Here is a 71,577-nt window from a genome sequence, read left to right on the forward strand (position 1 = left end):
CCAACTGTCGGATGTTCACCAAGGAGATGAGGCGAGTCTTCAACCATCCAGTTAGCGGCGAGAGGCGGCCAATAGACTGCTCCATCTCCATCAGGGGAATCATTGTTTATCGGACTACGCCATAGAATTCCGTACTCTCGCCACTGAAAGTCTTTGGAATATGGAGGCACTCATCGCCACTTTTTTTCACGGACTTTCGGAGGAGGTCAAAGATGAACTGGCCTCTCACAGATCTATCAACAATTTCGAGGCTCTTATCGATGTGGCCATTCGGATCGACAATCGACTCCGCGGGCAGCGAAGAGAACGCCGCCGTCCATTTCTCTCACCCCCAGACCCCAATGCAGCACCCCCGAGACCAACGCCACCTACCGCCGTGGAGGAGCCCATGCAGCTGGGCAGAACTCGACTCTCCCAATCTGAACGGGAGCGACGAATGCGCGAGAGTCGCTGCCTTTACTGTGGGGAATTCGGGCACTTCCGCGATTCCTGTCCCAAGTTGGCGGGAAAAGCCAGGACTTGTCCAGCAGTGGGAGAACTGTGATGAGTCAAAACACCACTCCCGAATCTGCTTCTTCCGGTCTCCGTCTCTACTCTTTCCTCTCCTGGGGTAATCAGCAACACACCCTCCGTGCTTTCTTGGATTCCAGAGCGGTAGGGAATTTCATGGAACTCAACTTCGCTAGACAGCTCAAGATCCCGACGGTCGACCTCGACCATCCTCTTACAATTACTGCCCTTGATGGTAGACCCCTTGGCTCTGGTAACGTCCACCGAATTACTGACCCCCTGTGGCTATTTGTGGAGAAGCACCACCAAGAGACAATCCAGCTCCACCTCATTCATTCTCCCGAGTTTCCTCTGGTCCTGGGCTTTCCCAGGTTGTCTCTCCATAATCCACATATCAACTGGTTTACCGGGGTGCTCATGGAATGGGGTCCTACCTGCCATGCCACCTGCCTGTTCTCAATGCCACTTCTTGATTCTCCCGAGCTTTCAGTTTCCCCGATCCTTCTCGAGTCCCAGCTGCCTTTACCGACCTTATAGAGGTCTTCAGTACGAGACAGGCCATCTCCCTTCCTCCTCACCGCCCGTATGACTGTGCCATCGACTTGCTACCCGGCACTTGTCCTCCTCCGGGTCGCCTCTTTTCTCTCTCCGCTCCTGAGACCGCTGCCATGGAGGAGTATATCCGTGACGCCCTCGCCACTGGTGCTATCCATCCTTCCACCTCTCCTGCCGGGGCAGGCTTCTTCTTTGCAGTAAAAAAGGATGGGGGTCTCCACTCATACGTTGATTACCGCGGCCTCAACCGGGTCACTGTGAAGAACCGGTATCCCCTTCCTCTTATGTCCATGGTGTTCGAGCTCATGCAGTGGGCCAAACCTTTACCAAGCTGGATCTTCGCAATGCCTACAATCTGGTCCGCATAAGGGAGGGAGACGAGTGGAAACAGCTTTCAACACCCCTACTGGCCATTATGAGTACTTAGTAATGCCATTCGGTCTGGCCAATGCACCCGCGGTCTTTCAAGCCCTGATTAACGACGTTCTCCGTGATCTGCTTAACCGGTTCGTCTTTGCCTACCTCGACGACATTCTCATCTTTTCGAGCTCCCCCCAAGAACATGTTCAGCATGTCTGAGAGGTACTGCACCGGCTTCTTAAAAACCACCTTTATGTCAAGCTCGAAAAATGTGAGTTCCATGTCCCCACTGTCTCCTTCCTGGGCTTCGCCATCACCAATGGCAGCATCCAGATGGACCCAGACAAGACCCAGGCCGTCCGTGAGTGGCCAACACCCACTTCAGTCAAACAGGTCCAACGCTTCCTCGGCTTCGCCAACTTCTACAGAAGGTTCATCAGAAACTTCAGCTCCATAGCGGCACCCCTCTCGGCTTTAACCAAGACAACATCCACCCTTTTTCACTGGTCACCCGTGGAGGAGAAAGCATTCAAAGAACTCCACCGGCGCTTCACGACGGCTCCCGTTCTGGCCCTCCCCGATGCATCTCTTCCCTTCAGGGTCGAGGTGGATGCCTCTGTAATTGGAGTGGGGGCCGTCCTGTCCCTACGTTCTGTCACAGACCAGAAACTCCACCCGTGTGCCTTCTTCTCCAGGCGGCTCTTGCCTGCAGAGCACAACTATGACATCGGGACCAGAGAACTGCTTGCTGTCAAGTTGGCGTTGGAGGAATGGAGGCACTGGCTAGAGCGGGCCAAACACCCATTCGTGGTCTGGACCGACCACAAGAACCTCGCCTACTTCCAGGACGCCAAACGCCTCAATTCTCGCCAGGCCCGGTGGGTGCTCTTCTTCACTCGGATCAACTTCATCCTCTCTTACCACCCCGGGTCCAAAAACCTGAAAGCTGGCACGCTATCCCGGCAATTCGACCCCCCGGATATAAGTGAAACACTGACACCCATCCTTCCGAGCTCCAGGATTTTGGCTCCGGTTCGCTGGGGCATCGACACAACCATTCGAGAGGCACAACGGCGGGAGGCCGATCCAGGCGGCGGACCCCTGAATCGACTGTTTGTTCCCACAACAGTCCAATCCCAAGTCCTGCAGTGGGGACATTCGTCCCGGCTGACTGGGCATCCAGGGGTCGCCCGGACGCTCCAGTTTATCCACAGTAGATTCTGGTGGCCGTCGATCAAGAGGGATGTCCGGTCATTTGTCTTAGCTTGCAGCACCTGTGCCCAGCAGAAGAACCCCAGGACACGACCACATGGCCTCCTTCACCCACTCCCCATTCCAAACCATCCTTGGTCCCACCTTTCCCTGGACTTTGTCACCAATCTGCCACCGTCCCAGGGTAACATTGCCATCCTAGTTGTTGTCGACCGGTTCTCCAAAGCCTGCCAGTTCATCCCCCTGCCCAGGCTCCCTTCCGCCCGAGAAACTGCAGAACTCATGGTGCAGCATGTCTTCCGCCTACACGGCCACCCCCTAGACATAGTGTCAGACCATTGTCCCCAGTTCACCTCCCGGTTCTGGAAGGCTTCCTGTCGTCTCCTGGGTGCGGCGGTCAGCCTCTCCTTGGGTTATCATCCCCAGTCCAATGGGCAGACCGAGAGGATGAATCAGGACCTGGAGATGACTCTGCGCTGCCTTGCCTCCTCCAACCCCTCTAATTGGAGCAAACACTTCATTTGGGTGGAATATGCTCACAACACATGACAGAACTCCTCCATTGGGATGTCACCGTTCGAGTGTCAGTTCAGTTACCGAACTCTGTTGTTCCCCAAGCAGGAACCTGAGGTGGGGGTACCGTCGGCAGAGTCGTTCGTCCGGTGCTGCCAGTGGACCTGGAGAAAGGCCCGTCCTGCGCTGCAACTGGCATCAAGTCGACAGAGGATCCAGGCCAACCGATGATGCAATCCTGCCCCTTTGCTCCGGCCTGGGCCAATGGTTTGGCTCTCCACCCGGGACCTTACCCTGCGGGTCGAGTCCCGCAAACTGGCTCCTCGCTTCGTCAGTCCATTCAAGATACTCCGGAAGATAAACCCAGTTACCTACCGTCTCCTGTTGCCTCGATCCATGAGGATCCATCCATCCTTCCATGTCTCCTGTCTCAAACCTGTGCAGACCAGTCCCCTATCCCCAGCCACCAGACCACCTCCAGCCCCTCGACTAGTAAGGGGCCAGCCCGCCTACACTGTCAGCCGTCCCCTTCGCTCCCGCCTGGTCTGCGGAGTCTCCAGTATTTGGTGGACTAGGAGGGTTACAGTCCAGAGGAGCGCTCCTGGGTTCCGGCTCGTGACATCCTGGATCCTGGGCTTATCTGGGAGTTCCACCGGCGCCAGCCAGAGGCTACTGCGGTACATCAGGTGCCGTCCCTAGGGGGGGGGGTTCTGTCAGGGTCCCAGCTACACGTTCCTCTGCTGGACGCCAGAGGGCTGTTAGGATGCCTCAGTACACTGCTGCCATGTCTCTGTACCTCTCTCCTCACCTGTGTCTCATTAGAGTAATTTACTCATCAGAGTAATCAGGCCTGTTATTTAAGCTGACTATTTCCAGCCCCAGTCACACAGTCTTGAGTTCTCATGCCTGCAAGTCACAGGTTAGTTCATAGTCCTTGCTCTGCGTTTGGTATACTCGCTTTTGTTTCTTTGAATTTTTACTTTGATCTTTTGTTTGAAGAATTCTTTGTATGTCCTGCATTTGAAGAGCCGTCTAGTAAAGCATCTTTTGAGTTTTACTCCATCTCAAATCTCTGGCTGTCTGTCTGCATTTGGGTCCACTACCGCACCCAAAACACTAGTTAAGCACGATTTGCCTTTGACAGATCCATGCATGCTTTCCTTAATTAATCTAAACTTAACCAAGTGACTGCTAATTTTATCCTTGATCATCGTTTCTAAAAGCAACCCCGCCACCAAAGTTGCTGGATTTATCCTTGCGCCCGTTTTTGAACTAGGGTGTAACATTTGCAGTTCTCCAGTTCTCTAGCACCACACCGTATCTAAGGAGAGCTGGAAGATTATGGCCAGTACCTCTGCAATTTATACCCTTACCTCCCTCAGCATCCTAGGATGCATCCCATCCGCTCCTAGTGACTGATCTACTTTCAGTACAGCAGGACTTTATGTTCCTCGCGTTTATCAATTTTTAGCCCATCCAATATCTAAACTACCTCCTCTTTCACTATGGCTTTGGCAGCAGCTTCTTCCTTGTTGAAGACAGATGCAAAGTATTAATGTAATATCTCAGCCAGGCCCTCTGCTTCCACTCCTAGTTCTCCTGTTTGGTCCCTTTTCGGCCCCACCCCTCCTTTTCCTACCCATTTACTATTTATATGCATATAGAAGACTTTTAGATTCCATTTTCTGTTAGCTGCCAATCCATCCTCAAACTCTCTCTTTGCCACTCTTATTTCCTTTTTGACTTCATCTCTGAACTTTCTATGTTCAGCCTGTTTCTCACTTGTATTCTCAACCAGACATCTGTCATACTCCCCCTTTGTCTGTGTCATCTTACTCACTATCTTTTTCGTCATCCGGGGTGCTCCGGCTTTGTTTGCCCTACCTTTCCCCCTCGTGGGAATGTACCTCGATTGCACCCGAATCATCACTTCTATAAAGGCAGCCCATTGTTCAATTACAGTTTTTCCTGTTAATCTTTGTTTCCAATTTACCAGCTCCGTTCTCAACCCACTGAAACTGGCACTCCTCCATTTAAGTATTTTTTACTATAGATTGTTCCCTGTCCTTTTGAAAAAGTAGGACCTCAAAGGTAGTAATCTCTGGATTGCTACCAGTGCCACGAGCTAATAAGTTTAGAGAGAGTAAGATAGATAAGCTAAATACGTGGCTTGAGCAGTGGTGCAAGGGAGAGGGATTTAAATTCTTGAGGCATTGGAACCAGTTCTTGGGGAGGAGTGACCTGTACCAAGGGGACGGTCTACACCTGAACTGTGAGGGAGCCGATGTCCTCGGGGTAATATTTTCTAGGGCGGTTCGGGAGGATTTAAACTAATTTGGCAGGGGGATGGGAACCTAGGTAGTGGAAAAGAGGGAAGTCATATGAAGTCAGAAATAGATGGTAGAAAGGTGAGAAGCAATAAGCAAAGGAGAGAAACACAAAGGGCCAAACTAATTCATAATGAGAGTGTGAAAAAAGCAAGCCTGAAGGCTTTGTATCTTAATGCTAGAAGCATTAGGAACAAGGTGGATGAATTAGTTGTGGAAATAGAGGTAAACAAGTATGATTTGATTGGGATTACAGAAACGTGGCTGCAGGGTGGGCAAGGCTGGGAACTTAACATCCAGGGATATACAATATTTAGGAAGGATCGGCAAAAAGGTAGGGGAGGTGGGGTAGCATTGCTGGTAAAGGAGGGGATTAATGCAATGGAAAGGAAGGATATTAACTCGGATGAAACGGAATCTGTATGGGTAGAAATGAGAAATAGCAAGGGGAGGAAAACGTTAGTGGGTGTGATATATAGGCCTCCAAATAGTAATATGGAGGTGAGGGAAGGCATAAAAAGGGAAATTAGAGAAGCGTGCGATAAGAGCACAGCTGTCATCATGGGTGACTTTAATTTACATATTGATTGGACTACCCAAATTAGTAAAAATTCTGAGGAGGAGGAATTCCTGGAATGTTTTCGGGACGGTTATCTGGACCAATATGTCGAGGAGCCGACTCGAGATCAGGCCATTTTAGACTGGGTATTGTGCAATGAGAAGGGACTTATCAGCAATCTTCTTGTACGAGGCCCCTTGGGTCAGAGCGATCATAATATGATCGAGCTCTCAGTCGAGATGGAGAGTGAGGAAATTGAATCAGAGACTAAGGTCCAGAACTTAAATAAAGGGAATTACGAGGGTATGAGACGGGAATTGGGTAAGATTGATTGGGTGGTGTTTCTGGGGGGATTGACAGTGGAGAGACAATGGCAAGCATTCAAAGATAGAATGGAAGAATTCCAGAACATGTTTATACCGGTTTGGCATAAAAATAAACCTAAAAAGGTGACTCAACCGTGGATAACGAGGGAAATTAGGGACAGCATAAAATCAAAAAAAAGGGCATATCAACTGGCAAAAAAAAGCACCAGACCGGAAGATTGGGGGCAGTACAGGATACAGCAAAAGAGGACAAAGGGATTAATCAGGAAGGGGAAAATAGAATACGAAAGTAAACTTGCAGCAAACATAAAGACAGACTGCAAAAGCTTTTATCGGTATATCAGGAGGAAAAGACTGGTAAAATCCCAAGTCGGTCCCTTGCAGTCCGATTCGGGAGAATATATAATGGAGAATAAGGAAATGGCAGACCAATTAAACTCATACTTTGGTTCTGTATTCACAAAGGAGGACACAAATAACCTCCCAGGAATATCGGCAAACATAGGGACTAATGAGAGGGAGGAGCTGACAGAAATTAGTATCTCTAGGGATATGGTGTTGGGTAAGTTGAGGGGACTGAAGGCCGACAAATCCCCGGGGCCTGATAAACTACATCCTAGGGTACTTAAGGAGGTGGCCCTGGAGATAGCAGATGCTCTAAGGATCATCTTCCGGAACTCCATTGACTCGGGAACAGTACCCGTGGATTGGAGGGTAGCTAATGTTACCCCAATATTTAAAAAGGGGGGTAGAGAGAAAGCAGGGAATTATAGACCAGTAAGCCTTACATCGGTTGTGGGCAAAATGCTAGAGTCCATTATTAAGGATAAAATAGCGGAGCACTTGACAAATGGGGAAAGGATCGGACAGAGTCAACATGGATTTACAAAGGGTAAATCGTGTTTGACTAATCTGCTGGAATTTTTTGAGGAAGTAACTGGTAAAATAGATGGGGGAGAGCCAGTGGATGTGGTGTACCTTGACTTCCAGAAAGCCTTCGATAAGGTTCCACACAAAAGATTATCATGCAAAATTAAGGCTCATGGGATTGGGGGCAAAGTATTAACGTGGATAGAGAACTGGCTGGCGGATAGAAAACAGAGAGTTGGAATAAACGGCTCGTTTTCGGAGTGGCAGGCAGTGACCAGCGGGGTGCCGCAAGGATCTGTCCTGGGACCCCAGCTGTTCACAATATATATAAATGATCTGGATCAGGGAATTGGATGCAATATTTCCAAATTCGCTGACGACACTAAACTAGGAGGAGGGGTGGGCTCTGATGAGGATGTCAGGAGGCTACAGTGCGATTTGGACAGGTTGGGGGAATGGGCAGATACGTGGCAGATGCACTATAATGTGGATAAATGCGAGGTTATCCACTTTGGGGGTAAAAACAGGAGGGTAGATTATTATCTAAATGGCAATAGATTGGGAGATGGGGAAGTGCAGAGGGACCTGGGTGTTCTTGTGCACCAGTCACTGAAGGAGAGCATGCAGGTGCAACAGGCGATCAAGAAGGCAAATGGTATGTTGGCCTTCATATCAAGGGGGTTCGAGTATAGGAATAGGGATACCTTACTACAGCTGTACAAGGTGCTGGTGAGACCGCATCTGGAGTATTGTGTACAGTTTTGGTCGCCCCATCTGCGGAAGGATGTTCTTGCCATGGAAAGAGTGCAACGGCGATTCACCAGGCTGATACCTGGAATGGCGGGAATGACCTACGAAGAGAGATTAAATAGTTTGGGCTTGTACTCACTGGAGTTTAGAAGATTGAGAGGGGATCTCATCGAAACATATAAAATTATGGCAGGCCTGGACAGGCTGAATTCAGAGAGAATGTTTCCAATGGCCGGGGAGCACAGAACCAGGGGCCACAGTCTAAAAATAGCGGGCAAATCATTTAAAACAGAGATGAGGAAGAATTTCTTCACTCAAAGAGTGGTGAGCCTGTGGAATTCCCTGCCACAGAGGGCTGTGAAGGCTAATTCAATAAATATTTTCAAGAGAGAATTGGATATATTTCTGAAGGCTAAGGGGATTAAGGGTTACGGAGAAAAGGCGGGGACGGGGTACTGAACTGGTAAGATCAGCTATGATCTCAGACGAAGATCAGCCATGATCTCATTGAATGGCGGAGCAGGCTCGAAGGGCCGAATGGCCTACTCCTGTTCCTATCTCTATGTTTCTATGTTTCTTTTCCATAGCTAATCTAAAGCTAATGATGCTCTGATCGCTGTTCCCTAAATGTTCCCTTACTGAAACTTGCTCCACCTGACACACCTCATTCCCCAGAACCAGATCCAGCAATGCGTCCTTCCTCTTTGGACCAGAAATGCACCAATCTCGAAAATCCTCTTGAACTCACTTCAAAAAGTCTTCGCCTTGTCTGCCCTTTATACTTTTACTAACCCAGTCTATATTAGGTTAATTGAAGTCCCGCATTATTACTACTATACATTTCTTCCACCTCCCTGTAATTTCCCTGCACATTTTCTCCTTTGTATTCTTCCCACTAGTTGGTGGCCTACAGAATAAACTAGTCGTGTAATGGCACCTCTATTGTTTCTTAACTCTAACCAAATAGATTCTGTCCTTGACCCTCCTAGACATCCTCACTCTCTAGCTCTGTAATTTGCTCCTTAATCAGTACTGCTACCCAATCTTCTTTCTTTCCTGCACTATCTTTCTCGAACATCGTATATCCAGGAATATTTAGTACCCAATTCTGCCCTTTTTAGAGCCAGGTCTCTGTTATCGCCATGACATCATTTTCCTAGGGGAACGAGTGACCAACAGGCAGAGTAATAGGTGCAGGCAGTTAGTGCAGTGGACCCTGTGGCCATCCCCCTCTCCAACAGGTACACCACTTTGAGTACTGTAGGGGGGGATTGCTTATCAGAGGAAGGCAAGAGCAGCCAACTTCCTAGCACCAGGGGTGGCTCTGCTGCACAGCACGGGAGGAAAAAGGGGTAGAGCTATAGTAATAGGGGATTCTATTGCAAGGGGAATAGATAGGCATTTCTGCGGCTGCAAACGAGATTCCAGGATGGTGTGTTGCCTCCCTGGTGCAAGGGTCAAGGATGTCTCCGAACGGCTGCAGAACATCTTGGAAGGGGAGGGTGAACAGCCAGTTGTCGTGGTGCATATAGGCACCAACGATATAGGTAAAAAGCAGGATGAGGCCCTAAAAGTGGAATATAGGGAGTTAGGAGATAAATTATAAAACAGGACCTCAAAGGTAGTAATCTCGGGATTGCTACCAGTGCCACGTGCTAGTCAGTGTAGAAATAGAAGGATACTTCAGATGAATACGTGGCTCGAGGAATGGTGCCAGGGGAAGTGATTCAAGTTCCTGGGACATTGGAACCGGTTCTGTGGGAGGTGGGACCAGTTCAAACCGGATGGTTTGCACCTGGGCAGGGCTGGATGATGTCCTAGGCGGAGTGTTTGCTAGTGCTGTGGGGGAGGGTTTAAACTAAAATGGCAGGGGGTTGGGAACCTGAGCAGGGAGGCAGAGGAAAGGGAAACAAGGATAAAAGCAAAAGATAGGAAGGAAAAAACAAAAGTGGCAGTCAGAGAAATCAACGGTTTAAATCAAACGTGGCCACAGTAAATAATAATTCTAATAGGTCTAAGAGCGTAAAAAAAACAAGCCTGAAGTGTTTGTGTCTTAATGCGAGGAGCACTTGTAATAAGGTGGATGAATTGGCTGCGCAAAAAGAGGTCAACGAATATGATTTGGTTGTGATTACAGAAACGTGCCTCAAGGATGGCCAAGACTGGGAACTCAACTTCCAGGGGTATTCGATATTCAGGAAAGATAGGCAAAAAGGTAAGGGAGGTGGTGTAGCATTACTGGTTAAAGAAGGGATTAACACAATTGTAATGAAGGATATTAGCTCTGATGATGTGGAATCTGTATGGGTAGAATTGAGAAATACTAAGGGGAAAAAACGTTAGTGGGGGTGGTATATAGACCTCCAAACAGTAAGGCGGAGGTTGGGGATGGCATTAAAAGGGAAATTAAAGAAGCGTGCAATAAGGGCTCAGGAGTCATCATGGGTGACTTTAATCTGCATATAGATTGGTCCAACCAAATTAGTTAAAATAATGTGGAGGAGGAATTCCTGGAGTGTTTACGGGATGGTTTCCTAGACCAATATGTCGAGGAACCAACCAGAAATCAGGCCACCTTAGATTGGGTATTATGTAATGAGAAAGGATTAATTAGCAATCTTGTTGTACGAGGCCCCTTGGGTCGGAGCGATCATAATATGACCGAATTCTTCATTAAGATGGAGAATGAAGTAGTTGACTCAGAGACTAGGGTCCTGACGTTAAATAAAGGAAACTACGATGGTCTGAGGACAGAGTTGGGTAGGATTGATTGTGGAATGGCACTCAAAGGGTTGACGGAGGATAGGCAATGGCAAACATTCAAAGATCGAATGGATGAGCTACAGAATTTGTTCATCCCAGTTTGGCATTAAAATAAAACAAAAAAGGTGACTCAACCGTGGCTAACAAGGGAAATTAGGGCTAGCACAAGATCCAAGGAGAGGACATATAAATTGGCCAGAAAAAGCAATAATCCTGAGGATTGGGAGCAGTTTAGAATTCAACAAAGGAGGACAAAGGTATTAATTAAGAAAGGGAAAATAGAATATGAGAGTAAGCTTGCAGTGAACTTAAAAACTGACTGTAAAAGCTTTTACAGATATGTGAAGAGAAAAAGATTGGTGATGTCAAGCGTAGGTCACTTGCAGTCAGAATCAGGGGAATTTATAATGTGGAACAAAGAAATGGCAGACCAACTAAATATATATTTTGGTTCTGTCTTCACAAAGGAGGACACAAATAACCTCCCAGAGATGCCGGGGAACATCGGGTCTGATGAAAGAGTGGAACTGAAAGAAATCAGTATTTGTAGGGAAATGGTGTTAGGAAAATTGATGGGACTGAATGCCGATAAATCCCCAGGGCCTGATAATCTATATCCCAGGGTACTTAAGGAAGTGATCCTAGAAATAGTAGATGCACTGCTGGTCATCTTCCAGAACTCGATAGACTCTGGAACAGTACCCATGGAGTGACGGGTAGCTAATGTTACCCTACTATTCAAAAAAGGTGGTAGAGAAAAAGTGGCGAATTATAGACCAGTAAGCCTGACATCAATAGTGGGGAAAATGCTGGAGTCCATTATAAAAGATGTAATAGCAGAGCACTTGCAAAGCAGTGACAGGATCGGACAAAGTTAACATGGATTTACAAAAGGTAAATCATGCTTGACTAATCTACTGGAATTTTTTGAGGATGTAACTGGTAAAATAGATCAGGGAGAACCAGTGGATGTCGTGTATTTGGACTTTCAGAAGGCTTTCGATAAGGTCCCGCATAAGAGATTAGCGTGCAAAATTAAGGCACATGGGATTGGGGGCAAGGTATTGACTTGGATAAAGAACTGGTTGGCGGACAGAAAGCAAAGAGTTGGAATAAACGGGTCATTTTCTGAGTGGCAGGCAGTGACTAGTTGGGTACCTCAAGGATCGGTCCTAGGACCCCAGCTGTTCACAATATATATTAATGATCTGGACGAGGGAATTGGATGTAATATCTCCAAATTTGCAGACGACACAAAGCTGGGTGGGAGGGTATGCTGTAAGGAGGATGTCGTGAAACTGCAGGACGATTTGGACAGGTTGGGTGATTGGGCAGAAACATGGCAAATGCACTATAATGTCGATAAATGTGAGGTTATCCACTGTGGTGGCAAAAACAGGATGGCAGATTATTTTTTGAATGGCAATAGATTGGGAGAAGGGGAAGTGCTAAGAGACCTGGGTGTCCTTGTGCAGCAATCGCTGAAGATAAGCATGCAGGTACAGCAGGTGGTTAAGAAGGCAAATGGTATGTTGGCCTTCGTAGCAAGAGGGTTCGAGTACAGGAACAAGGATGTCTTGCTACAGTTGTACAGGGCCTTGGTGAGACCACACCTTGAGTATTGTGTGCAGTTTTGGTCGCCTTACCTGAGGAAGCACGTTCTTGCCATGGAAGGAGTGCAGCGAATATTTACCAGGCTGATACCTGGGATGGCAGGAATGACGTATGGTGAGAGATTGGGTCGATTGGGCTTATACTCACTGGAGTTTATAAGGTTGAGAGGGGATCTCATCGAAACCTATAAAATTCTGTCAGGCCTGGAGAGACTAGATGCAGGAAGGATGAGTCTGCTGGCCGGGGAGTCCAGAACCAGGGGTCATATTCTAAGGATAAGGGGTAAGCCATTTAGGGCTGAAATGAGGAGGAATTTCTTCACCCAGAGAGTGGTGAACCTGTGGAATTCTCTGCCACAGAGGGCGGTGGAGGTCAGTTCATTAAATATATTCAAGAAGGAGTTGGATATATTTCTTAAGGCTAAAGGGATCAAGGGATATGTGGAGAAGGCAGGGACAGGGTACTGAATTTGGATGACCAGCCATGACCTCATTGAATGGCGGAGCAGGCTCGAAGGGCCGAATGGTCTACTCCTGCTCCTATCTTCTATGTTTCTATGTGTCTGTTTCATTAAGTGTATATTGCCTCTCCCTGTTGGTTCTGACAAAATCCATCACCTCACACTTCTCTGTATTAAACTCCATCTGTCACTTGTCTTTCCACACTACTAGCCTTTCTATGTCCTGTTGCAGCCGATTGATATCATCCTCACTGTTTGCCACACCCCCAAGTTTGGTGTCACTGGCAAATTTAGAAATTCAACACTATATTCCAATATCCAGGTCATTTATGTATATCAAAAAAAGCAGTGCAGTGCCCCCAGCACTGGCCCTTGCGGAACACCACTGGCTACCATCCTCCAATCTTAAAAACAGCCATTTACCACAACACGCTGTTTTCTGTCATTAAGCCAATTCCTTATCCAAGCTGCCACTGACCATTCTATTACAAGAGCCTCAATTTTGTTAACCAGCCTTCTATGTGGTACGTTGTTAAACGCCTTCCTAAAATCCATGTAGACAACATCCATTGCATTCCTTTCATTAATCCTCCCTGTTACTTCGTCAAAAAATTAATTTAGATTAGTCAAACATGATCTGGCTTTTACAAATCTGGGTTGGCTTTCCTTAATTAGCTTAAACCTCTCCAAATGCCCGTTAATTTTTTTCTTGATTATTGTTTCTAAACCTTTACCCAACACTGCTGTTAAACTGACCGACCTGTAGTTACTAGGACTGTCCTTACACCCTTTCTTGAACAGTGGTGTCATTTTTGCCACTTTCCAATCCTCAGGCACCTCCCCCGCATCTAGGGAAGATTGGAAAATTATGGCAAGCCCTTCCGTTATCTCATCCCCCAATTCCCTTAGCAACCTGGGATGCAAGCCATCTGGACCAGTCGACTTATCTACACTAAACAAACCCAGCCTTTCTAATACATCCTGTGTATCTATTTTTACCCCGTCCGTTGCTGCTACCTTTTCCACAACTACCGATTTTTTGACGGCATCCACCTCCTTTGTAAACACCGATACAAAGTATTCAATGGGGCAGTAAATCCTCCCCAAACGGGTGAGTACGGAAGGGGTACTCACGCGTCTGGCCGGAGGAAATGCCGGTTTTCAGCATGCACAGCGCATGCGCTGAAAACTGGCATTTCCTCTCCTCTAACCCAAGAGGTGAAGAGGCTAGTGTGTGCGCTGTAGGGGGCAGCGCATGCGTCTTGGATTTCCTCTGTTTTGGGGAAATTGCGCATGTGTAAATGCCTCCGGTCTTTATGCTTGTAAAAAGCACACGTAAGTATTTATTTTTACAGGTAAGTTGTGTTTTAGTGCAATTTAGAATTTTTTTTCCACAGGTTTATTATTTTAAAGAATCTACAATAACGTAAGTTTAGTTTTAGACCCTTATTATTAAACATTTATTTTTTTCAAAAAAAAAACTATTGTTTAAATTATTTTTAAAAACTTATTTATACTTAATTTAATGATTGGGGTGTTTAAAAAAAATGTATTTAAAGTTTAAGTAGTGTTTTGGGGTGCAGTACTTCTCATGAGTTTGACAGTTCTTACTCTCAAACTTATGAATGAAGTTTCCCCTCCCCTGACTGGCTGAACAGTGCTCACCTGATCCCAGCCGGCACATCGCACTAACTACGCCGCTGGGTCAGGTTAGCACAGCGCGCCAACATCAGAACCGGGCCACTGACAGGAAATCCACTGCAGGCCAGGTTTCAGATGTCGGCGCACCGGGTAAGTGCACATCGGGGGCTTGCACGCGCGGCAAGCCCCCGACACCAAGTTCTGGGCCATTGAGTATTCTAGACTTGCCCTGCGTGTCTAAGCATATATCAGCTTCTTTGTCCTTAATTGGCCCCACCCCGCCTCTTGCTATTTTCATTCCAGCAGAAGATTTTTGGGTTCCCTTTTATGTTTACTGCCATTCTACTCTCATATTCCCTCTGCCAATTTTATTTTCATCTTCACTTCCCCTCTCAACTTAACGTATTTGGTGTGGTTCTCCCTTGAAGATTTAAACTGACATGAATCACACACCCTCCTTTTTTGTTTCATCATCTTCTCTATCTCTCTCGCCATCCAAAGAGTCCTTGCATTGGTTCCCTTACCCTTACCTCTTATTGGAATGTACCTAGCCTGTACTTGGAACATCTCCTCCTTAAAGATCACCCATTGTTCTGTTACAGTTTTTCCTGTCAGTCTTTGGTTCCATTTTACCCTGGCTAGATCCTTTCGCATCCCATTGAAGTTAGCCCTATTCCAGTTTAGAAAGTCCACTCTAGATTGTTCCTTGCTCCTCTCCATTGCTAATCTAATTCTTATGATACGATGATCACACGTGCCAAAGTGTTCTCCCATAGTCACTTGGTCGAGCTGGACCACCTCTTTCCCCAGCACCAGATCCAGCAATGCCTCCTTTCTAGTTGGGCCAAGAATATACTGGTCAAGGAATTTATCCTGAACACATTTCAGAAAATCCTCCCTCTCATTTCACTTTACCCTAGCATTATCCCAATCGATGTTTGGGTAATTAAAGCTCCCCAATATCAGCATGCACTAGCTCTTGCATATCTCTGCGCTTTCCCTGCAGATTCACTCCTCTACCTCCCTCTCACTATTTGGAGGCCTATAGAATACCCCCCCTAGCATGATCATACACTTTTTGCTCCTCAGCTCTAACCAAATGGATACTGTCCTTGTCCCCTCAAGAACATCCTCCCTTTGCAACACTACAATGTCTTCCTTAATCGGCACTGCCAGCCCACCTCCCTTTTTTTATTTCTCTATCTTTTCTGAACACCTTGTACCCTTGAATATGAAGTGCCCAGTCCTCATCGTTTTTAAGCCACATTTGCGTTATTGCCACAACATCATATTGCCACACTGCTAATTGGGCTTGTAGCTCACCAAACTTATTCACCACACCTTATGCGTTTATGTACATGCATTCTAAACCCATTTTTCGATTTATTGTAAATTTTCTTAGTCTGTTCCTATCTAATATAATACTACTTCTGCCTCTAACACTACTTTCTTTTCTTGTACTAACAAACACACTCACTGCTTTATGCACCTTATTCCTCTTTTCTACTCCTATATGCTGGTGCCCACCCCCCTGCCAAGCTAGGTTAAACCCTCCCCAACAGCACTAGCAAACCTCCCCGCGAGAATATTGGTCCCATCTCCTTTGAGTTGTAACCCGTCCAGCTTGTACAGTTCCCACCTTCCCCAGAAAGGATCCCAATGCCTCGGGAATCTAAAGCCCTTCCTCCTGCATCACCTCTCCAGCCACGGATTCATCTGTTCTATCCTCCTATTCCTGTAGGCGCTAGCACTTGGCACTGCGAGTAATCCAGAGATTGCTACCTTTGATGCCCTGCCTATTAATCTCTTTCCTAGCTCCCTTTCGTCTGCCTGCAGGACCTCATCTCTCTTTCTGCCTATTTCGTTAGTGCCAATATGGACAATGACGTCTGGCTGTTTACCGTCCCCACTCAGAATGTTCTTCAGCCGCTCAGTGACATCCTGGCACTCTCTCCACTTCACCTGATGAAGGAGCAGCGCTCCGAAAGCTTGTGACTTCAATTAAAGCTGTTGGACTATAACCTGGTGTTGTGTGACTTCTTACATTTGTCCACCCCAGTCCAACTCCGGCATCTCCACACCATGTAGGTGAGTCACATCGTTCCATCAGTGGTATCAGCTCTAAGATCCTGTCGTTTAGGGCAATTCATTGATTGTTATTTTTTTGATCCTGAAATCCTGGTATGGAGTAAATCATAGAACAAGTTTTGTGGAAATCCATTTTTTTCAGTGGCCTGCACAGAGTGATCCTAAAAGGAGTGCTTCTAAACAGAGTGCTATGGTTGTGAATTTGGAGAGAGTAGGAATTAGGGGCAGAGGGGGGAGGAGGAGAGAATGAGAGGGGCAGCTGCAGATAAAGGTAGGCCAGAGAACCCGGAGCCGGGAGCGAGCATAAGGGAGCGAGGTAAGTGACGTCAGCACAAGGAAAGATGCTGAAACAAGAAATGGTGAGTAGATGATGACTTTTTTAAGTCTTGAGTTTAATTCTGTTAAGTTAATTAATAGTCAATTAGGTAGAGGCATGAGCCAGCACCTCAGTAACGTGGAGTGCACATCCTGTGCCATTTGGGAATCCCAGGACACTTCCCACAAATTTTGGAGCTTGAGAAGCAGCTGATGACAGTGCGGTCCATCTGTAGGCTGAGAGCTACGTGGATAGCACGTTTCAGGTGGTGGTCACCCGGTAGCTTAAGACTGTGTAGACAGAGAGGGAATGGGTGACCATCAGACAGACGTATTTCATAGCCCATCTAAAAGAGGGAGGTGCTGATTGGTGAGAAGTTTTTGAGAGTTTCTTGTAAAGTTTTAAGTTTATTTCTGCGAAATTATCCCAATAGACTGGTAAATAGAGGCATGGCAGGGTAGCTCAGTACTGTCATTTGCACATCGTGTGCCATGTGGGATATCCTGGATGCTTCTTATGGCCTAGACGACCACATGTGCAGGAAGTGTCGCCAACTGCATCAACCTGAGCTCCGTGTTTGGAGCTTGAGCGGCAGCTGGAGTCACTACAGTGCATCATGGAGGCAGAGAAATACTTGGAAAGCATGCTCCTAGAAGTGGTCACCCCACAGCCTCAGAGTGTGCAGGCAGAGAGGGAATTGGTGACCAGCAGACAGAGTATGAGGACCAGGCAGGTAGGGCAGGAAACCCCAGAGTGCATCTCGCTCACTAACTGGTTCACAGTTCTGGAAACTTGTGGCGGTGATGGCTCCACTGGGAAGAGCAGCCAGAGAAAAGGCCATGGCACCACTGGGGGATCAGCTGCACGGGGGGTGGGAGAGAAGAATGACCACTTCTAGGAGCATTACCCAGCTTTCTGGAGAACAGCGACCACGACACCACACAACCCTGCCACAGCAACCTCTGCAAGACATGCCAGATCATCAACACAGATACCATCATCACACGTGAGGACACCACCCACCAGGTACATGGTACATACTCATGTGACACGGCCAATGTTGTCTACCTCATACGTTGCAGGAAAGGATGCCCTGGAGCATGGTACATTGGCGAGACCATGCAGACACTGTGACAACGGATGAACAGACACCGTGCAACAATCGCCAGGCAGGAGTGTTCCCTCCCAGTTGGGGAACACTTCAGCAGTCAAGGACATTCAGCCTCCGATCTTCGGGTAAGCATTCTCCAAGGTGGCCTTTGAGACACACGACAACGCAAAATCGTCGAGCAAAAACTGATAGCCAAGTTCCGCACCCATGAGGACGGCCTGAACCGGCATCTTGGGTTCATGTCACGCTACATGTAACCCCACCTGACGTAGGGTCATCCAGACTCGAGTCGTTGTTGGCTTGTTCTCTCTACACAGATGCGGCCTGACCTGCTGTGATTTCCAGCAAAAAAAAAATGTTTTTTGTCTGTTTTATTGTTTTTCACACAGACCCCAGCATCTGCAACATTTGACCCTTAGTGACACCACCTCATTGTTCGTTGATGTGATGTTTTCCTGTCTGACCTGTCTGGACACCATTCACACCTTTAATTGCTGTGATTATCTCTCTGCCGAGGTTTGATAAATGGCAGTTAGAAAGATTACCTGTAAACATCTGACATTATTCTCTGACTATATAAGCTGTATCTATATGCATCTCTTCACTTCACCTGACGAAGGAGCAGCGCTCCGAAAGCTTGTGACTTCAAATAAAACTGTTGGACTATAACCAGGTGTTGTGTGACTTCTTACATTTACTCACCTACATGACATTGCTCCCGCCTCAACCCAGGAATTTCCTTCCAAGGGCCACCTAGTTTACATTGCTCCCGCCTCAATCCAGGAATTTAATTGCCAGGGCCACCTAGTTTACATTGCTCCCGCCTCAATCTAGGAATTTCATTGCCAGGGCCACCTAGTTTACACTGCTCCCACCTCAATCCAGGAATTTCATTGCCAGGGCCACCTAGTTTACATTGCTCCCGCCTCAATCTAGGAATTTCATTGTCAGAGCCACCTAGTTTACATTGCTCCCGCCTCAATCTAGGAATTTCATTGTCAGAGCCACCTAGTTTACATTGCTCCCACCTCAATCCAGGAATTTCATTGCCAGGGCCGCCTAGTTTACATTGCTCCCGCCTCAATCTAGGAATTTCATTGCCAGGGCCACCTAGTTTACATTGCTCCCGCCTCAATCCAGGAATTTCATTGCCAGGGCCACCTAGTTTACACTGCTCCCGCCTCAATCCAGGAATTTCATTGCCAGGGCCACCTAGTTTACTCTGCTCCAGCCTCCATCCAGGAATTTCATTGCCAGGGCCACCTAGTTTACACTGCTCCCGCCTCAATCCTGGAATTTCATTGCCAGGGCCACCTAGTTTACTCTGCTCCAGCCTCAATCCAGGAATTTAATTGCCAGAGCCACCTAGTTTACACGGCTCCCGCCTCAATCTAGGAATTTCATTGCCAGGGCCACCTAGTTTACATTGCTCCCGCCTCAATCCAGGAATTTAATTGCCGGGGCCACCTAGATTACATTGCTCCCGCCTCAATCCAGGAATTTAATTGCCAGGGCCACCTTGTTTACATTGCTCCCGCCTCAATCCAGGAATTCCATTGCCAGGGCCACCTAGTTTACATTGCTCCCGCCTCAATCCAGGAATTTAATTGCCAGGGCCACCTAGTTTACATTGCTCCCGCCTCAATCCAGGAATTCCATTGCCAGGGCCACCTAGTTTACATTGCTCCCGCCTCAATCCAAGAATTTAATTGCCAGGGCCACCTAGTTTACATTGCTCCCGCCTCAATCCAGGAATTTCATTGCCAGGGCCACCTAGTTTACATTGCTCCCGCCTCAATCTAGGAATTTCATTGCCAGGGCCACCTAGTTTACACTGCTCCCGCCTCAATCCAGGAATGTAATTGTCAGAGCCACCTAGATTCCACTGCTCCCTCCTCAATCTTGGAATTTAATTGCCAGGTCCACCTAGATTACACTGCTCCCGCTTCAATCTAGGAATTTCATTGACAGGGCCACCTAGCTTACACTGCTCCCACATCAACCTAGGAATTTCATTAGCAGAGCCATCTAGTTTAAAATGCTCCCTCCTCAATCCAGGAATGTAATTGTTAGAGCCATCTAGTTTACACTGCTCCTTCCTCAATCCAGGAATTACATTCCCAGGACAGCAAAGATTACACTGCTCCAGCCTCAGTTCAGGAATGTTGTTCTTCAGGCTGACTATATTTCCCTGCTCCCGCCTCAGTCGAGGAATTTCATTCCCAGGGCCACCTAGATAGCTCTGCTCCAGCCTCATTCCGGGAATTTCATTCCCTGGGCTGCCTAGTTTACGCTGCAGCCACCTAAATCCTGAGATTTAATTTCGAGGTTGCATAGATTTTACTGCCCCCGCCTCAGTTCAGGAATTTGATTCCCATTTCATTTCTCTCTTGTCTGAAACTAGGACAAGAACAAGAACAGCAAGTTTATAAAGAGTGACCTCAACCACACAAACATGTGGTGGTGTTTGACTGAGGGGAAGAAAGATTAACAGGAGCAAAGGACTGATACGAAGGAATCAAAAGAAAACGCTTAAAACATTAACCAATGAGATAAATACCCTGTATGCATCTCAATAGTCCATTAAACCCTCTGGAAATATTGAATTCTCGCATAGTCTTACTCACAGAATAATTCCTATCAGTCAATATTTCCGACTCCCTCATCACCGTCCCAGGGTCTGCACAGACCGAATAGAGGTGGAGGCACAGGGATCTACAGTTGGGAGGGAGAAACCCTCCGGGTCCTCAACATTGACTAAGTACATAATTCAGTCGTATTTCTTCCAGTCAGACATGGTAAGATCACTTCCTGCTGATTACCCCCTACCGCCCTCCCTCAGCTGATGACTCAGCACATGTTCATGCTGGAAACCGAGTGCAGAAAGGATACAAATACACTCTGGGTCGGGAGAGGGTAAAGCTCAATGTCCATCACCAAGAGTGGCTCGGAAATATCATCATTAACCAATCCCTGAAAAACGCAGCTGTTAGACTGGGATTGTGGCAGGTGGTGGGAGAACCAAGATGAGAGCACAGCCTGACTGACCTCGTCCTCACCAACCTACCTATCGCATATGCATCTGTCCATGACGATATTAGTAGGACTGACCACTGCATAATATTTGTGGAGAATAGTCTCGCCTTCACCCCGAGGACACCCTCCATCATATCATATGCCACTACCATCGTGCTCAGTGGCTGAAATGGGACAGAGCCAAGTGATCCCACAACCAACAGATCAGATTATTTTAAAGCTGTCATATCATGTCGTGAATGGTAATGAAAAATTGAGCCGTTTCCACATAGCCCTGATGTTGTCTCATTTTCAAGTATATATTCAATTACCTTTTGTAACTTACAGTTAAGAAAGAGAGAATTGCATTTATGTAGCGTTTTTCAAGATCTTAAGATGTCCCAAAACGCTTTACAGCCAATGAAGTGCTTTTGAAGTGCAGCCACTGCTGCAGGAAACGTAGCAGCCAAATTGTGCACAGCAAGCTCCCACGAACAACAATGTGATAATGACCAGATAATCTCCTTTGGTGATGTTGATTGAGATAAATATTTGTCAGAACACTGGGTTAACTCTGCTGCTCTGCTTCGATGTATTTCCATGGGAACTTTTACGTTCACCTTAGAGAACAGACAGGGCCTCGGTTTAACGTCACATCCAAAAAACGTCCCTTCCTACAATGCAATGCTCCCTCAATACTGCCTCTTCTACACTGCAGCGATCCCTCAGTACTGCATTGCAGTGTTAGCCTCGATTTTTGTGTTCAAATGGCTGGAGTGGGACTTCAACCCACAACCTTCTGACTTAGAGTTGAGAGTGCTATTACCTGAGCCCACTGAATCTGCTTCCACCAGACTTTCAGAGTTCATTCCAGATCATAACAACTCACCGTGTGACCAAAGTTCTCTCTTCTGCTCTCTGTTTCTTTCACCGATTATTTTTTTCTGTGTCCTTTTGGTAATGACAAGGCAAGTAGTGGAGACAGTTTCTCCATGCTTACTGTATCAAAACCCCTCATCATTTTGAACACTATTCAAATCTCCCACTAAACCTCTCTGCTATAAGGAGAACAATCCCAGCATTTCTTGTCTCCCCACTCCCTACATAACTGAAATCCCTCATCCCTGGTGTCATTATGGTAAATTCTCCCCACACAAGTGGCGGACAATGACCACCTCCAACAAGAGGGAATCTAACCTCTTCCACTTGACAGTCAGTGGCATCTCTACCACCGAGACCTGGGAAGGCTGAGTCATTGAATATATTTTGGGTGGAGATAGACAGATTTTTGAAAGATAATGGAGTCAAGAGTTATTTGGAGTGGAAAATGAAGTGATGTTGAGACCAAGATCAGTTAAGCCAGGATTTTATTGAATGGCGGAGCAGGCTCGGGGTGCCAAATGATCCACTCCTACTCCTACTTATTATGTTCTTATGAATCCTCCAACATCAAAATCCTAGGAGTCGCCATTGATCAGAGACTCACTGGACCAGCCACATAAATGTCGTGGCTACTACAGCAGGTCAGAGGCTGGGAATTCTGTGGTGATAACTCCCCTGCTGACTCCCCAAATTATCTCCAATACCTATAATTCACACGTCAAAAGTGTTATACATTACTATCTGTAGACAGAGGGATGACATGTGGGCAAGAACCTACTAATTCTAATAACTTTATGAAACATTTCTCTATATTAAGGACAAGTACACATATTACGAATTAATGTAAGCAAAATAAGCAGGTTCTAAGGGGCCATATTCAGTACAATATTAGAACCTGTGAATGAACATTAATGGACTGAGAATCTGTAAGGACAGATCTGATGGCCGATAAATTCCAATCAGAATTTCGGGTCTGATACCGCCTGTTTTAAACCACCGCCCGAGAGCAATTTCTAGGCCCTTTCATTTGCAGCGTTTGTTTCTTTAAAAAGCCTGTGTGACTGGTCCTGTCTCTTTATAAAGCCTGTGTTTCTGGTCCTGTCTCTTTATAAAGCCTGTGAGACTGGTCCTGTCTCTTTATAAAGTCTATGTGACTGGTCCTGTCTCTTTATAAAGCCTGTGTGACTGGTCCTGTCTCTTTATAAAGTCTATGTGACTGGTCCTGTCTCTTTATAAAGCCTGTGTGTCTGGTCCTGTCTCTTTATAAAGCCTGTGTGACTGGTCCTGTCTCTTTATAAAGCCTGTGTTTCTGGTCCTGTCTCTTTATAAAGCCTGTGTTTCTGGTCCTGTCTCTTTAAAAAGCCTGTGTCTCTGGTCCTGTCTCTTTATAAAGCCTGTGTGACTGGTCCTGTCTCTTTATAAAGTCTATGTGACTGGTCCTGTCTCTTTTTAAAGTCTATGTGACTGGTCCTGTCTCCTTATAAAGTCTATGTGACAGGTCCTGTCTCTTTATAAAGTCTATGTGACTGGTCCTGTCTCTTTATAAAGCCTGTGTTTCACCCTCCTGACTTCACCTTCTCCTTCTCCTTCTTCTACTTCTTCTGCTTCACCCTCCTGACTTCACCTTCTCCTTCTCCTTCTTCTACTTCTTCTGATTCACCCTCCTGACTTCACCTTCTCCTTCTCCTTCTTCTACTTCTTCTGCTTCACCCTCCTGACTTCACCTTCTCCTTCTCCTTCTTCTGCTTCTTCTGATTCACCCTCCAGACTTCACCTTCTCCTTCTCCTTCTACTTCTTCTGATTCACCCTCCAGACTTCAACTTCTCCTTCTCATTCTTCTGGTTCTTCTGATTCACCCTCCAGACTTCAACTTCTCCTTCTCCTTCTTCTGGTTCTTCTGATTCACCCTCCAGACTTTACCTTCTCCTTCTCCTTCTTCTGCTTCTTCTGATTCACCCTCCAGACTGCACCTTCTCCTTCTCCTTCTTCTACTTCTTCTGCTTCACCCTCCTGACTTCATCTTCTCCTTCTCCTTCTTCTGCTTCCTCTGATTCACCCTCCAGACTTCACCTTCTCCTTCTCCTTCTTCTACTTCTTCTGCTTCAGCCTCCAGACTTCACCTTCTCCTTCTCCTTCTTCTACTTCTTCTGCTTCACCCTCCTGACTTCACCTTCTCCTTCTCCTTCTTCTGCTTCCTCTGATTCACCCTCCAGACTTCACCTTCTCCTTCTCGTTCTTGTGCTTCTTCTGACTCACCCTCCTGACTTCACCTTCTCCTTCTCCTTATTCTGCTTCTTCTGATTCACCCTCCAGACTTCACCTTCTCCTTCTCCTTCGTCTACTTCTTCTGATTCACCCTCCAGACTTCACCTTCTCCTTCTCCGTCTTCTACTTCTTCTGCTTCACCCTCCAGACTTCACCTTTTCCTTCTCCTTCTTCTGCTTCTTCTGATTCACCCTCCAGACTTCACCTTCGCCTTCTCCTTCTTCTGCTTCCTCTGATTCACCCTCCAGACTTCACCTTCTCCTTCTCCTTCTTCTACTTCTTCTGATTCACCCTCCAGACTTCACCTTCTCCTTCTCCTTCTTCTCCATTCTCTGATTCACCCTCCAGACTTCACCTTCTCCTTCTCCTTCTTCTGCTTCTTCTGATTCACCCTCCAGACTTCACCTTCTCCTTCTGCTTCTTCTACTTCTTCTGATTCACCCTCCAGACTTCACCTTCTCCTTCTCCTTCTTCTGGTTCTTCTGATTCACCCTCCAGACTTCACCTTCTCCTTCTCCTTCTTCTGCTTCTTCTGATTCACCCTCCAGACTTCACCTTCTCCTTCTCCTTCTTCTACTTCTTCTGCTTCACAATCCAGACTTCACCTTCTCCTTCTCCTTCTTCTGCTTCTTCTGATTCACCCTCCTGACTTCACCTTCTCCTTCTCCTTCTTCTGCTTCTTCTGATTCAACCTCCATACTTCACCTTCTCCTTCTCCTTCTTCTACTTCTTCTGATTCACCCTCCTGACTTCACATTCTCCTTCTCCTTCTTCTACTTCTTCTGATTCACCCTCCAGACTTCACCTTCTCCTTCTCCTTCTTCTGCTTCTTCTGATTCACCCTCCTGACTTCACCTTCTCCTTCTCCTTCTTCTACTTCTTCTGATTCACCCTCATGACTTCGCCTTCTCCTTCTGCTTCTTCTGCTTCTTCTGATTCACCCTCCAGACTTCACCTTCTCCTTCTCCTTCTTCTACTTCTTCTGCTTCTCCCTCCAGACTTCACCTTCGCCTTCTCCTTCTTCTACTTCTTCTGATTCACCCTCCAGACTTCACCTTCTCCTTCTCCTTCTTCTACTTCTTCTGCTTCACACTCCTGACTTCACCTTCTCCTTCTCCTTCTTCTGCTTCTTCTGATTCACCCTCCAGACTTCACCTTCTCCTTCTCCTTCTTCTACTTCTTCTGCTTCTCCCTCCAGACTTCACCTTCTCCTTCTCCTTCTTCTGCTTCTTCTGATTCACCCTCCTGACTTCACCTTCTCCTTCTCCTTCTTCTGCTTCTTCTGATTCAACCTTCCATACTTCACCTTCTCCTTCTCCTTCTTCTACTTCTTCTGATTCACCCTCCTGACTTCACATTCTCCTTCTCCTTCTTCTACTTCTTCTGATTCACACTCCAGACTTCACCTTCTCCTTCTCCTTCTTCTGCTTCTTCTGATTCACCCTCCTGACTTCACCTTCTCCTTCTCCTTCTTCTACTTCTTCTGATTCACCCTCCTGACTTCACCTTCTCCTTCTTCTTCTTCTACTTCTTCTGCTTCACCCTCCTGACTTCACCTTCTCCTTCTCCTTCTTCTGCTTCTTCTGATTCACCCTCCAGACTTCACCTTCTCCTTCTCCTTCTTCTACCTCTTCTGCTTCTACCTCCAGACTTCACCTTCTCCTTCTCCTTCTTCTGCTTCTTCTGATTCACCCTCCTGACTTCACCTTCTCCTTCTCCTTCTTCTGCTTCTTCTGATGCACCCTCCAGACTTCACCTTCTCCTTCTCCTTCTTCTACTTCTTCTGATTCACCCTACAGACTTCACCTTCTCCTTCTCCTTCTTCTACTTCTTCTGCTTCACCCTCCAGACTTCACCTTCTCCTTCTCCTTCTTCTGCTTCTTCTGATTCACCCTCCAGACTTCACCTTCGCCTTCTCCTTCTTCTGCTTCCTCTGATTCACCCTCCAGACTTCACCTTCTCCTTCTCCTTCTTCTACTTCTTCTGATTCACCCTCCAGACTTCACCTTCTCCTTCTCCTTCTTCTACTTCTTCTGCTTCACACTCCTGACTTCACCTTCTCCTTCTCCTTCTTCTGCTTCTTCTGATTCACCCTCCAGACTTCACCTTCTCCTTCTCCTTCTTCTACTTCTTCTGCTTCTCCCTCCAGACTTCACCTTCTCCTTCTCCTTCTTCTGCTTCTTCTGATTCACCCTCCTGACTTCACCTTCTCCTTCTCCTTCTTCTGCTTCTTCTGATTCAACCTTCCATACTTCACCTTCTCCTTCTCCTTCTTCTACTTCTTCTGATTCACCCTCCTGACTTCACCTTCTCCTTCTCCTTCTTCTGCTTCTTCTGATTCAACCTTCCATACTTCACCTTCTCCTTCTCCTTCTTCTACTTCTTCTGATTCACCCTCCTGACTTCACATTCTCCTTCTCCTTCTTCTACTTCTTCTGATTCACACTCCAGACTTCACCTTCTCCTTCTCCTTCTTCTGCTTCTTCTGATTCACCCTCCTGACTGCACCTTCTCCTTCTCCTTCTTCTACTTCTTCTGATTCACCCTCCTGACTTCACCTTCTCCTTCTTCTTCTTCTACTTCTTCTGCTTCACCCTCCTGACTTCACCTTCTCCTTCTTCTGCTTCTTCTGATTCACCCTCCAGACTTCACCTTCTCCTTCTCCTTCTTCTACCTCTTCTGCTTCTACCTCCAGACTTCACCTTCTCCTTCTCCTTCTTCTGCTTCTTCTGATTCACCCTCCTGACTTCACCTTCTCCTTCTCCTTCTTCTGCTTCTTCTGATGCACCCTCCAGACTTCACCTTCTCCTTCTCCTTCTTCTACTTCTTCTGATTCACCCTACAGACTTCACCTTCTCCTTCTCCTTCTTCTACTTCTTCTGCTTCACCCTCCAGACTTCACCTTCTCCTTCTCCTTCTTCTGCTTCTTCTGATTCACCGTCCAGACTTCACCTTCGCCTTCTCCTTCTTCTGCTTCCTCTGATTCACCCTCCAGACTTCACCTTCTCCTTCTCCTTCTTCTACTTCTTCTGATTCACCCTCCAGACTTCAGCTTCTCCTTCTCCTTCTTCTACTTCTTCTGATTCACCCTCCAGACTTCACCTTCTCCTTCTCCTTCTTCTGCTTCTTCTGATTCACCCTCCTGACTTCACCTTCTCCTTCTCCTTCTTCTACTTCTTCTGATTCACCCTCCTGACTTCACCTTCTCCTTCTCCTTCTTCTACTTCTTCTGCTTCACCCTCCTGACTTCGCCTTCTCCTTCTCCTTCTTCTGCTTCTTCTGATTCACCCTCCAGACTTCACCTTCTCCTTCTCCTTCTTCTACTTCTTCTGCTCCTCCCTCCAGACTTCACCTTCTCTTCTCCTTCTTCTGCTTCTTCTGATTCACCCTCCAGACTTCATCTTCTCCTTCTCCTTCTTCTACTTCTTCTGATTCACCCTCCAGACTTCACCTTCTCCTTCTCCTTCTTCTGCTTCTTCTGATTCACCCTCCAGACTTCACCTTCTCCTTCTCCTTCTTCTACTTCTTCTGATTCATCCTCCAGACTTCACCTTCTCCTTCTCCTTCTTCTACTTCTTCTGCTTCACCCTCCTGAATTCACCTTCGCCTCCTCCTTCTTCTACTTCTTCTGCTTCTCCCTCCAGACTTCACCTTCTCCTTCTCCTTCTTCTACTTCTTCTGATTCACCCTCCAGACTTCACCTTCTCCTTCTCCTTCTTCTGCTTCTTCTGATTCACCCTCCTGACTTCACCTTCTCCTTCTCCTTCTTCTGCTTCTTCTGATTCACCCTCCAGACTTCACCTTCTCCTTCTTCTGCTTCTTCTGATTCACCCTCCATACTTCACCTTCTCCTTCTCCTTCTTCTACATCTTCTGATTCACCCTCCAGACATCACCTTCTCCTTCTCCTTCTTCTGCTTCTTCTGATTCACCCTCCTGACTTCACCTTCTCCTTCTGCTTCTTCTGCTTCTTCTGCTTCACCCTCCTGACTTCACCGTCGCCTTCTCCTTCTTCTACTTCTTCTGATTCACCCTCCAGACTTCACCTTCTCCTTCTCCTTCTTCTCCTTCTTCTGATTCACCCTCCAGACTTCACCTTCTCCTTCTCCTTCTTCTGCTTCCTCTGATTCACCCTCCTGACTTCGCCTTCTCCTTTTCCTTCTTCTACTTCTTCTGATTCACCCTCCTGACTTCACCTTCTCCTTCTCCTTCTTCTGCTTCTTCTGATTCACCCTCCAGACTTCACCTTCTCCTTCTCCTTCTTCTGATTCACACTCCAGACTTCACCTTCTCCTTCTCCTTCTTCTGCTTCTTCTGATTCACCCTCCAGACTTCACCTCTCCTTCTCCTTCTTCTGCTTCTTCTGATTCACCCTCCAGACTTCACCTTCTCCTTCACCTTCTTCTGCTTCTTCTGATTCACCCTGCAGACTTCACCATCTCCTTCTCTTTCTTCTGCTTCTTCTGATTCACCCTCCAGACTTCACCTTCTCCTTCTCCTTCTTCTACTTCTTCTGATTCACCCTCCAGACTTCACCTTCTCCTTCTCCTTCTTCTACTTCTTCTGATTCATCCTCCAGACTTCACCTTCTCCTTCTCCTTCTTCTGCTTCCTCTGATTCACCCTCCTGACTTCACCTTCTCCTTCTCCTTCTTCGACTTCTTCTGATTCACCCACCAGACTTCACCTTCTCCTTCTCCTTCTTCTGGTTCTTCTGATTCACCCTCCAGACTTCACCTTCTCCTTCTCCTTCTTCTGCTTCTTCTGATTCACCCTCCAGACTTCACCTTCTCCTTCTCCTTCTTCTACTTCTTCTGCTTCACCCTCCAGACTTCACCTTCTCCTTCTCCTTCTTCTGCTTCTTCTGATTCACCCTCCAGACTTCAACTTCACCTTCTCCTTCTTCTGCTTCCTCTGATTCACCCTCCAGACTTCACCTTCTACTTCTCCTTCTTCTACTTCTTCTGATTCACCCTCCAGACTTCACCTTCTCCTTCTCCTTCTTGTACTTCTTCTCCTTCACCCTCCAGACTTCACCTTCTCCTTCTCCTTCTTCTGCTTCTTCTGATTCACCCTCCTGACTTCACCTTCACCTTCTCCTTCTTCTACTTCTTCTGATTCGCCCTCCTGACTTCACCTTCTCCTTCTCCTTCTTCTACTTCTTCTGATTCACCCTCATGACTTCGCCTTCTCCTTCTGCTTCTTCTGCTTCTTCTGATTCACCCTGCAGACTTCACCTTCTCCTTCTCCTTCTTCTACTTCTTCTGCTTCTCCCTCCAGACTTCACCTTCGCCTTCTCCTTCTTCTACTTCTTCTGATTCACCCTCCAGACTTCACCTTCTCCTTCTCCTTCTTCTACTTCTTCTGCTTCACACTCCTGACTTCACCTTCTCCTTCTCCTTCTTCTGCTTCTTCTGATTCACCCTCCAGACTTCACCTTCTCCTTCTCCTTCTTCTACTTCTTCTGCTTCTCCCTCCAGACTTCACCTTCTCCTTCTCCTTCTTCTGCTTCTTCTGATTCACCCTCCTGACTTCACCTTCTCCTTCTCCTTCTTCTGCTTCTTCTGATTCAACCTTCCATACTTCACCTTCTCCTTCTCCTTCTTCTACTTCTTCTGATTCACCCTCCTGACTTCACATTCTCCTTCTCCTTCTTCTACTTCTTCTGATTCACACTCCAGACTTCACCTTCTCCTTCTCCTTCTTCTGCTTCTTCTGATTCACCCTCCTGACTTCACCTTCTCCTTCTCCTTCTTCTACTTCTTCTGATTCACCCTCCTGACTTCACCTTCTCCTTCTTCTTCCTCTACTTCTTCTGCTTCACCCTCCTGACTTCACCTTCTCCTTCTCCTTCTTCTGCTTCTTCTGATTCACCCTCCAGACTTCACCTTCTCCTTCTCCTTCTTCTACCTCTTCTGCTTCTACCTCCAGACTTCACCTTCTCCTTCTCCTTCTTCTGCTTCTTCTGATTCACCCTCCTGACTTCACCTTCTCCTTCTCCTTCTTCTGCTTCTTCTGATGCACCCTCCAGACTTCACCCTCTCCTTCTCCTTCTTCTACTTCTTCTGATTCACCCTACAGACTTCACCTTCTCCTTCTCCTTCTTCTACTTCTTCTGCTTCACCCTCCAGACTTCACCTTCTCCTTCTCCTTCTTCTGCTTCTTCTGATTCACCCTCCAGACTTCACCTTCGCCTTCTCCTTCTTCTGCTTCCTCTGATTCACCCTCCGGACTTCACCTTCTCCTTCTCCTTCTTCTACTTCTTCTGATTCACCCTCCAGACTTCAGCTTCTCCTTCTCCTTCTTCTACTTCTTCTGCTTCACCCTCCTGACTTCGCCTTCTCCTTCTCCTTCTTCTGCTTCTTCTGATTCACCCTCCAGACTTCACCTTCTCCTTCTCCTTCTTCTACTTCTTCTGCTCCTCCCTCCAGACTTCACCTTCTCTTCTCCTTCTTCTGCTTCTTCTGATTCACCCTCCAGACTTCATCTTCTCCTTCTCCTTCTTCTACTTCTTCTGATTCACCCTCCAGACTTCACCTTCTCCTTCTCCTTCTTCTGCTTCTTCTGATTCACCCTCCAGACTTCACCTTCTCCTTCTCCTTCTTCTACTTCTTCTGATTCATCCTCCAGACTTCACCTTCTCCTTCTCCTTCTTCTACTTCTTCTGCTTCACCCTCCTGAATTCACCTTCGCCTCCTCCTTCTTCTACTTCTTCTGCTTCTCCCTCCAGACTTCACCTTCTCCTTCTCCTTCTTCTACTTCTTCTGATTCACCCTCCAGACTTCACCTTCTCCTTCTCCTTCTTCTGCTTCTTCTGATTCACCCTCCTGACTTCACCTTCTCCTTCTCCTTCTTCTGCTTCTTCTGATTCACCCTCCAGACTTCACCTTCTCCTTCTCCTTCTTCTGCTTCTTCTGATTCACCCTCCATACTTCACCTTCTCCTTCTCCTTCTTCTACATCTTCTGATTCACCCTCCAGACATCACCTTCTCCTTCTCCTTCTTCTGCTTCTTCTGATTCACCCTCCTGACTTCACCTTCTCCTTCTGCTTCTTCTGCTTCTTCTGCTTCACCCTCCTGACTTCACCGTCGCCTTCTCCTTCTTCTACTTCTTCTGATTCACCCTCCAGACTTCACCTTCTCCTTCTCCTTCTTCTCCTTCTTCTGATTCACCCTCCAGACTTCACCTTCTCCTTCTCCTTCTTCTGCTTCCTCTGATTCACCCTCCTGACTTCGCCTTCTCCTTTTCCTTCTTCTACTTCTTCTGATTCACCCTCCTGACTTCACCTTCTCCTTCTCCTTCTTCTGCTTCTTCTGATTCACCCTCCAGACTTCACCTTCTCCTTCTCCTTCTTCTGATTCACACTCCAGACTTCACCTTCTCCTTCTCCTTCTTCTGCTTCTTCTGATTCACCCTCCAGACTTCACCTCTCCTTCTCCTTCTTCTGCTTCTTCTGATTCACCCTCCAGACTTCACCTTCTCCTTCTCCTTCTTCTGCTTCTTCTGATTCACCCTCCTGACTTCACCTTCTCCTTCTCCTTCTTCTACTTCTTCTGATTCACCCTCATGACTTCGCCTTCTCCTTCTGCTTCTTCTGCTTCTTCTGATTCACCCTCCAGACTTCACCTTCTCCTTCTCCTTCTTCTACTTCTTCTGCTTCTCCCTCCAGACTTCACCTTCGCCTTCTCCTTCTTCTACTTCTTCTGATTCACCCTCCAGACTTCACCTTCTCCTTCTCCTTCTTCTACTTCTTCTGCTTCACACTCCTGACTTCACCTTCTCCTTCTCCTTCTTCTGCTTCTTCTGATTCACCCTCCAGACTTCACCTTCTCCTTCTCCTTCTTCTACTTCTTCTGCTTCTCCCTCCAGACTTCACCTTCTCCTTCTCCTTCTTCTGCTTCTTCTGATTCACCCTCCTGACTTCACCTTCTCCTTCTCCTTCTTCTGCTTCTTCTGATTCAACCTTCCATACTTCACCTTCTCCTTCTCCTTCTTCTACTTCTTCTGATTCACCCTCCTGACTTCACATTCTCCTTCTCCTTCTTCTACTTCTTCTGATTCACACTCCAGACTTCACCTTCTCCTTCTCCTTCTTCTGCTTCTTCTGATTCACCCTCCTGACTTCACCTTCTCCTTCTCCTTCTTCTACTTCTTCTGATTCACCCTCCTGACTTCACCTTCTCCTTCTTCTTCTTCTACTTCTTCTGCTTCACCCTCCTGACTTCACCTTCTCCTTCTCCTTCTTCTGCTTCTTCTGATTCACCCTCCAGACTTCACCTTCTCCTTCTCCTTCTTCTACCTCTTCTGCTTCTACCTCCAGACTTCACCTTCTCCTTCTCCTTCTTCTGCTTCTTCTGATTCACCCTCCTGACTTCACCTTCTCCTTCTCCTTCTTCTGCTTCTTCTGATGCACCCTCCAGACTTCACCTTCTCCTTCTCCTTCTTCTACTTCTTCTGATTCACCCTACAGACTTCACCTTCTCCTTCTCCTTCTTCTACTTCTTCTGCTTCACCCTCCAGACTTCACCTTCTCCTTCTCCTTCTTCTGCTTCTTCTGATTCACCCTCCAGACTTCACCTTCGCCTTCTCCTTCTTCTGCTTCCTCTGATTCACCCTCCAGACTTCACCTTCTCCTTCTCCTTCTTCTACTTCTTCTGATTCACCCTCCAGACTTCACCTTCTCCTTCTCCTTCTTCTACTTCTTCTGCTTCACACTCCTGACTTCACCTTCTCCTTCTCCTTCTTCTGCTTCTTCTGATTCACCCTCCAGACTTCACCTTCTCCTTCTCCTTCTTCTACTTCTTCTGCTTCTCCCTCCAGACTTCACCTTCTCCTTCTCCTTCTTCTGCTTCTTCTGATTCACCCTCCTGACTTCACCTTCTCCTTCTCCTTCTTCTGCTTCTTCTGATTCAACCTTCCATACTTCACCTTCTCCTTCTCCTTCTTCTACTTCTTCTGATTCACCCTCCTGACTTCACCTTCTCCTTCTCCTTCTTCTGCTTCTTCTGATTCAACCTTCCATACTTCACCTTCTCCTTCTCCTTCTTCTACTTCTTCTGATTCACCCTCCTGACTTCACATTCTCCTTCTCCTTCTTCTACTTCTTCTGATTCACACTCCAGACTTCACCTTCTCCTTCTCCTTCTTCTGCTTCTTCTGATTCACCCTCCTGACTGCACCTTCTCCTTCTCCTTCTTCTACTTCTTCTGATTCACCCTCCTGACTTCACCTTCTCCTTCTTCTTCTTCTACTTCTTCTGCTTCACCCTCCTGACTTCACCTTCTCCTTCTTCTGCTTCTTCTGATTCACCCTCCAGACTTCACCTTCTCCTTCTCCTTCTTCTACCTCTTCTGCTTCTACCTCCAGACTTCACCTTCTCCTTCTCCTTCTTCTGCTTCTTCTGATTCACCCTCCTGACTTCACCTTCTCCTTCTCCTTCTTCTGCTTCTTCTGATGCACCCTCCAGACTTCACCTTCTCCTTCTCCTTCTTCTACTTCTTCTGATTCACCCTACAGACTTCACCTTCTCCTTCTCCTTCTTCTACTTCTTCTGCTTCACCCTCCAGACTTCACCTTCTCCTTCTCCTTCTTCTGCTTCTTCTGATTCACCGTCCAGACTTCACCTTCGCCTTCTCCTTCTTCTGCTTCCTCTGATTCACCCTCCAGACTTCACCTTCTCCTTCTCCTTCTTCTACTTCTTCTGATTCACCCTCCAGACTTCAGCTTCTCCTTCTCCTTCTTCTACTTCTTCTGATTCACCCTCCAGACTTCACCTTCTCCTTCTCCTTCTTCTGCTTCTTCTGATTCACCCTCCTGACTTCACCTTCTCCTTCTCCTTCTTCTACTTCTTCTGATTCACCCTCCTGACTTCACCTTCTCCTTCTCCTTCTTCTACTTCTTCTGCTTCACCCTCCTGACTTCGCCTTCTCCTTCTCCTTCTTCTGCTTCTTCTGATTCACCCTCCAGACTTCACCTTCTCCTTCTCCTTCTTCTACTTCTTCTGCTCCTCCCTCCAGACTTCACCTTCTCTTCTCCTTCTTCTGCTTCTTCTGATTCACCCTCCAGACTTCATCTTCTCCTTCTCCTTCTTCTACTTCTTCTGATTCACCCTCCAGACTTCACCTTCTCCTTCTCCTTCTTCTGCTTCTTCTGATTCACCCTCCAGACTTCACCTTCTCCTTCTCCTTCTTCTACTTCTTCTGATTCATCCTCCAGACTTCACCTTCTCCTTCTCCTTCTTCTACTTCTTCTGCTTCACCCTCCTGAATTCACCTTCGCCTCCTCCTTCTTCTACTTCTTCTGCTTCTCCCTCCAGACTTCACCTTCTCCTTCTCCTTCTTCTACTTCTTCTGATTCACCCTCCAGACTTCACCTTCTCCTTCTCCTTCTTCTGCTTCTTCTGATTCACCCTCCTGACTTCACCTTCTCCTTCTCCTTCTTCTGCTTCTTCTGATTCACCCTCCAGACTTCACCTTCTCCTTCTTCTGCTTCTTCTGATTCACCCTCCATACTTCACCTTCTCCTTCTCCTTCTTCTACATCTTCTGATTCACCCTCCAGACATCACCTTCTCCTTCTCCTTCTTCTGCTTCTTCTGATTCACCCTCCTGACTTCACCTTCTCCTTCTGCTTCTTCTGCTTCTTCTGCTTCACCCTCCTGACTTCACCGTCGCCTTCTCCTTCTTCTACTTCTTCTGATTCACCCTCCAGACTTCACCTTCTCCTTCTCCTTCTTCTCCTTCTTCTGATTCACCCTCCAGACTTCACCTTCTCCTTCTCCTTCTTCTGCTTCCTCTGATTCACCCTCCTGACTTCGCCTTCTCCTTTTCCTTCTTCTACTTCTTCTGATTCACCCTCCTGACTTCACCTTCTCCTTCTCCTTCTTCTGCTTCTTCTGATTCACCCTCCAGACTTCACCTTCTCCTTCTCCTTCTTCTGATTCACACTCCAGACTTCACCTTCTCCTTCTCCTTCTTCTGCTTCTTCTGATTCACCCTCCAGACTTCACCTCTCCTTCTCCTTCTTCTGCTTCTTCTGATTCACCCTCCAGACTTCACCTTCTCCTTCACCTTCTTCTGCTTCTTCTGATTCACCCTGCAGACTTCACCATCTCCTTCTCTTTCTTCTGCTTCTTCTGATTCACCCTCCAGACTTCACCTTCTCCTTCTCCTTCTTCTACTTCTTCTGATTCACCCTCCAGACTTCACCTTCTCCTTCTCCTTCTTCTACTTCTTCTGATTCATCCTCCAGACTTCACCTTCTCCTTCTCCTTCTTCTGCTTCCTCTGATTCACCCTCCTGACTTCACCTTCTCCTTCTCCTTCTTCGACTTCTTCTGATTCACCCACCAGACTTCACCTTCTCCTTCTCCTTCTTCTGGTTCTTCTGATTCACCCTCCAGACTTCACCTTCTCCTTCTCCTTCTTCTGCTTCTTCTGATTCACCCTCCAGACTTCACCTTCTCCTTCTCCTTCTTCTACTTCTTCTGCTTCACCCTCCAGACTTCACCTTCTCCTTCTCCTTCTTCTGCTTCTTCTGATTCACCCTCCAGACTTCAACTTCACCTTCTCCTTCTTCTGCTTCCTCTGATTCACCCTCCAGACTTCACCTTCTACTTCTCCTTCTTCTACTTCTTCTGATTCACCCTCCAGACTTCACCTTCTCCTTCTCCTTCTTGTACTTCTTCTCCTTCACCCTCCAGACTTCACCTTCTCCTTCTCCTTCTTCTGCTTCTTCTGATTCACCCTCCTGACTTCACCTTCACCTTCTCCTTCTTCTACTTCTTCTGATTCGCCCTCCTGACTTCACCTTCTCCTTCTCCTTCTTCTACTTCTTCTGATTCACCCTCATGACTTCGCCTTCTCCTTCTGCTTCTTCTGCTTCTTCTGATTCACCCTGCAGACTTCACCTTCTCCTTCTCCTTCTTCTACTTCTTCTGCTTCTCCCTCCAGACTTCACCTTCGCCTTCTCCTTCTTCTACTTCTTCTGATTCACCCTCCAGACTTCACCTTCTCCTTCTCCTTCTTCTACTTCTTCTGCTTCACACTCCTGACTTCACCTTCTCCTTCTCCTTCTTCTGCTTCTTCTGATTCACCCTCCAGACTTCACCTTCTCCTTCTCCTTCTTCTACTTCTTCTGCTTCTCCCTCCAGACTTCACCTTCTCCTTCTCCTTCTTCTGCTTCTTCTGATTCACCCTCCTGACTTCACCTTCTCCTTCTCCTTCTTCTGCTTCTTCTGATTCAACCTTCCATACTTCACCTTCTCCTTCTCCTTCTTCTACTTCTTCTGATTCACCCTCCTGACTTCACATTCTCCTTCTCCTTCTTCTACTTCTTCTGATTCACACTCCAGACTTCACCTTCTCCTTCTCCTTCTTCTGCTTCTTCTGATTCACCCTCCTGACTTCACCTTCTCCTTCTCCTTCTTCTACTTCTTCTGATTCACCCTCCTGACTTCACCTTCTCCTTCTTCTTCCTCTACTTCTTCTGCTTCACCCTCCTGACTTCACCTTCTCCTTCTCCTTCTTCTGCTTCTTCTGATTCACCCTCCAGACTTCACCTTCTCCTTCTCCTTCTTCTACCTCTTCTGCTTCTACCTCCAGACTTCACCTTCTCCTTCTCCTTCTTCTGCTTCTTCTGATTCACCCTCCTGACTTCACCTTCTCCTTCTCCTTCTTCTGCTTCTTCTGATGCACCCTCCAGACTTCACCCTCTCCTTCTCCTTCTTCTACTTCTTCTGATTCACCCTACAGACTTCACCTTCTCCTTCTCCTTCTTCTACTTCTTCTGCTTCACCCTCCAGACTTCACCTTCTCCTTCTCCTTCTTCTGCTTCTTCTGATTCACCCTCCAGACTTCACCTTCGCCTTCTCCTTCTTCTGCTTCCTCTGATTCACCCTCCGGACTTCACCTTCTCCTTCTCCTTCTTCTACTTCTTCTGATTCACCCTCCAGACTTCAGCTTCTCCTTCTCCTTCTTCTACTTCTTCTGCTTCACCCTCCTGACTTCGCCTTCTCCTTCTCCTTCTTCTGCTTCTTCTGATTCACCCTCCAGACTTCACCTTCTCCTTCTCCTTCTTCTACTTCTTCTGCTCCTCCCTCCAGACTTCACCTTCTCTTCTCCTTCTTCTGCTTCTTCTGATTCACCCTCCAGACTTCATCTTCTCCTTCTCCTTCTTCTACTTCTTCTGATTCACCCTCCAGACTTCACCTTCTCCTTCTCCTTCTTCTGCTTCTTCTGATTCACCCTCCAGACTTCACCTTCTCCTTCTCCTTCTTCTACTTCTTCTGATTCATCCTCCAGACTTCACCTTCTCCTTCTCCTTCTTCTACTTCTTCTGCTTCACCCTCCTGAATTCACCTTCGCCTCCTCCTTCTTCTACTTCTTCTGCTTCTCCCTCCAGACTTCACCTTCTCCTTCTCCTTCTTCTACTTCTTCTGATTCACCCTCCAGACTTCACCTTCTCCTTCTCCTTCTTCTGCTTCTTCTGATTCACCCTCCTGACTTCACCTTCTCCTTCTCCTTCTTCTGCTTCTTCTGATTCACCCTCCAGACTTCACCTTCTCCTTCTCCTTCTTCTGCTTCTTCTGATTCACCCTCCATACTTCACCTTCTCCTTCTCCTTCTTCTACATCTTCTGATTCACCCTCCAGACATCACCTTCTCCTTCTCCTTCTTCTGCTTCTTCTGATTCACCCTCCTGACTTCACCTTCTCCTTCTGCTTCTTCTGCTTCTTCTGCTTCACCCTCCTGACTTCACCGTCGCCTTCTCCTTCTTCTACTTCTTCTGATTCACCCTCCAGACTTCACCTTCTCCTTCTCCTTCTTCTCCTTCTTCTGATTCACCCTCCAGACTTCACCTTCTCCTTCTCCTTCTTCTGCTTCCTCTGATTCACCCTCCTGACTTCGCCTTCTCCTTTTCCTTCTTCTACTTCTTCTGATTCACCCTCCTGACTTCACCTTCTCCTTCTCCTTCTTCTGCTTCTTCTGATTCACCCTCCAGACTTCACCTTCTCCTTCTCCTTCTTCTGATTCACACTCCAGACTTCACCTTCTCCTTCTCCTTCTTCTGCTTCTTCTGATTCACCCTCCAGACTTCACCTCTCCTTCTCCTTCTTCTGCTTCTTCTGATTCACCCTCCAGACTTCACCTTCTCCTTCACCTTCTTCTGCTTCTTCTGATTCACCCTGCAGACTTCACCATCTCCTTCTCTTTCTTCTGCTTCTTCTGATTCACCCTCCAGACTTCACCTTCTCCTTCTCCTTCTTCTACTTCTTCTGATTCACCCTCCAGACTTCACCTTCTCCTTCTCCTTCTTCTACTTCTTCTGATTCATCCTCCAGACTTCACCTTCTCCTTCTCCTTCTTCTGCTTCCTCTGATTCACCCTCCTGACTTCACCTTCTCCTTCTCCTTCTTCGACTTCTTCTGATTCACCCACCAGACTTCACCTTCTCCTTCTCCTTCTTCTGGTTCTTCTGATTCACCCTCCAGACTTCACCTTCTCCTTCTCCTTCTTCTGCTTCTTCTGATTCACCCTCCAGACTTCACCTTCTCCTTCTCCTTCTTCTACTTCTTCTGCTTCACCCTCCAGACTTCACCTTCTCCTTCTCCTTCTTCTGCTTCTTCTGATTCACCCTCCAGACTTCAACTTCACCTTCTCCTTCTTCTGCTTCCTCTGATTCACCCTCCAGACTTCACCTTCTACTTCTCCTTCTTCTACTTCTTCTGATTCACCCTCCAGACTTCACCTTCTCCTTCTCCTTCTTGTACTTCTTCTGCTTCACCCTCCAGAATTCACCTTCTCCTTCTCCTTCTTCTGCTTCTTCTGATTCACCCTCCTGACTTCACCTTCACCTTCTCCTTCTTCTACTTCTTCTGATTCGCCCTCCTGACTTCACCTTCTCCTTCTCCTTCTTCTACTTCTTCTGCTTCACCCTCCTGACTTCGCCTTCTCCTTCTCCTTCTTCTGCTTCTTCTGATTCACCCTCCAGACTTCACCTTCTCCTTCTCCTTCTTCTACTTCTTCTGCTTCTCCCTCCAGACTTCACCTTCTCCTTCTCCTTCTTCTGCTTCTTCTGATTCACCCTCCAGACTTCACCTTCTCCTTCTCCTTCTTCTACTTCTTCTGATTCACACTCCAGACTTCACCTTCTCCTTCTTCTGGTTCTTCTGATTCACCCTCCAGACTTCACCTTCGCCTTCTCCTTCTTCAACTTCTTCTGATTCACCCTCCAGACTTCACCTTCTCCTTCTGCTTCTTCTACTTCTTCTGCTTCACACTCCTGACTTCACCTTCTCCTTCTCCTTCTACTGCTTCTTCTGATTCCCTCCAGACTTCACCTTCTCCTTCTCCTTCTTCTACTTCTTCTGCTTCTCCCTCCAGACTTCATCTTCTCCTTCTCCTTCTTCTGCTTCTTCTGATTCACCCACCTGACTTCACCTTCTCCTTCTCCTTCTTCTGCTTCTTCTGATTCAACCTTCCATACTTCACCTTCTCCTTCTCCTTCTTCTACTTCTTCCGATTCACCCTCCTGACTTCACATTCTCCTTCTCCTTCTTCTACTTCTTCTGATTCACCCTCCAGACTTCACCTTCTCCTTCTCCTTCTTCTGCTTCTTCTGATTCACCCTCCTGACTTCACCTTCTCCTTCTCCTTCTTCTACTTCTTCTGATTCACCCTCCTGACTTCACCTTCTCCTTCTTCATCTTCTACTTCTTCTGCTTCACCCTCCTGACTTCACCTTCTCCTTCTCCTTCTTCTGCTTCTTCTGATTCACCCTCCAGATTTCACCTTCTCCTTCTCCTTCTTCTACTTCTTCTGCTTGTACCTCCAGACTTCACCTTCTCCTTCTCCTTCTTCTGCTTCTTCTGATTCACCCTCCTGACTTCACCTTCTCCTTCTCCTTCTTCTGCTTCTTCTGATTCACCCTCCATACTTCACCTTCTCCTTCTCCTTCTTCTACTTCTTCTGATTCACCCTCCTGACTTCACCTTCTCCTTCTCCATCTTCTACTTCTTCTGATTCACCCTCCTGACTTCACCTTCTCCTTCTCCTTCTTCTGCTTCCTCTGATTCACCCTACAGACTTCACCTTCTCCTTCTCCTTCTTCTACTTCTTCTGCTTCACCCTCCAGACTTCACCTTCTCCTTCTCCTTCTTCTGCTTCTTCTGATTCACCCTCCAGACTTCACCTTCGCCTTCTCCTTCTTCTGCTTCCTCTGATTCACCCTCCAGACTTCGCCTTCTCCTTCTCCTTCTTCTGCTTCTTCTGATTCCCCCTCCAGACTTCACCTTCTCCTTCTCCTTCTTCTGCTTCTTCTGATTCACCCTCCAGACTTCACCTTCTCCTTCTCCTTCTTCTGATTCACACTCCAGACTTCACCTTCTCCTTCTCCTTCTTCTGCTTCTTCTGATTCACCCTCCAGACTTCACCTCTCCTTCTCCTTCTTCTGCTTCTTTTGATTCACCCTCCAGACTTCACCTTCTCCTTCACCTTCTTCTGCTTCTTCTGATTCACCCTGCAGACTTCACCATCTCCTTCTCTTTCTTCTGCTTCTTCTGATTCACCCTCCAGACTTCACCTTCTCCTTCTCCTTCTTCTACTTCTTCTGATTCACCCTCCAGACTTCACCTTCTCCTTCTCCTTCTTCTACTTCTTCTGATTCATCCTCCAGACTTCACCTTCTCCTTCTCCTTCTTCTGCTTCCTCTGATTCACCCTCCTGACTTCACCTTCTCCTTCTCCTTCTTCGACTTCTTCTGATTCACCCACCAGACTTCACCTTCTCCTTCTCCTTCTTCTGGTTCTTCTGATTCACCCTCCAGACTTCACCTTCTCCTTCTCCTTCTTCTGCTTCTTCTGATTCACCCTCCAGACTTCACCTTCTCCTTCTCCTTCTTCTACTTCTTCTGCTTCACCCTCCAGACTTCACCTTCTCCTTCTCCTTCTTCTGCTTCTTCTGATTCACCCTCCAGACTTCAACTTCACCTTCTCCTTCTTCTGCTTCCTCTGATTCACCCTCCAGACTTCACCTTCTACTTCTCCTTCTTCTACTTCTTCTGATTCACCCTCCAGACTTCACCTTCTCCTTCTCCTTCTTGTACTTCTTCTGCTTCACCCTCCAGACTTCACCTTCTCCTTCTCCTTCTTCTGCTTCTTCTGATTCACCCTCCTGACTTCACCTTCACCTTCTCCTTCTTCTACTTCTTCTGATTCGCCCTCCTGACTTCACCTTCTCCTTCTCCTTCTTCTACTTCTTCTGCTTCACCCTCCTGACTTCGCCTTCTCCTTCTCCTTCTTCTGCTTCTTCTGATTCACCCTCCAGACTTCACCTTCTCCTTCTCCTTCTTCTACTTCTTCTGCTTCTCCCTCCAGACTTCACCTTCTCCTTCTCCTTCTTCTGCTTCTTCTGATTCACCCTCCAGACTTCACCTTCTCCTTCTCCTTCTTCTACTTCTTCTGATTCACACTCCAGACTTCACCTTCTCCTTCTTCTGGTTCTTCTGATTCACCCTCCAGACTTCACCTTCGCCTTCTCCTTCTTCAACTTCTTCTGATTCACCCTCCAGACTTCACCTTCTCCTTCTGCTTCTTCTACTTCTTCTGCTTCACACTCCTGACTTCACCTTCTCCTTCTCCTTCTACTGCTTCTTCTGATTCCCTCCAGACTTCACCTTCTCCTTCTCCTTCTTCTACTTCTTCTGCTTCTCCCTCCACACTTCACCTTCTCCTTCTCCTTCTTCTGCTTCTTCTGATTCACCCACCTGACTTCACCTTCTCCTTCTCCTTCTTCTGCTTCTTCTGATTCAACCTTCCATACTTCACCTTCTCCTTCTCCTTCTTCTACTTCTTCCGATTCACCCTCCTGACTTCACATTCTCCTTCTCCTTCTTCTACTTCTTCTGATTCACCCTCCAGACTTCACCTTCTCCTTCTCCTTCTTCTGCTTCTTCTGATTCACCCTCCTGACTTCACCTTCTCCTTCTCCTTCTTCTACTTCTTCTGATTCACCCTCCTGACTTCACCTTCTCCTTCTTCATCTTCTACTTCTTCTGCTTCACCCTCCTGACTTCACCTTCTCCTTCTCCTTCTTCTGCTTCTTCTGATTCACCCTCCAGATTTCACCTTCTCCTTCTCCTTCTTCTACTTCTTCTGCTTGTACCTCCAGACTTCACCTTCTCCTTCTCCTTCTTCTGCTTCTTCTGATTCACCCTCCTGACTTCACCTTCTCCTTCTCCTTCTTCTGCTTCTTCTGATTCACCCTCCATACTTCACCTTCTCCTTCTCCTTCTTCTACTTCTTCTGATTCACCCTCCTGACTTCACCTTCTCCTTCTCCATCTTCTACTTCTTCTGATTCACCCTCCTGACTTCACCTTCTCCTTCTCCTTCTTCTGCTTCCTCTGATTCACCCTACAGACTTCACCTTCTCCTTCTCCTTCTTCTACTTCTTCTGCTTCACCCTCCAGACTTCACCTTCTCCTTCTCCTTCTTCTGCTTCTTCTGATTCACCCTCCAGACTTCACCTTCGCCTTCTCCTTCTTCTGCTTCCTCTGATTCACCCTCCAGACTTCGCCTTCTCCTTCTCCTTCTTCTGCTTCTTCTGATTCCCCCTCCAGACTTCACCTTCTCCTTCTCCTTCTTCTACTTCTTCTGCTTCTCCCTCCAGACTTCACCTTCTCTTCTCCTTCTTCTGCTTCTTCTGATTCTCCCTCCAGACTTCACCTTCTCCTTCTCCTTCTTCTACTTCTTCTGATTCACCCTCAAGACTTCACCTTCTCCTTCTCCTTCTTCTGCTTCTTCTGATTCACCCTCCAGACATAACCTTCTCCTTCTCCTTCTTCTACTTCTTCTGATTCACCCTCCAGACTTCACCTTCTCCTTCTCCTTCTTCTACTTCTTCTGATTCACCCTCCTGAATTCACATTCGCCTCCTCCTTCTTCTATTTCTTCTGCTTCTCCCTCCAGACTTCACCTTCTCCTTCTCCTTCTTCTACTTCTTCTGATTCACCCTCCAGACTTCACCTTCTCCTTCTCCTTCTTCTGCTTCTTCTGATTCACCCTCCAGACTTCACCTTCTCCTTCTCCTTCTTCTACTTCTTCTGCTTCACACTCCAGACTTCACCTTCTCCTTCTCCTTCTTCTGCTTCTTCTGATTCACCCTCCTGACTTCACCTTCTCCTTCTCCTTCTTCTGCTTCTTCTGATTCACCCTCCATACTTCGCCTTCTCCTTCTCCTTCTTCTACTTCTTCTGATTCACCCGCCTGACTTCACATTCTCCTTCTCCTTCTTCTACTTCTTCTGATTCACCCTCCAGACTTCACCTTCTCCTTCTCCTTCTTCTGCTTCTTCTGATTCACCCTCCTGACTTCACCTTCTCCTTCTCCTTCTTCTACTTCTTGTGATTCACCCTCCTGACTTCACATTCTCCTTCTCCTTCTTCTACTTCTTCTGATTCACCCTCCAGACTTCACCTTCTCCTTCTCCTTCTTCTGCTTCTTCTGATTCACCCTCCTGACTTCACCTTCTCCTTCTCCTTCTTCTGCTTCTTCTGATTCACCCTCCTGACTTCACCTTCTCCTTCTCCTTCTTCTGCTTCTTCTGATTCACCCTCCATACTATACCTTCTCCTTCTCCTTCTTCTACTTCTTCTGATTCACCCTCCTGACTTCACCTTCTCCTTCTCCTTCTTCTACTTCTTCTGCTTCTCCCTCCAGACTTCACCTTCTCCTTCTCCTTCTTCTACTTCTTCTGCTTCTCCCTCCAGACTTCACCTTCTCTTCTCCTTCTTCTGCTTCTTCTGATTCACCCTCCAGACTTCACCTTCTCCTTCTCCTTTTTCTACTTCTTCTGATTCACCCTCCAGACTTCACCTTCTCCTTCTCCTTCTTCTGCTTCTTCTGATTCACCCTCCAGACTTCACCTTCTCCTTCTCCTTCTTCTACTTCTTCTGATTCACCCTCCAGACTTCACCTTCTCCTTCTCCTTCTTCTACTTCTTCTGATTCACCCTCCTGAATTCACATTCGCCTCCTCCTTCTTCTACTTCTTCTGCTTCTCCCTCCAGACTTCACCTTCTCCTTCTCCTTCTTCTACTTCTTCTGATTCACCCTCCAGACTTCACCTTCTCCTTCTCCTTCTTCTGCTTCTTCTGATTCACCCTCCAGACTTCACCTTCTCCTTCTCCTTCTTCTACTTCTTCTGCTTCACACTCCAGACTTCACCTTCTCCTTCTCCTTCTTCTGCTTCTTCTGATTCACCCTCCTGACTTCACCTTCTCCTTCTCCTTCTTCTGCTTCTTTTGATTCACCCTCCATACTTCACCTTCTCCTTCTCCTTCTTCTACTTCTTCTGATTCACCCTCCTGACTTCACATTCTCCTTCTCCTTCTTCTGATTCACCCTCCAGACTTCACCTTCTCCTTCTCCTTCTTCTGCTTCTTCTGATTCACCCTCCTGACTTCACCTTCTCCTTCTCCTTCTTCTACTTCTTGTGATTCACCCTCCTGACTTCACATTCTCCTTCTCCTTCTTCTACTTCTTCTGATTCACCCTCCAGACTTCACCTTCTCCTTCTCCTTCTTCTGCTTCTTCTGATTCACCCTCCTGACTTCACCTTCTCCTTCTCCTTCTTCTGCTTCTTCTGATTCACCCTCCAGACTTCACCTTCTCCTTCTCCTTCTTCTACTTCTTCTGCTTCTCCCTCCAGACTTCACCTTCTCCTTCTCCTTCTACTGCTTCTTCTGATTCACCCTCCTGACTTCACCTTCTCCGTCTCCTTCTTCTGCTTCTTCTGATTCACCCTCCATACTTCACCTTCTCCTTCTCCTTCTTCTACTTCTTCTGATTCACCCTCCTGACTTCACCTTCTCCTTCTCCTTCTTCGACTTCTTCTGATTCACCCTCCTGACTTCACCTTCACCTTCTCCTTCTTCTGCTTCCTCTGATTCACCCTACAGACTTCACCTTCTCCTTCTCCTTCTTCTACTTCTTCTGCTTCACCCTCCAGACTTCACCTTCTCCTTCTCCTGCTTCTTCTGATTCACCCTCCAGACTTCAACTTCACCTTCTCCTTCTTCTGCTTCCTCTGATTCACCCTCCAGACTTCACCTTCTCCTTCTCCTTCTTCTACTTCTTCTGATTCACCCTCCAGACTTCACATTCTCCTTCTCCTTCTTCTACTTCTTCTGCTTCACCCTCCAGACTTCACCTTCTCCTTCTCCTTCTTCTGCTTCTTCTGATTCACCCTCCTGACTTCACCTTCTCCTTCTTCTACTTCTTCTGATTCGCCCTCCTGACTTCACCTTCTCCTTCTCCTTCTTCTACTTCTTCTGCTTCACCCTCCTGACTTCGCCTTCTCCTTCTCCTTCTTCTGCTTCTTCTGATTCACCCTCCAGACTTCACCTTCTCCTTCTCCTTCTTCTACTTCTTCTGCTTCTCCCTCCAGACTTCACCTTCTCCTTCTCCTTCTTCTGCTTCTTCTGATTCACCCTCCTGACTTCACCTTCTCCTTCTCCTTCTTCTGCTTCTTCTGATTCACCCTCCATACTTCGCCTTCTCCTTCTCCTTCTTCTACTTCTTCTGATTCACCCGCCTGACTTCACATTCTCCTTCTCCTTCTTCTACTTCTTCTGATTCACCCTCCAGACTTCACCTTCTCCTTCTCCTTCTTCTGCTTCTTCTGATTCACCCTCCTGACTTCACCTTCTCCTTCTCCTTCTTCTACTTCTTGTGATTCACCCTCCTGACTTCACATTCTCCTTCTCCTTCTTCTACTTCTTCTGATTCACCCTCCAGACTTCACCTTCTCCTTCTCCTTCTTCTGCTTCTTCTGATTCACCCTCCTGACTTCACCTTCTCCTTCTCCTTCTTCTGCTTCTTCTGATTCACCCTCCTGACTTCACCTTCTCCTTCTCCTTCTTCTGCTTCTTCTGATTCACCCTCCATACTATACCTTCTCCTTCTCCTTCTTCTACTTCTTCTGATTCACCCTCCTGACTTCACCTTCTCCTTCTCCTTCTTCTACTTCTTCTGCTTCTCCCTCCAGACTTCACCTTCTCCTTCTCCTTCTTCTACTTCTTCTGCTTCTCCCTCCAGACTTCACCTTCTCTTCTCCTTCTTCTGCTTCTTCTGATTCACCCTCCAGACTTCACCTTCTCCTTCTCCTTTTTCTACTTCTTCTGATTCACCCTCCAGACTTCACCTTCTCCTTCTCCTTCTTCTGCTTCTTCTGATTCACCCTCCAGACTTCACCTTCTCCTTCTCCTTCTTCTACTTCTTCTGATTCACCCTCCAGACTTCACCTTCTCCTTCTCCTTCTTCTACTTCTTCTGATTCACCCTCCTGAATTCACATTCGCCTCCTCCTTCTTCTACTTCTTCTGCTTCTCCCTCCAGACTTCACCTTCTCCTTCTCCTTCTTCTACTTCTTCTGATTCACCCTCCAGACTTCACCTTCTCCTTCTCCTTCTTCTGCTTCTTCTGATTCACCCTCCAGACTTCACCTTCTCCTTCTCCTTCTTCTACTTCTTCTGCTTCACACTCCAGACTTCACCTTCTGCTTCTCCTTCTTCTGCTTCTTCTGATTCACCCTCCTGACTTCACCTTCTCCTTCTCCTTCTTCTGCTTCTTTTGATTCACCCTCCATACTTCACCTTCTCCTTCTCCTTCTTCTACTTCTTCTGATTCACCCTCCTGACTTCACATTCTCCTTCTCCTTCTTCTACCTCTTCTGATTCACCCTCCAGACTTCACCTTCTCCTTCTCCTTCTTCTGCTTCTTCTGATTCACCCTCCTGACTTCACCTTCTCCTTCTCCTTCTTCTACTTCTTGTGATTCACCCTCCTGACTTCACATTCTCCTTCTCCTTCTTCTACTTCTTCTGATTCACCCTCCAGACTTCACCTTCTCCTTCTCCTTCTTCTGCTTCTTCTGATTCACCCTCCTGACTTCACCTTCTCCTTCTCCTTCTTCTGCTTCTTCTGATTCACCCTCCAGACTTCACCTTCTCCTTCTCCTTCTTCTACTTCTTCTGCTTCTCCCTCCAGACTTCACCTTCTCCTTCTCCTTCTACTGCTTCTTCTGATTCACCCTCCTGACTTCACCTTCTCCGTCTCCTTCTTCTGCTTCTTCTGATTCACCCTCCATACTTCACCTTCTCCTTCTCCTTCTTCTACTTCTTCTGATTCACCCTCCTGACTTCACCTTCTCCTTCTCCTTCTTCGACTTCTTCTGATTCACCCTCCTGACTTCACCTTCACCTTCTCCTTCTTCTGCTTCCTCCGATTCACCCTACAGACTTCACCTTCTCCTTCTCCTTCTTCTACTTCTTCTGCTTCACCCTCCAGACTTCACCTTCTCCTTCTCCTGCTTCTTCTGATTCACCCTCCAGACTTCAACTTCACCTTCTCCTTCTTCTGCTTCCTCTGATTCACCCTCCAGACTTCACCTTCTCCTTCTCCTTCTTCTACTTCTTCTGATTCACCCTCCAGACTTCACCTTCTCCTTCTCCTTCTTCTACTTCTTCTGCTTCACCCTCCAGACTTCACCTTCTCCTTCTCCTTCTTCTGCTTCTTCTGATTCACCCTCCTGACTTCACCTTCTCCTTCTTCTACTTCTTCTGATTCGCCCTCCTGACTTCACCTTCTCCTTCTCCTTCTTCTACTTCTTCTGCTTCACCCTCCTGACTTCGCCTTCTCCTTCTCCTTCTTCTGCTTCTTCTGATTCACCCTCCAGACTTCACCTTCTCCTTCTCCTTCTTCTACTTCTTCTGCTTCTCCCTCCAGACTTCACCTTCTCCTTCTCCTTCTTCTGCTTCTTCTGATTCACCCTCCAGACTTCACCTTCTCCTTCTCCTTCTTCTCCTTCTTCTGATTCACACTCCAGACTTCACCTTCTCCTTCTTCTAGTTCTTCTGATTCACACTCCAGACTTCACCTTCGCCTTCTCCTTCTTCAACTTCTTCTGATTCACCCTCCAGACTTCACCTTCTCCTTCTGCTTCTTCTACTTCTTCTGCTTCACACTCCTGACTTCACCTTCTCCTTCTCCTTCTTCTGCTTCTTCTGATTCACCCTCCAGACTTCACCTTCTCCTTCTCCTTCTTCTACTTCTTCTGCTTCTCCCTCCAGACTTCACCTTCTCCTTCTCCTTCTTCTGCTTCTTCTGATTCACCCTCCTGACTTCACCTTCTCCTTCTCCTTCTTCTGCTTCTTCTGATTCAACCTTCCATACTTCACCTTCTCCTTCTCCTTCTTTTACTTCTTCTGATTCACCCTCCTGACTTCACATTCTCCTTCTCCTTCTTCTACTTCTTCTGATTCACCCTCCAGACTTCACCTTCTCCTCCTCCTTCTTCTGCTTCTTCTGATTCACCCTCCTGACTTCACCTTCTCCTTCTCCTTCTTCTGCTTCTTCTGATTCACCCTCCTGACTTCACCTTCTCCTTCTTCTTCTTCTCCTTCTTCTGCTTCACCCTCCTGACTTCACCTTCTCCTTCTCCTTCTTCTGCTTCTTCTGATTCACCATCCAGACTTCACCTTCTCCTTCTCCTTCTTCTACTTCTTCTGCTTGTACCTCCAGACTTCACCTTCTCCTTCTCCTTCTTCTGCTTCTTCTGATTCACCCTCCTGACTTCACCTTCTCCTTCTCCTTCTTCTGCTTCTTCTGATTCATCCTCCATACTTCACCTTCTCCTTCTCCTTCTTCTACTTCTTCTGATTCACCCTCCTGACTTCATCTTCTCCTTCTCCTTCTTCTACTTCTTCTGATTCACCCTCCTGACTTCACCTTCTCCTTCTACTTCTTCTGCTTCCTCTGATTCACCCTACCGACTTCACCTTCTCCTTCTCCTTCTTCTACGTCTTCTGCTTCACCCTCCAGACTTCACCTTCTCCTTCTCCTTCTTCTGCTTCTTCTGATTCACCCTCCAGACTTCACCTTCGCCTTCTCCTTCTTCTGCTTCCTCTGATTCACCCTCCAGACTTCACATTCTCCTTCTCCTTCTTCTACTTCTTCTGATTCATCCTCCAGACTTCACCTTCTCCTTCTCCTTCTTCTACTTCTTCTGATTCACCCTCCAGACTTCACCTTCTCCTTCTCCTTCTTCTGCTTCTTCTGATTCACCCTCCTGACTTCACCTTCCCCTTCTCCTTCTTCTACTTCTTCTGATTCATCCTCCTGACTTCACCTTCTCCTTCTCCTTCTTCTACTTCTTCTGCTTCACACTCCTGACTTCGCCTTCTCCTTCTCCTTCTTCTGCTTCTTCTGATTCACCCTCCAGACTTCACCTTCTCCTTCTCCTTCTTCTACTTCTTCTGCTTCTCCCTCCAGACTTCACCTTCTCTTCTCCTTCTTCTGCTTCTTCTGATTCACCCTCCAGACTTCACCTTCTCCTTCTCCTTCTTCTACTTCTTCTGATTCACCCTGTAGACTTCACCTTCTCCTTCTCCTTCTTCTGCTTCTTCTGATTCACCCTCCAGACTTCACCTTCTCCTTCTCCTTCTTCTACTTCTTCTGATTCACCCTCCAGACTTCACCTTCTCCTTCTCCTTCTCCTTCTTCTACTTCTTCTGATTCACCCTCCTGAATTCACATTCGCCTCCTCCTTCTTCTACTTCTTCTGCTTCTCCCTCCAGACTTCACCTTCTCCTTCTCCTTCTTCTACTTCTTCTGATTCACCCTCCAGACTTCACCTTCTCCTTCTCCTTCTTCTGCTTCTTCTGATTCACCCTCCAGACTTCACCTTCTCCTTCTCCTTCTTCTGCTTCTTCTGATTCACCCTCCAGACTTCACCTTCTCCTTCTCCTTCTTCTACATCTTCTGATTCACCCTCCAGACATCACCTTCTCCTTCTCCTTCTTCTGCTTCTTCTGATTCACCCTCCTGACTTCACCTTCTCCTTCTGCTCCTTCTGCTTCTTCTGCTTCTTCTGCTTCACCCTCCTGACTTCACCTTCTCCTTCTCCTTCTTCTCCTTCTTCTGATTCACCCTCCAGACTTCACCTTCTCCTTCTCCTTCTTCTGCTTCCTCTGATTCACCCTCCTGACTTCATCTTCTCCTTCTCCTTTTTCTACTTCTTCTGATTCACCCTCCTGACTTCACCTTCTCCTTCTCCTTCTTCTGCTTCTTCTGATTCACCCTCCAGACTTCACCTTCTCCTTCTCCTTCTTCTGATTCACACTCCAGACTTCACCTTCTCCTTCTCCTTCTTCTGCTACTTCTGATTCGCCCTCCAGACTTCACCTTCTCCTTCTCCTTCTTCTGCTTCTTCTGATTCACCCTCCAGACTTCACCTTCTCCTTCTCCTTCTTCTACTTCTTCTGATTCACCCTCCAGACTTCACCTTCTCCTTCTCCTTCTTCTACTTCTTCTGATTCACCCTCCAGACTTCACCTTCTCCTTCTCCTTCTTCTGCTTCCTCTGATTCACCCTCCTGACTTCACCTTCTCCTTCTCCTTCTTCGACTTCTTCTGATTCACCCTCCAGACTTCACCTTCTCCTTCTCCTTCTTCCACTTCTTCTGATTCACCCTCCTGACTTCACCTTCTCCTTCTCCTTCTTCTACTTCTTCTGCTTCACCCTCCTGACTTCACCGTCTCTTTCTCCTTCTTCTGCTTCCTCTGATTCACCCTCCAGACTTCACCTTCTCCTTCTCCTTCTTCTACTTCTTCTGCTTCACCCTCCAGACTTCACCTTCTCCTTCTCCTTCTTCTACTTCTTCTGATTCACCCTCCTGACTTCACCTTCTCCTTCTCCTTCTTCTACTTCTTCTGCTTCACCCTCCTGACTTCACATTCTCCTTCTCCTTCTTCTGCTTCCTCTGATTCACCCTCCAGACTTCACCTTCTCCTTCTCCTTCTTCTGCTTCTTCTGTTTCACCCTCCAGACTTCACCTTCTCCTTCTCCTTCTTCTACTTCTTCTGATTCACCCTCCAGACTTCACCTTCTCCTTCTCCTTCTTCTGCTTCTTCTGATTCACCCTCCTGACTTCTCCTTCTCCTTCTCCTTCTTCTGCTTTTTCTGATTCACCCTCCAGACTTCACCTTCTCCTTCTCCTTCTTCTGCTTCCTCTGATTCACCCTCCAGACTTCAACTTCTCCTTCTCCTTCTTCTGCTTCTTCTGATTCACCCTCCAGACTTCACCTTCTCCTTCTCCTTCTTCTGCTTCTTCTGATTCACCCTTCAGACTTCACCTTCGCCTTCTCCTTCTTCTACTTCTTCTGATTCACCCTCCAGACTTCACCTTCTCCTTCTCCTTCTTCTACTTCTTCTGCTTCACACTCCTGACTTCACCTTCTCCTTATCCTTCTTCTGCTTCTTCTGATTCACCCTCCAGACTTCACCTTCTCCTTCTCCTTCTTCTTCTGCTTCTCCCTCCAGACTTCACCTTCTCCTTCTCCTTCTTCTGCTTCTTCTGATTCACCCTCCTGACTTCACCTTCTCCTTCTCCTTCTTCTGCTTCTTCTGATTCACCCTCCATACTTCACCTTCTCCTTCTCCTTCTTCTACTTCTTCTGATTCACCCTCCTGACTTCACCTTCTCCTTCTCCTTCTTCTACTTCTTCTGATTCACCCTCCAGACTTCATCTTCTCCTTCTCCTTCTTCTGCTTCTTCTGATTCACCCTCCTGACTTCACCTTCTCCTTCTCCGTCTTCTACTTCTTCTGATTCACCCTCCTGACTTCACCTTCTCCTTCTCCTTCTTCTACTTCTTCTGCTTCACCCTCCTGACTTCACCTTCTCCTTCTCCTTCTTCTGCTTCTTCTGATTCACCCTCCAGACTTCACCTTCTCCTTCTCCTCCTTCTCCTTCTTCTGCTTCTCCCTCCAGACTTCACCTTTTCCTTCTCCTTCTTCTGCTTCTTCTGATTCACCCTCCGGACTTCACCTTCGCCTTCTCCATCTTCTGCTTCCTCTGATTCACCCTCCAGACTTCACCTTCTCCTTCTCCTTCTTCTACGTCTTCTGATTCACCCTCCAGACTTCACCTTCTCCTTCTCCTTCTTCTGCTTCCTCTGATTCACCCTCCAGGCTTCACCTTGTCCTTCTCCTTCTTCTGCTTCTTCTGATTCACCCTCCAGACTTCACCTTCTCCTTCTCCTTCTTCTACCTCTTCTGATTCACCCTCCAGAATGTACCTTCTCCTTCTCCATCTTCTGCTTCTTCCGATTCACCCTCCAGTCTTCACCTTCGCCTTCTCCTTCTTCTACTTCTTCTGATTCACCCTCCTGACTTCACCTTCTCCTTCTCCTTCTTCTACTTCTTCTGCTTCACCCTCCTGACTTCACCTTCTCCTTCTCCTTCTTCTGCTCCCTCTGATTCACCCTCCAGACTTCACCTTCTCCTTCTCCTTCTTCTGCTTCTTCTGATTCACCCTCCAGTCTTCACCTTCGCCTTCTCCTTCTTCTACTTCTTCTGATTCACCCTCCTGACTTCACCTTCTCCTTCTCCTTCTTCTACTTCTTCTGCTTCACCCTCCTGACTTCACCTTCTCCTTCTCCTTCTTCTGCTTCTTCTGATTCACCCTCCTGACTTCACCTTCTCCTTCTGCTTCTTCTGCTTCTTCTGCTTCACCCTCCTGACTTCACCGTCGCCTTCTCCTTCTTCTACTTCTTCTGATTCACCCTCCAGACTTCACCTTCTCCTTCTCCTTCTTCTCCTTCTTCTGATTCACCCTCCAGACTTCACCTTCTCCTTCTCCTTCTTCTGCTTCCTCTGATTCACCCTCCTGACTTCACCTTCTCCTTTTCCTTCTTCTACTTCTTCTAATTCACCCTCCTGACTTCACCTTCTCCTTCTCCTTCTTCTGCTTCTTCTGATTCACCCTCCAGACTTCACCTTCTCCTTCTCCTTCTTCTGATTCACACTCCAGACTTCACCTTCTCCTTCTCCTTCTTCTGCTTCTTCTGATTCACCCTCCAGACTTCACCTCTCCTTCTCCTTCTTCTGCTTCTTCTGATTCACCCTCCAGACTTCACCTTCTCCTTCTCCTTCTTCTGCTTCTTCTGATTCACCCTGCAGACTTCACCATCTCCTTCTCCTTCTTCTGCTTCTTCTGATTCACCCTCCAGACTTCTCCTTCTCCTTCTCCTTCCTCTACTTCTTCTGATTCACCCTCCAGACTTCACCTTCTCCTTCTCCTTCTTCTACCTCTTCTGATTCATCCTCCAGACTTCACCTTCTCCTTCTCCTTCTTCTGCTTCCTCTGATTCACCCTCCTGACTTCACCTTCTCCTTCTCCTTCTTCGACTTCTTCTGATACACCATTCAGACTTCACCTTCTCCTTCTCCTTCTTCTGGTTCTTCTGATTCACCCTCCAGACTTCACCTTCTCCTTCTCCTTCTTCTGCTTCTTCTGATTCACCCTCCAGACTTCACCTTCTCCTTCTCCTTCTTCTACTTCTTCTGCTTCACACTCCAGACTTCACCTTCTCCTTCTCCTTCTTCTGCTTCTTCTGATTCACCCTCCTGACTTCACCTTCTCCTTCTCCTTCTTCTGCTTCTTCTGATTCACCCTCCATACTTCACCTTCTCCTTCTCCTTCTTCTACTTCTTCTGATTCACCCTCCTGACTTCAAATTCTCCTTCTCCTTCTTCTACTTCTTCTGATTCACCCTCCAGACTTCACCTTCTCCTTCTCCTTCTTCTGCTTCTTCTGCTTCACCCTCCTGACTTCTCCTTCTCCTTCTCCTTCTTCTACTTCTTGTGATTCACCCTCCTGACTTCACCTTCTCCTTCTTCTTCTTCTACTTCTTCTGCTTCACCCTCCTGACTTCAGCTTCTCCTTCTCCTTCTTCTGCTTCTTCTGATTCACCCTCCAGACTTCACCTTCTCCTTCTCCTTCTTCTACTTCTTCTGCATCTCCCTCCAGACTTCACCTTCTCCTTCTCCTTCTTCTGCTTCTTCTGATTCACCCTCCTGACTTCACCTTCTCCTTCTCCTTCTTCTGCTTCTTCTGATTCACCCTCCATACTTCACCTTCTCCTTCTCCTTCTTCGACTTCTTCTGATTCACCCTGCTGACTTCACCTTCTCCTTCTCCTTCTTCTACTTCTTCTGATTCACCCTCCTGACTTCACCTTCACCTTCTCCTTCTTCTGCTTCCTCTGATTCACCCTAAAGACTTCACCTTCTCCTTCTCCTTCTTCTACTTCTTCTGCTTCACCCTCCAGACTTCACCTTCTCCTTCTCCTTCTTCTGCTTCTTCTGATTCACCCTCCAGACTTCAACTTCACCTTCTCCTTCTTCTGCTTCCTCTGATTCACCCTCCATACTTCACCTTCTCCTTCTCCTTCTTCTACTTCTTCTGATTCACCCTCCAGACTTCACCTTCTCCTTCTCCTTCTTCTACTTCTTCTGATTCACCCTCCAGACTTCACCATCTCCTTCTCCTTCTTCTGCTTCTTCTGATTCACCCTCCTGACTTCACCTTCTCCTTCTCCTTCTTCTACTTCTTCTGATTCGCCCTCCTGACTTCACCTTCTCCTTCTCCTTCTTCTACTTCTTCTGCTTGACCCTCCTGACTTCGCCTTCTCCTTCTCCTTCTTCTGCTTCTTCTGATTCACCCTCCAGACTTCACCTTCTCCTTCTCCTTCTTCTACTTCTTCTGCTTCTCCCTCCAGACTTCACCTTCTCCTTCTCCTTCTTCTGCTTCTTCTGATTCACCCTCCAGACTTCACCTTCTCCTTCTCCTTCTTCTACTTCTTCTGATTCACACTCCAGACTTCACCTTCTCCTTCTTCTGGTTCTTCTGATTCACCCTCCAGACTTCACCTTCGCCTTCTCCTTCTTCAACTTCTTCTGATTCACCCTCCAGACTTCACCTTCTCCTTCTGCTTCTTCTGCTTCACACTCCTGACTTCACCTTCTCCTTCTCCTTCTTCTGCTTCTTCTGATTCACCCTCCAGACTTCACCTTCTCCTTCTCCTTCTTCTACTTCTTCTGCTTCTCCCTCCAGACTTCACCTTCTCCTTCTCCTTCTTCTGCTTCTTCTGATTCACCCTCCTGACTTCACCTTCTCCTTCTCCTTCTTCTGCTTCTTCTGATTCAACCTTCCATACTTCACCTTCTCCTTCTCCTTCTTCTACTTCTTCTGATTCACCCTCCTGACTTCACATTCTCCTTCTCCTTCTTCTACTTCTTCTGATTCACCCTCCAAACTTCACCTTCTCCTTCTCCTTCTTCTGCTTCTTCTGATTCACCCTCCTGACTTCACCTTCTCCTTCTCCTTCTTCTACTTCTTCTGATTCACCCTCCTGACTTCACCTTCTCCTTCTTCTTCTTCTACTTCTTCTGCTTCACCCTCCTGACTTCACCTTCTCCTTCTCCTTCTTCTGCTTCTTCTGATTCACCCTCCAGACTTCACCTTCTCCTGCTCCTTCTTCTGCTTCTTCTGATTCACCCTCCTGACTTCACCTTCTACTTCTCCTTCTTCTGCTTCTTCTGATTCACCCTCCATACTTCACCTTCTCCTTCTCCTTCTTCTACTTCTTCTGATTCACCCTCCTGACTTCACCTTCTCCTTCTCCTTCTTCTACTTCTTCTGATTCACCCTCCTGACTTCACCTTCTCCTTCTCCTTCTTCTGCTTCCTCTGATTCACCCTACAGACTTCACCTTCTCCTTCTCCTTCTTCTACTTCTTCTGCTTCACCCTCCAGACTTCACCTTCTCCTTCTCCTTCTTCTGCTTCTTCTGATTCACCCTCCAGACTTCACCTTCGCCTTCTCCTTCTTCTGCTTCCTCTGATTCACCCTCCAGACTTCACCTTCTCCTTCTCCTTCTTCTACTTCTTCTGATTCATCCTCCAGATTTCACCTTCTCCTTCTCCTTCTTCTACTTCTTCTGATTCACCCTCCAGACTTCACATTCTCCTTCTCCTTCTTCTGCTTCTTCTGATTCACCCTCCTGACTTCACCTTCCCCTTCTCCTTCTTCTACTTCTTCTGATTCACCCTCCTGACTTCACCTTCTCCTTCTCCTTCTTCTACTTCTTCTGCTTCACCCTCCTGACTTCGCCTTCTCCTTCTCCTTCTTCTGCTTCTTCTGATTCACCCTCCAGACTTCACCTTCTCCTTCTCCTTCTTCTACTTCTTCTGCTTTTCCCTCCAGACTTCACCTTCTCTTCACCTTCTTCTGCTTCTTCTGATTCACCCTCCAGACTTCACCTTCTCCTTCTCCTTCTTCTACTTCTTCTGATTCACCCTCCAGACTTCACCTTCTCCTTCTCCTTCTTCTGCTTCTTCTGATTCACCCTCCAGACTTCACCTTCTCCTTCTCCTTCTTCTACTTCTTCTGATTCACCCTCCAGACTTCACCTTCTCCTTCTCCTTCTTCTACTTCTTCTGATTCACCCTCCTGAATTCACATTCGCCTCCTCCTTCTTCTACTTCTTCTGCTTCTCCCTCCAGACTTCACCTTCTCCTTCTCCTTCTTCTACTTCTTCTGATTCACCCTCCAGACTTCACCTTCTCCTTCTCCTTCTTCTGCTTCTTCTGATTCACCCTCCAGACTTCAACTTCTCCTTCTCCTTCTTCTGCTTCTTCTGATTCACCCTCCAGACTTCACCTTCTCCTTCTCCTTCTTCTACATCTTCTGATTCACCCTCCAGACATCACCTTCTCCTTCTCCTTCTTCTGCTTCTTCTGATTCACCCTAATGACTTCACCTTCTCCTTCTGCTTCTTCTGCTTCTTCTGCTTCACCCTCCTGACTTCACCTTCTCCTTCTCCTTCTTCTCCTTCTTCTGATTCACCCTCCAGACTTCACCTTCTCCTTCTCCTTCTTCTGCTTCCTCTGATTCACCCTCCTGACTTCACCTTCTCCTTCTCCTTCTTCTACTTCTTCTGATTCACCCTCCTGACTTCACCTTCCCCTTCTCCTTCTTCTGCTTCTTCTGATTCACCCTCCAGACTTCACCTTCTCCTTCTCCTTTTTCTGATTCACACTCCAGACTTCACCTTCTCCTTCTCCTTCTTCTGCTTCTTCTGATTCACCCTCCAGACTTCACCTTCTCCTTCTCCTTCTTCTGCTTCTTCTGATTCACCCTGCAGACTTCACCATCTCCTTCTCCTTCTTCTGATTCACCCTCCAGACTTCACCTTCTCCTTCTCCTTCTTCTACTTCTTCTGATTCACCCTCCAGACTTCAACTTCTCCTTCTCCTTCTTCTACTTCTTCTGATTCACCCTCCAGACTTCACCTTCTCCTTCTCCTTCTTCTGCTTCCTCTGATTCACCCTCCTGACTTCACCTTCTCCTTCTCCTTCTTCGACTTCTTCTGATTCACCCTCCAGACTTCACCTTCTCCTTCTCCTTCTTCCACTTCTTCTGATTCACCCTCCTGACTTCACCTTCTCCTTCTCCTTCTTCTACTTCTTCTGCTTCACCCTCCAGACTTCACCTTCTCCTTCTCCTTCTTCTACTTCTTCTGCTTCACCCTCCTGACTTCACCTTCTCCTTCTCCTTCTTCTGCTTCCTCTGATTCACCCTCCAGACTTCACCTTCTCCTTTTCCTTCTTGTGCTTCTTCTGTCTCACCCTCCTGACTTCACCTTCTCCTTCTCCTTCTTCTGCTTCTTCTGATTCACCCTCCAGACTTCACCTTCTCCTTCTCCTTCTTGTCCATCTTCTGATTCACCCTCCTGACTTTACCTTCTCCTTCTCCTTCTTCTACTTCTTCTGCTTCACCCTCCTGACTTCACCTTCTCCTTCTCCTTCTTCTGTGTCCTCTGATTCACCCTCCAGACTTCATCTTCTCCTTCTCCTTCTTCTACTTCTTCTGCTTCACCCTCCAGACTTCACTTTTCCTTCTCCTTCTTCTGCTTCTTCTGATTCACCCTCCAGACTTCACCTTCGCCTTCTCCTTCTTCTACTTCTTCTGATTCACCCTCCTGACTTCACCTTCTCCTTCTCCTTCTTCTACTTCTTCTGCTTCACCCTCCTGACTTCACCTTCTCCTTCTCCTTCTTCTGCTTCCTCTGATTCACCCTCCAGACTTCACCTTCTCCTTCTCCTTCTTCTGCTTGTTCTGTTTCACCCTCCAGACTTCACCTTCTCCTTCTCCTTCTTCTACTTCTTCTGATTCACCCTCCAGACTTCACCTTCTCCTTCTCCATCTTCTACTTCTTCTGATTCACCCTCCAGGCTTCACCTTCTACTTCTCCTTCTTCTGCTTCTTCTGATTCACCCTCCAGACTTCACCTTCTCCTTCTCCTTCGTCTACTTCTTCTGATTCACCCTCTAGACTTCACCTTCTCCTTCTCCTTCTTCTACTTCTTCTGATTCACCCTCCTGACTTCACCTTCGCCTCCTCCTTCTTCTACTTCTTCTGCTTCTCCCTCCAGACTTCACCTTCTCCTTCTCCTTCTTCTACTTCTTCTGATTCACCCTCCAGCCTTCACCTTCTCCTTCTCCTTCTTCTGCTTCTTCTGATTCACCCTCCTGACTTAACCTTCTCCTTCTCCTTCTTCTGCTTCTTCTGATTCACCCTCCTGACTTCACCTTCCCCTTCTCCTTCTTCTACTTCTTCTGATTCACCCTCCTGACTTCACCTTCTCCTTCTCCTTCTTCTACTTCTTCTGCTTCACCCTCCTGACTTCGCCTTCTCCTTCTCCTTCTTCTGCTTCTTCTGATTCACCCTCCAGACTTCACCTTCTCCTTCTCCTTCTTCTACTTCTTCTGCTTTTCCCTCCAGACTTCACCTTCTCTTCACCTTCTTCTGCTTCTTCTGATTCACCCTCCAGACTTCACCTTCTCCTTCTCCTTCTTCTACTTCTTCTGATTCACCCTCCAGACTTCACCTTCTCCTTCTCCTTCTTCTGCTTCTTCTGATTCACCCTCCAGACTTCACCTTCTCCTTCTCCTTCTTCTACTTCTTCTGATTCACCCTCCAGACTTCACCTTCTCCTTCTCCTTCTTCTACTTCTTCTGATTCACCCTCCTGAATTCACATTCGCCTCCTCCTTCTTCTACTTCTTCTGCTTCTCCCTCCAGACTTCACCTTCTCCTTCTCCTTCTTCTACTTCTTCTGATTCACCCTCCAGACTTCACCTTCTCCTTCTCCTTCTTCTGCTTCTTCTGATTCACCCTCCAGACTTCAACTTCTCCTTCTCCTTCTTCTGCTTCTTCTGATTCACCCTCCAGACTTCACCTTCTCCTTCTCCTTCTTCTACATCTTCTGATTCACCCTCCAGACATCACCTTCTCCTTCTCCTTCTTCTGCTTCTTCTGATTCACCCTAATGACTTCACCTTCTCCTTCTGCTTCTTCTGCTTCTTCTGCTTCACCCTCCTGACTTCACCTTCTCCTTCTCCTTCTTCTCCTTCTTCTGATTCACCCTCCAGACTTCACCTTCTCCTTCTCCTTCTTCTGCTTCCTCTGATTCACCCTCCTGACTTCACCTTCTCCTTCTCCTTCTTCTACTTCTTCTGATTCACCCTCCTGACTTCACCTTCCCCTTCTCCTTCTTCTGCTTCTTCTGATTCACCCTCCAGACTTCACCTTCTCCTTCTCCTTTTTCTGATTCACACTCCAGACTTCACCTTCTCCTTCTCCTTCTTCTGCTTCTTCTGATTCACCCTCCAGACTTCACCTTCTCCTTCTCCTTCTTCTGCTTCTTCTGATTCACCCTGCAGACTTCACCATCTCCTTCTCCTTCTTCTGATTCACCCTCCAGACTTCACCTTCTCCTTCTCCTTCTTCTACTTCTTCTGATTCACCCTCCAGACTTCAACTTCTCCTTCTCCTTCTTCTACTTCTTCTGATTCACCCTCCAGACTTCACCTTCTCCTTCTCCTTCTTCTGCTTCCTCTGATTCACCCTCCTGACTTCACCTTCTCCTTCTCCTTCTTCGACTTCTTCTGATTCACCCTCCAGACTTCACCTTCTCCTTCTCCTTCTTCCACTTCTTCTGATTCACCCTCCTGACTTCACCTTCTCCTTCTCCTTCTTCTACTTCTTCTGCTTCACCCTCCAGACTTCACCTTCTCCTTCTCCTTCTTCTACTTCTTCTGCTTCACCCTCCTGACTTCACCTTCTCCTTCTCCTTCTTCTGCTTCCTCTGATTCACCCTCCAGACTTCACCTTCTCCTTTTCCTTCTTGTGCTTCTTCTGTCTCACCCTCCTGACTTCACCTTCTCCTTCTCCTTCTTCTGCTTCTTCTGATTCACCCTCCAGACTTCACCTTCTCCTTCTCCTTCTTGTCCATCTTCTGATTCACCCTCCTGACTTTACCTTCTCCTTCTCCTTCTTCTACTTCTTCTGCTTCACCCTCCTGACTTCACCTTCTCCTTCTCCTTCTTCTGTGTCCTCTGATTCACCCTCCAGACTTCATCTTCTCCTTCTCCTTCTTCTACTTCTTCTGCTTCACCCTCCAGACTTCACTTTTCCTTCTCCTTCTTCTGCTTCTTCTGATTCACCCTCCAGACTTCACCTTCGCCTTCTCCTTCTTCTACTTCTTCTGATTCACCCTCCTGACTTCACCTTCTCCTTCTCCTTCTTCTACTTCTTCTGCTTCACCCTCCTGACTTCACCTTCTCCTTCTCCTTCTTCTGCTTCCTCTGATTCACCCTCCAGACTTCACCTTCTCCTTCTCCTTCTTCTGCTTGTTCTGTTTCACCCTCCAGACTTCACCTTCTCCTTCTCCTTCTTCTACTTCTTCTGATTCACCCTCCAGACTTCACCTTCTCCTTCTCCATCTTCTACTTCTTCTGATTCACCCTCCAGGCTTCACCTTCTACTTCTCCTTCTTCTGCTTCTTCTGATTCACCCTCCAGACTTCACCTTCTCCTTCTCCTTCGTCTACTTCTTCTGATTCACCCTCTAGACTTCACCTTCTCCTTCTCCTTCTTCTACTTCTTCTGATTCACCCTCCTGACTTCACCTTCGCCTCCTCCTTCTTCTACTTCTTCTGCTTCTCCCTCCAGACTTCACCTTCTCCTTCTCCTTCTTCTACTTCTTCTGATTCACCCTCCAGCCTTCACCTTCTCCTTCTCCTTCTTCTGCTTCTTCTGATTCACCCTCCTGACTTAACCTTCTCCTTCTCCTTCTTCTGCTTCTTCTGATTCACCCTCCAGACTTCACCTTCTCCTTCTTCTTCTTCTGCTTCTTCTGATTCACCCTCCAGACTTCACCTTCTCCTTCTCCTTCTTCTACATCTTCTGATTCACCCTCCAGACATCACCTTCTCCTTCTCCTTCTTCTACTTCTTCTGCTTCACCCTCCAGACTTCACCTTCTCCTTCTCCTTCTTCTACTTCTTCTGCTTCACCCTCCAGACTTCACCTTCTCCTTCTCCTTCTTCTACTTCTTCTGCTTCACCCTCCAGACTTCACCTTCTCCTTCTCCTTCTTCTACTTCTTCTGCTTCACCCTCCTGACTTCACCTTCTCCTTCTCCTTCTTCTGCTTCCTCTGATTCACCCTCCAGACTTCACCTTCTCCTTCTCCTTCTTGTGCTTCTTCTGACTCACCCTCCTGACTACACCTTCTCCTTCTCCTTCATCTGCTTCTTCTGATTCATCCTCAAGACTTCACCTTCTCCTTCTCCTTCTTCTACTTCTTCTGATTCACCCTCCTGACTTTACCTTCTCCTTCTCCTTCTTCTACTTCTTCTGCTTCACCCTCCTGACTTCACCTTCTCCTTCTCCTTCTTCTGTGTCCTCTGATTCACCCTCCAGACTTCATCTTCTCATTCTCCTTCTTCTACTTCTTCTGCTTCACCCTCCACACTTCACCTTTTCCTTCTCCTTCTTCTGCTTCTTCTGATTCACCCTCCAGACTTCTCCTTCGCCTTCTCCTTCTTCTACTTCTTCTGATTCACCCTCCTGACTTCACCTTCTCCTTCTCCTTCTTCTACTTCTTCTGCTTCACCCTCCTGACTTCACCTTCTCCTTCTCCTTCTTCTGCTTCCTCTGATTCACCCTCCAGACATCACCTTCCCCTTCTCCTTCTTCTGCTTCTTCTGTTTCACCCTCCAGACTTCACCTTCACCTTCTCCTTCTTCTACTTCTTCTGATTCACATTCCAGACTTCACCTTCTCCTTCTCCATCTTCTACTTCTTCTGATTCACCCTCCAGGCTTCACCTTCTCCTTCTCCTTCTTCTACTTCTTCTGCTTCACCCTCCTGACTTCACCTTCTCCTTCTCCTTCTTCTACTTCTTCTGATTCACCCTCCAGACTTCACCTTCTCCTTCTCCTTCTTCTGCTTCTTCTGATTCACCATCCAGACTTCACCTTCGCCTTCTCCTTCTTCTACTTCTTCTGATTCACCCTCCAGACTTCACATTCTCCTTCTCCTTCTTCTACTTCTTCTGCTTCACACTCCTGACTTCACCTTCTCCTTATCCTTCTTCTGCTTCTTCTGATTCACCCTCCAGACTTCACCTTCTCCTTCTCCTTCTTCGACTCTTCTGCTTCTCCCTCCAGACTTCACCTTCTCCTTCTCCTTCTTGTGCTTCTTCTGACTCACCCTCCTGACTACACCTTCTCCTTCTCCTTCATCTGCTTCTTCTGATTCATCCTCAAGACTTCACCTTCTCCTTCTCCTTCTTCTACTTCTTCTGATTCACCCTCCTGACTTTACCTTCTCCTTCTCCTTCTTCTACTTCTTCTGCTTCACCCTCCTGACTTCACCTTCTCCTTCTCCTTCTTCTGTGTCCTCTGATTCACCCTCCAGACTTCATCTTCTCATTCTCCTTCTTCTACTTCTTCTGCTTCACCCTCCAGACTTCACCTTTTCCTTCTCCTTCTTCTGCTTCTTCTGATTCATCCTCAAGACTTCACCTTCTCCTTCTTCTACTTCTTCTGATTCACCCTCCTGACTTTACCTTCTCCTTCTCCTTCTTCTACTTCTTCTGCTTCACCCTCCTGACTTCACCTTCTCCTTCTCCTTCTTCTGTGTCCTCTGATTCACCCTCCAGACTTCATCTTCTCATTCTCCTTCTTCTACTTCTTCTGCTTCACCCTCCAGACTTCACCTTTTCCTTCTCCTTCTTCTGCTTTTTCTGATTCACCCTCCAGACTTCACCTTCTCCTTCTCCTTCTTCTGCTTCCTCTGATTCACCCTCCAGACTTCAACTTCTCCTTCTCCTTCTTCTGCTTCTTCTGATTCACCCTCCAGACTTCACCTTCTCCTTCTCCTTCTTCTACTTCTTCTGATTCACCCTCCAGACTTCACCTTCTCCTTCTCCTTCTTCTGCTTCTTCTGATTCACCATCCAGACTTCACCTTCGCCTTCTCCTTCTTCTACTTCTTCTGATTCACCCTCCAGACTTCACATTCTCCTTCTCCTTCTTCTACTTCTTCTGCTTCACACTCCTGACTTCACCTTCTCCTTATCCTTCTTCTGCATCTTCTGATTCACCCTCCAGACTTCACCTTCTCCTTCTCCTTCTTCTACTCTTCTGCTTCTCCCTCCAGACTTCACCTTCTCCTTCTCCTTCTTCTGCTTCTTCTGATTCACCCTCCTGACTTCACCTTCTCCTTCTCCTTCTTCTGCTTCTTCTGATTCACCCTCCATACTTCACCTTCTCCTTTTCCTTCTTCTACTTCTTCTGATTCACCCTCCTGACTTCACCTTCTCCTTCTCCTTCTTCTACTTCTTCTGATTCACCCTCCAGACTTCATCTTCTCCTTCTCCTTCTTCTGCTTCTTCTGATTCACCCTCCTGACTTCACCTTCTCCTTCTCCTTCTTCTACTTCTTCTGATTCACCCTCCTGACTTCACCTTCTCCTTCTCCTTCTTCTACTTCTTCTGCTTCACCCTCCTGACTTCACCTTCTCCTTCTCCTTCTTCTGCTTCTTCTGATTCACCCTCCAGACTTCACCTTCTCCTTCTCCTTCTTCTCCTTCTTCTGCTTCTCCCTCCAGACTTCACCTTCTCCTTCTCCTCCTTCTGCTTCTTCTGATTCACCCTCCTGACTTCACCTTCTCCTTCTCCTTCTTCTGCTTCTTCCGATTCACCCTCCATACTTCACCTTCTCCTTCTCCTTCTTCTACTTCTTCTGCTTCACCCTCCAGACTTCACCTTCTCCTTCTCCTTCTTCTACTTCTTCTGCTTCACCCTCCTGACTTCACCTTCTCCTTCTCCTTCTTCTGCTTCCTCTGATTCACCCTCCAGACTTCACCTTCTCCTTCTCCTTCTTGTGCTTCTTCTGACTCACCCTCCTGACTTCACCTTCTCCTTCTCCTTTTTCTGCTTCTTCTGATTCACCCTCCAGACTTCACCTTCTCCTTCTCCTTCTTCTACTTCTTCTGATTCACCCTCCTGACTTTACCTTCTCCTTCTCCTTCTTCTACTTCTTCTGCTTCACCCTCCTGACTTCACCTTCTCCTTCTCCTTCTTCTGTGTCTTCTGATTCACCCTCCAGACTTCATCTTCTCCTTCTCCTTCTTCTACTTCTTCTGCTTCACCCTCCAGACTTTACCTTTTCCTTCTCCTTCTTCTGCTTCTTCTGATTCACCCTCCAGACTTCACCTTCACCTTCTCCATCTTCTCCTTCCTCTGATTCACCCTCCAGACTTCACCTTCTACTTCTCCTTCTTCTACGTCTTCTGATTCACCCTCCAGACTTCACCTTCTCCTTCTCCTTCTTCTGCTTCCTCTGATTCACCCTCCAGGCTTCACCTTCTCCTTCTCCTTCTTCTGCTTCTTCTGATTCACCCTCCAGACTTCACCTTCTCCTTCTCCTTCTTCTACCTCTTCTGATTCGCCCTCCAGACTTTACCTTCTCCTTCTCCATCTTCTGCTTCTTCTGATTCACCCTCCAGTCTTCACCTTCGCCTTCTCCTTCTTCTACTTCTTCTGATTCACCCTCCTGACTTCACCTTCTCCTTCTCCTTCTTCTACTTCTTCTGCTTCACCCTCCTGACTTCACCTTCTCCTTCTCCTTCTTCTGCTTCCTCTGATTCACCCTCCAGGCTTCACCTTCTACTTCTCCCTCTTCTGCTTCTTCTGATTCACCCTCCAGACATCACCTTCTCCTTTTCCTTCGTCTACTTCTTCTGATTCACCGTCCAGACTTCACCTTCTCCTTCTCCTTCTTCTACTTCTTCTGATTCACCCTCCTGACTTCACCTTCGCCTCCTCCTTCTTCTACTTCTTCTGCTTCTCCCTCCAGACTTCACCTTCTCCTTCTCCTTCTTCTACTTCTTCTGATCCACCCTCCAGACTTCACCTTCTCCTTCTCCTTCTTCTACTTCTTCTGCTTCTCCCTCCAGACTTCACCTTCTCCTTCTCCTTCTTCTACTTCTTCTGCTTCTCCCTCCAGACTTCACCTTCTCCTTCTCCTTCTTCTGCTTCTTCTGACTCACCCTCTTGACTTCACCTTCTCCTTCTCCTTCTTCTGCTTCTTCTGATTCACCCTCCAGACTTCACCTTCTCCTTCTCCTTCTTCTACTTCTTCTGATTCACCCCCCTGACTTTACCTTCTCCTTCTCCTTCTTCTACTTCTTCTGCTTCACCCTCCTGACTTCACCTTCTCCTTCTCCTTCTTCTGATACCTCTGATTCACGCTCCAGACTTCATCTTCTCCTTCTCCTTCTTCTACCTCTACTGATTCACCCTCCAGACTTTACCTTCTCCTTCTCCATCTTCTGCTTCTTCTGATTCATCCTCCAGACTTCACCTTCGCCTTCTCCATTTTCTACTTCTTCTGATTCACCCTCCTGACTTCACCTTCTCCTTCTCCTTCTTCTACTTCTTCTGCTTCACCCTCCAGACTTCACCTTCTCCGTCTCCTTCTTCTACTTCTTCTGCTTCACCCTCCTGACTTCACCTTCTCCTTCTCCTTCTTCTGCTTCCTCTGATTCACCCTCCAGACTTCACCTTCTCCTTCTCCTTCTTGTGCTTCTTCTGACTCACCCTCCTGACTTCACCTTCTCCTTCTCATTCTTCTGCTTCCTCTGATTCACCCTCCAGGCTTCACCTTCTCCTTCTCCATCTTCTGCTTCCTCTGATTCACCCTCCAGACTTCACCTTCTCCTTCTCCTTCTTCTACCTCTTCTGATTCACCCTCCAGACTTTACCTTCTCCTTCTCCATCTTCTGCTTCTTCTGATTCACCCTCCAGACTTCACCTTCGGCTTCTCCTTCTTCTACTTCTTCTGATTCACCCTCCTGACTTCACCTTCTCCTTCTCCTTCTTCTACTTCTTCTGCTTCACCCTCCTGACTTAACCTTCTCCTTCTCCTTCTTCTGCTTCCTCTGATTCACCCTCCAGACTTCATCTTCTTCTTCTCCTTCTTCTGCTTCTTCTGATTCACCCTCCAGACTTCACCTTCTCCTTCTCCTTCTTCTGCTTCTTCTGATTCACCCTCCAGACTTCACCTTCTCCTTCTCCTTCTTCTACTTCTTCTGATTCACCCTCCTGACTTCACCTTCTCCTTCTCCTTCTTCTACGTCTTCTGCTTCACCCTCCTGACTTCACCTTCTCCTTCTCCTTCTTCTGTGTCCTCTGATTCACCCTCCAGACTTCACCTTCTCCTTCTCCTTCTTCTACTTCTTCTGCTTCACTCTCCAGACTTCACCTCTTCCTTCTCCTTCTTCTGCTTCTTCTGATTCACCCTCCAGACTTCACCTTCGCCTTCTCCTTCTTCTACTTCTTCTGATTCACCCACCTGACTTTACCTTCTCCTTCTCCTTCTTCTGATTCACACTCCAGACTTCACCTTCTCCTTCTCCTTCTTCTGCTTCTTCTGATTCACTCTCCAGACTTCACCTCTCCTTCTCCTTCTTCTGCTTCTTCTGATTCACCCTCCAGACTTCACCTTCTCCTTCACCTTCTTCTGCTTCTTCTGATTCACCCTGCAGACTTCACCATCTCCTTCTCTTTCTTCTGCTTCTTCTGATTCACCCTCCAGACTTCACCTTCTCCTTCTCCTTCTTCTACTTCTTCTGATTCACCCTCCAGACTTCACCTTCTCCTTCTCCTTCTTCTACTTCTTCTGATTCATCCTCCAGACTTCACCTTCTCCTTCTCCTTCTTCTGCTTCCTCTGATTCACCCTCCTGACTTCACCTTCTCCTTCTCCTTCTTCGACTTCTTCTGATTCACCCACCAGACTTCACCTTCTCCTTCTCCTTCTTCTGGTTCTTCTGATTCACCCTCCAGACTTCACCTTCTCCATCTCCTTCTTCTGCTTCTTCTGATTCACCCTCCAGACTTCACCTTCTCCTTCTCCTTCTTCTACTTCTTCTGCTTCACACTCCAGACTTCACCTTCTCCTTCTCCTTCTTCTGCTTCTTCTGATTCACCCTCCTGACTTCACCTTCTCCTTCTCCTTCTTCTGCTTCTTCTGATTCACCCTCCATACTTCACATTCTCCTTCTCCTTCTTCAACTTCTTCTGATTCACCCTCCAGACTTCACCTTCTCCTTCTCCTTCTTCTGCTTCTTCTGATTCACCCTCCTGACTTCACCTTCTCCTTCTCCTTCTTCTACTTCTTGTGATTCACCCTCCTGACTTCACCTTCTCCTTCTTCTTCTTCTACTTCTTCTGCTTCACCCTCCTGACTTCACCTTCTCCTTCTCCTTCTTCTGCTTCTTCTGATTCACCCTCCAGAATTCACCTTCTCCTTCTCCTCCTTCTACTTCTTCTGCTTCTCCCTCCGGACTTCACCTTCTCCTTCTCCTTCTTCTGCTTCTTCTGATTCACCCTCCTGACTTCACCTTCTCCTTCTCCTTCTTCTGCTTCTTCTGATTCACCCTCCAGACTTCACCATCTCCTTCTCCTTCTTCTGCTTCTTCTGATTCACCCTCCAGACTTCACCTTCTCCTTCTCCTTCTTCTGCTTCTTCTGATTCACCCTCCAGACTTCACCTTCTCCTTCTCCTTCTTCTGCTTCTTCTGATTCACCCTCCAGACTTCACCTTCTCCTTTTCCTTCTTCTGCTTCTTCTGATTCACCCTCCAGACTTCACCTTCTCCTTCTCCTTCTTCTACTTCTTCTGATTCACCCTCCAGACTTCACCTTCTCCTTCTCCTTCTTCTGCTTCTTCTGCTTCACCCTCCAGACTTCACCTTCTCCATCTCCTTCTTTTGCTTCTTCTGCTTCACCCTCCTGACTTCACCTTCTCCTTCTCCTTCTTCAACTTCTTCTGATTCACCCTCCAGACTTCACCTTCTCCTTCTCCTTCTACTGCTTCTTCTGCTTCACCCTCCAGACTTCACCTTCTCCTTCTCCTTCTTCTGTTTTTCTGCTTCGCCCTCCAGACTTCACCTTCTCCTTCTCCTTCTTCTGCTTCTTCTGCTTCACCCTTTAGACTTCACCTTCTCCTTCTCCTTCTTCTGCTTCTTCTGCTTCACCCTCCTGACTTCACCTTCTCCTTCTCCTTCTTCTACTTCTTCTGATTCACCCTCCAGACTTCACCTTCTCCTTCTCCTTCTTCTGCTTCTTCTGCTTCACCCTCCAGACTTCACCTTCTCCTTCTCCTTCTTCTGCTTCTTCTGCTGCGCCCTCCAGACTTCACCTTCTCCTTCTCCTTCTTCTGCTTCTTCTGCTTCACCCTCCTGACTTCACCTTCTCCTTCTCCTTCTTCTACTTCTTCTGATTCACCCTCCAGACTTCACCTTCTCCTTCTCCTTCTTCTACTTCTTCTGATTCACCCTCCAGTCTTCACCTTCTCCTTCTCCTTCTTCTGCTTCTTCTGCTTCACCCTCCAGACTTCACCTTCTCCTTCTCTTTCTTCTGCTTCTTCTGATTCACCCTCCAGACTTCACCTTCTCCTTCTTCTGATTCTTCTGATTCACCCTCCAGACTTCACCTTCTCCTTCTCCTTCTTCTGCTTCTTCTGATTCACCCTCCTGACTTCACCTACTCCTTCTCCTTCTTCTACTTCTTCTGATTCACCCTCCTGACTTCACCTTCTCCTTCTCCTTCTTCTACTTCTCCTGCTTCACCCTCCAGAGTTCACCTTCTCCTTCTCCTTCTTCTACTTCTTCTGATTCACCCTCCAGACTTCACCTTCTCCTTCTCCTTCTTATGCTTCTTCTGATTCACCCTCCAGACTTCACCTTCTCCTTCTCCGTATTCTGCTTCTTCTGATTCACCCTCCAGACTTCTCCTTCTCCTTCTCCTTCTTCTGCTTCTTCTGATTGACCCTCCAGACTTCACCTTCTCCTTCTCCTTCTTCTGCTTCTCCTGATTCACCCTCAAGACTTCACCTTCTCCTTCTCCTTCTTCTACTTCTTCTGATTCACCCTCCAGACTTCATCTTCTCCTTCTCCTTCTTCTGCTTCTTCTGATTCACCCTCCAGACTTTACCTTCTCCTTCTCCTTCTTCTGCTTCTTCTGATTCACCCTCCAGACTTCATCTTCTCCTTCTCCTTCTTCTACTTCTTCTGATTCACCCTCCAGACTTCACCTTCAACTTCTCCTTCTTCTACTTCTTCCGATTCACCCTCCAGACTTCACCTTCTCCTTCTCCTTCTTCTGCTTCTTCTGCTTCACCCTCCAGACTTCACCTTCTCCTTCTCCTTCTTCTGCTTCTTCTGCTGCGCCCTCCAGACTTCACCTTCTTCTTCTCCTTCTTCTGCTTCTCCTGCTTCACCCTCCTGACTTCACCTTCTCCTTCTCCTTCTTCTACTTCTTCTGCTTCACCCCCCTGACTTCACCTTCTCCTTCTCCTTCTTTTGCTTCTTCTGATTCACCCTCCTAACTTCACCTTCTCCTTCTCCTTCTTCTGCTTCTTCTGATTCACTCTCCTGACATCACCTTCTCCTTCACCTTCTTCTGCTTCTTCTGATTCACCATCCAGACTTCACCTTCTCCTTCTCCTTCTTCTGCTTCTTCTGATTCACCCTCCAGACTTCACTTTCTCCTTCTCCTTCTTCTGCTTCTTCTGATTCACCCTCCAGACCTCACCTTCTCCTTCTCCTTCTTCTAATTCTTCTGATTCACCCTCCAGACTTCATCTTCTCCTTCTCCTTCTTCTGCTTCTTCTGATTCACCCTCCAGACTTCACCTTCTCCTTCTCCTTCTTCTGCTTCTTCTGCTTCACCCTCCAGACTTCACCTTCTCCTTCTCCTTCTTCTGCTTCTTCTGCTGCGCCCTCCAGACTTCACCTTCTCCTTCTCCTTCTTCTACTTCTTCTGATTTACCCTCCAGTCTTCACCTTCTCCTTCTCCTTCTTCTGCTTCTTCTGCTTCACCCTCCAGACTTCACCTTCTCCTTCTCTTTCTTCTGCTTCTTCTGATTCACCCTCCAGACTTCACCTTCTCCTTCTCCTTCTTCTGATTCTTCTGATTCACCCTCCAGACTTCACCTTCTCCATCTCCTTCTTCTGCTTCTTCTGATTCACCCTCCTGACTTCACCTTCTCCTTCTCCTTCTTCTACTTCTTCTGATTCACCCTCCTGACTTCACCTTCTCCTTCTCCTTCTTCTACTTCTTCTGCTTCACCCTCCAGACTTCACCTTCTCCTTCTCCTTCTTCTACTTCTGCTGATTCACCCTCCAGACTTCACCTTCTCCTTCTCCTTCTTCTGCTTCTTCTGATTCACCCTCCAGACTTCACCTTCTCCTTCTCCTTCTTCTACTTCTTCTGATTCACCCTCCAGACTTCACCTTCTCCTTCTCCTTCTTCTACTTCTTCTGATTCATCCTCCAGACTTCACCTTCTCCTTCTCCTTCTTCTGCTTCCTCTGATTCACCCTCCTGACTTCACCTTCTCCTTCTCCTTCTTCGACTTCTTCTGATTCACCCACCAGACTTCACCTTCTCCTTCTCCTTCTTCTGGTTCTTCTGATTCACCCTCCAGACTTCACCTTCTCCATCTCCTTCTTCTGCTTCTTCTGATTCACCCTCCAGACTTCACCTTCTCCTTCTCCTTCTTCTACTTCTTCTGCTTCACACTCCAGACTTCACCTTCTCCTTCTCCTTCTTCTGCTTCTTCTGATTCACCCTCCTGACTTCACCTTCTCCTTCTCCTTCTTCTGCTTCTTCTGATTCACCCTCCATACTTCACATTCTCCTTCTCCTTCTTCAACTTCTTCTGATTCACCCTCCAGACTTCACCTTCTCCTTCTCCTTCTTCTGCTTCTTCTGATTCACCCTCCTGACTTCACCTTCTCCTTCTCCTTCTTCTACTTCTTGTGATTCACCCTCCTGACTTCACCTTCTCCTTCTTCTTCTTCTACTTCTTCTGCTTCACCCTCCTGACTTCACCTTCTCCTTCTCCTTCTTCTGCTTCTTCTGATTCACCCTCCAGAATTCACCTTCTCCTTCTCCTCCTTCTACTTCTTCTGCTTCTCCCTCCGGACTTCACCTTCTCCTTCTCCTTCTTCTGCTTCTTCTGATTCACCCTCCTGACTTCACCTTCTCCTTCTCCTTCTTCTGCTTCTTCTGATTCACCCTCCAGACTTCACCATCTCCTTCTCCTTCTTCTGCTTCTTCTGATTCACCCTCCAGACTTCACCTTCTCCTTCTCCTTCTTCTGCTTCTTCTGATTCACCCTCCAGACTTCA

Source organism: Somniosus microcephalus, unplaced genomic scaffold (genome assembly GCF_052327205.1).
Source record: "Somniosus microcephalus isolate GS21.2 unplaced genomic scaffold, FLI_Smic_1.0 scaffold555, whole genome shotgun sequence".
Lineage (NCBI taxonomy): Eukaryota > Metazoa > Chordata > Chondrichthyes > Squaliformes > Somniosidae > Somniosus > Somniosus microcephalus.